This window comes from Schistocerca cancellata, chromosome 4 (genome assembly GCF_023864275.1).
Source record: "Schistocerca cancellata isolate TAMUIC-IGC-003103 chromosome 4, iqSchCanc2.1, whole genome shotgun sequence".
Classification (NCBI taxonomy): domain Eukaryota; kingdom Metazoa; phylum Arthropoda; class Insecta; order Orthoptera; family Acrididae; genus Schistocerca; species Schistocerca cancellata.
Genome location: NC_064629.1, coordinates 869,528,441 through 869,600,529, shown reverse-complemented (window position 1 = coordinate 869,600,529; position 72,089 = coordinate 869,528,441).

The window sequence follows — 72,089 nt, the reverse complement described above, 5'->3', positions numbered from 1 at the left end:
GTGCGCAAATTCCAAACGGAGATTTCGCTGGAAATGGTGTTATAATATGTACCATGACAAAATATAAGTGAGCGAGCAATTGTATGGGCACAATACATGGTCACAAGAAGATTTTGGCGCTAATGAAGAATACTGTGAGGTCCAAAGTTATTGAAGGTTCTTGCTAATCAAGAAGAGCCTATTGCCGATAATGAATTTCATAATAGGCATTACGTCGCACTACGAGCAACTCAGTGCAAAGTGAGATCCCGGTAGTATTTTTATCACTGTTAAATAGGCATACCTGCATAATAGTATCTTTTTTGAGCATTTGAGTGTGTTTAGTCAAAGAATGAATTTTACGAGTGACAATTTACTGACCCAAGTCGTTAACTATAAGCAAGGTCCTATTCTCCCCAATTTAACTTCCAAGAAAGTCATGCGTGAAAGAAATTGTTAAAAGAAAATAGATTCAGTTAAATTTAAAGTTGATTCTAAATCAAGTAATTATTGTAATAAAAATCAGTGGTAACAATAGTTATTCATATTTTGCCAACGATCAGTTCATACTAAAAGTGGTTTAAATGGAATTAATATACAACAAAAGTATGCGAGCTCTCTTGTAGTCGAGTTAATTTTATGATTTTATGCTGTGTTCCATTAATGGTATTATGCGCATATGTCTACGTAACATAAGTATTGACAACTAGTTATGGCCACGAATAAAAGTTTTTACGGCATCAGTTGAAAAGTAGTCAATAAAGAACACTAATTACTTTTTGTCACGATTATGCAAGCATCCAAAGAGACAAAATTACCGTGAGTTACGTAACACAATATAATTTCTATGAACTGTTGCTAGTCGTTGCATATTATTAGTTTTCATAATTATAATTAACATCAATGTATTCCAAATTAACGTCTATAGTGTCCATGTTAAACGTGTTTCCTACATCTAAGCTCGCACGAGAATATTTTGTTCAGTTGCCACATTGTCATTCTTGTCCAGTATTTGCGTGATTTCAGAGTCATCAGTCATTTACGAATTTAACTTTTGCTCGTTTAGGAATTGGCGACCGTTTTTATTCTGCAACCTAAATTCAGTCAAACAACTTTGGTATACAAAATTATGGCTAACTACAGTGAAACATTATTACTTTTTTTTACGTTTCGATTGCTGTTGTACGTAGTATACGATCGTGGATAACGATCGGGTAGTAACTGCCTATATTCTATCGGTAAGCACTGATCTTGGGATTCGAAGCTTCGTTTCCGTTAATTGAGGAACAATAGGCACACGTGTCATAAAAAAACCTTTTTGTACACCGGAGAGTATAGGCATGTTACAAACTATTTAGAGAACTGAACATACTAACAACAGCTTCACAATATATTCACCGTTTCATGAAGCATGTTGCGAATAACCAGTGACAGTCCAAAAATAATAGTCACATTCGTAAAAAATAAGACTAGAAATGAAAAGTTCCCCAAAATTAATATTACTTTACGCAGGAATGAGCAAAGAATCAAAACAAGACTGGAAAGTAGCACAGGTCACACCATTCAAAAAAGGTAGTTGGAGTAATCCACTAAATTACAGCCGCATATCATTAACGTCGATTTGCAGGAGGATTTTGGAACGTATATTGTGTTTGAAGATTATCAGTTACCTCGAAGAAAACGGACGTACACTCAACATGGATTTAGAAAACATCGTTCTTGTGAAACACAACTAACTCTTTATTCGCATGAAGTGTTGAGTGCTATTGACAAGGGATTTCAGATCGATTCCCTATTTCTGGAATGCCGGAAGGCTTTTGACACTGTACCACACAAGCGGCTTGTAGTGAAATTGCGTGCTTGTGGAATATCGTCTCAGTTATGTGACTGGATTCGTGATTATCTGTCAGAGAGGTCACACTTCGTAGTAACTGACGGAAAGTCGTCAAGTAAAACAGAAGTGATTTCTGGCGTTGCCCAAGGTAAAGTTATAGGCTCTGTGCTGTTCTTTATCTATACAAACTATTTGGGAGACAATATGAGCAGCCGTATTAGGTTGTTTACAGATGACGCTGTCGTTTATCGACTAAGAAAGTCATCAGAAGATCAAAACAAATTGCAAAACAATTTAGAAAAGATATCTGTATGGTGCGAAAATTGACAGTTGACCCTAAATAACGAAAATTGCGAGGTCATCCATATGAGTGCTAAAAGGAATCCGGTAAACTTCGGTTACACGATAAATCAGTCAAATCTAAAGGCCGTAAATTCAACTAAATACTTAGTAATTACAATTACGAACTACTGAAACTGGAAGGAACACGCAGAAAATGTTGCGGAGAAGGCTAACTAAAGACTGCGTTTTATTGGCAGGACACTTGGAAAATGTAACAGATCTACTAAGGAGACTGCCTACACTAAGCTTGTCCGTCCTCTTTTAGAATACTGCTTCGCGGTGTGGTTTGACGGAGTACGTCGACCAAGTTCAAAGAAGGGCAGCACGTTTTGTATTATCTTGAAATAGGGGAGAAAGCGTCACTGAAATGATACAGGATTTTGGGCGTACATCATTAAAACAAAGGCGATTTTCGTTGCGGCGCAATCTTCTCACGAAATGCCAATCACCAACTTTCTCCTCCGAATGCGAAAATATTTTGTCGACACCGACCTACATAGGGAGAAACGATTAACATGATAAAATAAAGAAAGTCGGAGCTCTTATGGAAAGATATAGGTGTTCATTCTTTCTGAGCGCCATACGAGATTGGAATAATAGAGAATTGTGGAGGTGGTTCAATGAACCCTCTGCCAGGCACTTAAATGTGATTTGCAGAGTATCTATGTCAATGTAGATATAACTGTAGGTTTGACTACCTCGCTTGTGCATTAAAGTTTGTGGCTGACGCTGAAAACATTTTTCAAAACAAACTGCAAGCATTCCTGCTTCATAATTTTTACACTATAGATCAGGGGCAGGCAAACGTTGCACGCGGCTCATGTGCACACAGCGCTGCACGTGTGCTGCTCGCGTGCAATCGTCGAATGGGACTGTGGTGACAGCTGGCAGGGTGCGGCAGTGTAGTACCAGGTTAAGCTGTGGACTTTGAAGCGAAGCGACCACTACGTAGTGAACGTTGTAATTCAAGAACCGGAAAATGCAGAGTGAATCAAGAAAACGAAGAAGTGGAGATTTGCTATCTTTTAAAAAGGAATTGCTATCTTTTAAAAAGGAATGGGAGAATCATTTTTTCTTTGTGCAAAAACGTGAAAATTCGAAATGACAGTATTCTCGCTGGTCAGCGGAAGTTTAATATTGAACGCCTATATAATAAATTTCAATATATTCCCGTACTTAGTGCAATAAAAGAGGAAATTCTCAAGCGATTTGGGGATATATCATACTTATCCCAAGGTTTTGAATAGTTCTCGAGACAATTTGCTGTTTCTGTAGATGATATTCATCCCAGTTTGCAAATGGAATTAACAGATCTACACTGTAGATTCTACAGCGTAATTCTCGTATGAGAGACAAGTTCCTTTTGGCAAGACGTGTAATAGATTTTTATCACAACTTTCCACAGCAAGAGTTTCCTCGTCTCCATCGTGAAGCCGCGAAGATAATATGTTTGGCTCGACATACGTTTGCGAGAGATTTTTTTCTGTTATGAAAATTAATAAGTCCCGGTTAAGAGTAAACATCAGTAATGAAAATGTCGGTAACTGTTTGCGTTTGTCTGTATGTAGAAATTTTGTTCCAGACATTAAACGTATTGTAAACTCCACCTGTGATAATTAAATACAACTTTTCGTAGGTAATAGGTACTCTTTCAAACCATGATTTCTTTCAAGCACTCGTACTAACCTTATTCCTTCATTCAATAAAGCAGGCCAGGAAACAAAACGCATTACAGAGGAAGAAGTGGAGAGACGGTATGGCGGGGAGGGGAGAGAAGCGGGTGGCCAGCTTGCCCCTGTGTGCACGCAAAACACCCGTTTACCGAACACGTGCAAGTGCACCGCACACGTGCAGGATTCCTGCCCGCCCCTGCTATAGATGAATCTCTAAAAATATCAAATCTCTGTATGGGCGGGTTACATTTATACAATTGTGTTGGAGATTGAGATAAGGTATAAACAAATTTAGTAGGATGTCGCCATAGTTTCACTGAGAAATTGTTTAGTATTTGTAAAGGTATTGACACATTTCACATGATAGTGAGTAGTCCCAAATATCGTCCATGGAACATATAAATAATCAACTTCTTAAATTGCTGAGCAAGTAATTGTCACCGTTTCCATGTTCGAATGATGTGCAATAAATAATGGTATCCGTATATACCTAGGCCAAGCTTTCCTTGTTTTACACTTTTCTAATCACTGGATATTAAAATAAACGAAATATGACAAACATAGAGAACAGCATCACGTTCGTCACAAATAAATGCCAGATGCGTTTTTATGTATTAGAAGATGAGAAGATTATTTAAATTCTCTGTTTGGTCTAACTAAGGAACAAGAAGACACAAAAAAATTTGAACTGAACGTACCACTGATCTACGGAATTCGTACGTACTGTACGTATACTTCTCCAATGCAAGTCCCAGTGATGCGAGTCAGCACGACTTCGAGCAATATAAACCCAGCCAACGCGTCGGCACCTACGAATTACCAAGCAGAAGTGTCGCGAAGGATAAAATTCCTGGTCAGATAGTAAATTTAGTTACGATGAAGACCATGTGTTTGTTTATTTTAATATTGATTTTGTTTATATAGAATTCATCAGGAGAATTAGGACGCAGCATGTACCGTAAGTTGTAACAAAGTACAATTTTACTAAGAATTTGCGCTGCTCATACTGCTGGGAATTGGAACGTAGCCGTGAACAGTGGTTGGGGAAGGAGCTAAAGTTCCCTTTCTGCCATTATATACTGCTCGTATTAAGCAGTTTTCCGCTAATAATTCGACAAAATTAAAAATAATAAGTGCAATGATAAAAAATATCAGAACAGAATATTTCGGTATGACATGCAGTGGAGATTGAGTCACAAGATACACAAACTGAGTTTCTTTAAATGTGTGGAACAGTCCACCCAATATATGGCTGTCATTATTAATTAGTTTTGTAATATATTTTGGACTTCGTGAGGATATAAAAGGCTGTATATGGTGTTTTTACTTCACGAATTGGATAGAAAATTATATCTATTCTGAGAAGTCCTCAAGATATCATGATTAATTTGTTTAATAAACATTTCTAGACCTTATTGGGATATTAGAAGGCTAAATGTGGCGATATAACATTACGAATTGGGTTTAAAGCTATACCTACACTGGGAAGTCCCTCAGATCCTCTGCTCCGTGCTTCCTCGGAGTCCGTACAACGTACAACTTGATGAAGCCACTCAAGCAGACACTTCGGAATATTCACCAATATCCTGTTTCTCTGCCACTGACAACTACTTAGTTCCCAGTTAGCTCCCCTATCCACCGCCTCTGCGAATATGATTCAGAGATAAGTTGAAAATCTACTTTGCCCGCTGTTTTACGTATTTTCTCTAAACTGTAGAATCGTTACAGTTCACCTCGTGTTGTATCATATTGAAATTTAATACTGTGCCGTGGTACCTGTCAACTGAATAACGGTTGCAAAATAAATTGTATTTGTACGAGTAAATACTAAAGTGGATACGTATTTTATTCAGAAATTCGTTTATGGTTTAAGAACTACCACGAGAAAATAACTTTAATTTGCATTTAAAAACAATATTCGTACCTTTCGACATTATGTTTCTGTGAGTAGGCTGCCAAGAGATTTGATAAATTTGTAGTCCCCTCCTTTTACCTCCAAATTTAGATTCACTAGAAGAATATTCAGGTAAATTTCTCTTTTAATTTTGTATTTGTCAATACCACTCTTATTTTAAAAGTCAAACAAATCGTTGAAAAGAATACTATTATCGAATAAATGTACTGTGAAGATGAAGTTAGTAAAATGCTGGCCATTAAAACGGAAAGAAACGTTAAATGTAGTTGTAAAACTGCCAGAGGCTACAAGACTATCATAAGTAAACGGAGACTACTGTATCCCAGTAGCCTTGGTCAGTTAAGATCGTGACCATGTTTGTTACCTGTACTTTAGGTATGTTGCGTATCTATCGGGCGTTCACTTATTTCCATCGCTTTGTTTCTACTCGTATATGCGATCAATGTCTTACTAGATTCCTTTAGAAACCGGAAGCGGTGTATCGTGTAGAAAATGAGTGAGGATATATAAAGGGCCGTGTAACCTACGGAACATTTATGTTCTACATAGTTATACTCCTGCCTCTTACTCCAAAATAAAGAGTATTAACAGCAAAACTGAAATTATCAAATTCAGTTGAGGTTTCATTCGAAAATTGTTGATCTGTAATGTGACACAGAGGGATATTGAAGGAAAAATAAAAAAGAAGCAATATAAATTAACCATGTAGCGTTAAAAAACGCAATTTAGTCAAAATGAGATAACATTAAAGGAAAACTGCGAAACAAAAACACATCAAACGCCGCTTCAGTACTTCGTCGAGCTTACATAAATATGTTCCTATTATTCATAAACAAGTTTCACACTTATCAATAATAACACGAAACTCTTGCTTTTGGTCATGATGAAGAACATTTTACTGAGTACAAAGTAACGACAAAAATTAGATAGATATTTTATGTTTGTGGATATAAACTGTACGTGCATCATCAAACGTGATTGCTCAGTTACGTAAGAGCGCAGAAGTTACGCGATCAACTAATTTTTCTTACTTAAAATGCAATTTATAATTTATAACGATATAAAATACACAATGGATTAACACTGAATGATGTGCGGTTCTAATTCTGTGCGAAACAAGCAAAAAACAGAAAGAAGTTATCGGCTCCCACTTTCGCTCTCTCACATTCGCTTGTTTCTTTCACTACAAAGGGTACTAATACTACTGGTAATCCTGCCATTTATTACGTCATTTATCTACTGTACCAAAACTACCCACATTTCACTGCTACTTCACAAAGCAGGTATGGATGACGCCATCTACGTTCTGTGTAGAAAGATATATCGTCCAGTGAATTTCTCAATCATAAATCGCATTTAAACGTTGACTGAGTGTGAGAAGCCGGTGTTATGCGTCGGGTAATAAAGAGTAACGTCTGCCGGTACGTGTCGGAATAAGACAGTGGCGGGATTGTGGCATATTGTGACTACGGCTTATCCTTCTGCGATATTGACCCTCGCGTTGGTCGGGATCCCACAACTGCCATGCGCCTACGAAATCGATGTGGCATCTGTAACGCCGCGCAGGATCTCAATCGCGTGGCGCAGCTCGCACCTGAGAGGATCGTCATCCATGTCACGGACAGTGACAGTGGGAACTGGCTTGTCTGCAGCAAGACAGGCAGCCGTACGGACGGTGCGGCGCCGTCTGTCGGACATGGACTGTCATCAGGGGACTATTGTCGCGGCTTAACTGGACGTGGCAACAGATCAGGCGCGCCAACACTGGTGCGCCCAACCACAACTGAACCAGGAGTAGCACTACGTCGCCTTCCCACGCGAGTCCCGGCACTACGTACAGAATCACGATAGAAGATCCGCTTACGGAGGCTCCGAAGTGATTGAATGTTGCCGGTAGCATTCGTCGTCGCTACACGGGCCCAGAATCTCGAATGATTGTATGGGTGGCATTATGCAGTTCCACGATTCTCTAACATTTAGAAAACCTACGCTTACCAAAGAAAGCAGGTGTTGACAGATGTGAAAATTACCGAACTATCAGTTTAATAAGTCACAGCTGCAAAATACTTACGCGAATTCTTTACAGACGAATGGAAAAACTGGTAGAAGCCGACCTCGGGGAAGATCAGTTTGGATTCCGTAGAAATGTTGGAACACGTGAGGCAATACTGACCTTACGACTTATCTTAGAAGAAAGATTAAGAAAAGGCAAACCTACGTTTCTAGCATTTGTAGACTTAGAGAAAGCTTTTGACAATGTTAACTGGAATACTCTCTTTCAAATTCTGAAGGTGGCAGGGGTAAAATACATGGAGCGAAAGGCTATTTACAGTTTGTACTGAAACCAGATGGCAGTTATAAGAATCGAGGGGCATGAAAGGGTAGCAGTGGTTGGGAAAGGAGTAAGACAGGGTTGTAGCCTCTCCCCGATGTTATTCAATCTGTATATTGAGCAAGCAGTAAAGGAAACAAAAGAAAAATTCGGAGTAGGTATTAAAATTCATGGAGAAGAAGTAAAAACTTTGAGGTTCGCCGATGACATTGTAATTCTGTCAGAGACAGCAAAGGACTTGGAAGAGCAGTTGAACGGAATGGATAGTATCTTGAAAGGAGGATATAAGATGAACATCAACAAAAGCAAAACGAGGATAATGGAATGTAGTCGAATTAAGTCGGGTGATGCTGAGGGAATTAGATTAGGAAATGAGACACTTAAAGTAGTAAAGGAGTTTTGCTATTTAGGGAGTAAAATAACCGATGATGGTCGAAGTAGAGAGGATATAAAATGTAGACTGGCAATGGCAAGGAAAGCGTTTCTCAAGAAGAGGAATTTGTTAACATCGAGTATAAATTTAAGTGTCAGGAAGTCGTTTATGAAAGTATTTGTATGGGGTGTAGCCATGTATGGAAGTGAAACATGGACGATAACTAGTTTGGACAAGTAGAGAATAGAAGCTTTCGAAATGTGGTGCTACAGAAGACAGAAGAATGCTGAAGATAAGGTGGGTAGATCACGCAACTAATGAGGAGGTATTGAATAGGATTGGGGAGAAGAGAAGTTTGTGGCTCAACTTGACTAGAAGAAGAGATCGGTTCGTAGGACATGTTTTGAGGCATCAAGGGATCACAAATTTAGCATTGGAGGGCAGTGTGGAGGGTAAAAATCGTAGAGGGAGACCAAGAGATGAATACACCAAGCAGATTCAGAAGGATGTAGGTTGCAGTAGATACTGGGAGATGAAGAAGCTTGCACAGGATAGAGTAGCATGGAGAGCTGCATCAAACCAGTCTCAGGACTGAAGACCACAACAACAACAACGCTTACTTTCAGACAGTTGGGGTACACACCCTCCGTCTTGGAGGATAACTGGATGGCGACAGGAAGGGCATAAGGTCACCCCTTACATTAACCACGCCAGAACTGTTAATAACCATGCCGGTCATGCGGCACTATGGGACAAAGGCAGAAGAAAAAGAAGAAGTCTATTATTCTACTGTCAGACAGTTAACGTTCATTTAAATGACAGTACTTCCCATTTTCACATTATATCTGCTAAAACTGAAGAAACTGCAAAAAGGTGGGAATTTAAGGAAATGGGACCTGGATAAACTGACTAAACCAGAGGTTGTACAGAGTTTCAGGGAGAGCATAAGGGAACAATTGACAGGAATATGGGAAAGAAATACAGCAGAAGAAGAATGGGTAGCTTTGAGGGATGAAATAGTGATGGCAGCAGAGGATCAAGTAGGCCAAAAATCGAGGGCTAGTAGAAATCCTTGGGTAACAGAAGAAATATTGAATTTAATTGATGAAAGCAGAAAATATAAAAATGCAGCAAATGAAGCAGGCAAAAAGGAACACAAACGTCTCAAAAATGAGATCGGCAGGAAGTGCAAAATGGCTAAGCAGGGATGGCTAGAGGACAAATGTAAGGATGTAGAGGCTTATCTCACTAGGGGTAAGATAGATACGGCCTACAGGAAAATTAAAGAGACCTTTGGAGAAAAGAGAACCACTTGTATGAATATCAAGACCTCAGATGGAAACCCAGTTCTAAGCAAAGAAGGAAAAGCAGAAAGGTGGAAGGAGTATATAGAACGTCTATACAAGGGCGATGTACTTGAAGATATATAATGGAAATGGAAGAGGATATAGATGAAGATGAAATGGGAGATATGATACTGCGTGAAGAGTTTGGCAGGGCACTGAAAGATCTGAGTCGAAACAAGGCTCCTTTTTTGCACCCTTTCGATGTCCTCCGTCAATCCCACCTGGTAAGGATCCCACACCGCGCAGCAGTATTCTAACAGAGGACGAACGAGTGTAGTGTAAGCTGCCTCTTTATTGGACTTGTTGCACCTTCTAAGTGTCCTGCCAATGAAACGCAACCTTTGGCTCGCCTGCCCCACAATATTATCTATGTGGTCTTTCCAACTGTAGTTGTTCGTAATTTTTACACCCAGGTACTTAGTTGAATTGACAGCCTTGAGAACTCGGCTAATAAAGACTTTGGTAAATCTCCTTATGACTCTACGTCTCCACTTGTATTGTATATACGTAGCACAAGAAAACTGAATCCTAATGAATCTGTATTTATTTGGATAAAAGGTAAAGGTGTATGTGAATATGTGAAATTTGTTGGTGATTGTACTGTATATTTCCATAAATAAACATCTGTAGCGTCAGCCGCTAACCGGTCAAGGGTACATCTAGAACCGGAGGCTCAAGGATGCGACAGTTTTGTTATGTAAACACACTTATCGCTTGGCGTTGGCGGCGCGCCAGCGGGGACGCGCACACCTAGTGATGCTAGTGTGCGCGTCCGGGATAACGTTCCGCTGGCCACTGCTAAAACGCTAAGTCCTTATTTAAGGTCAAAGTTTTCGCATGCTATATAAGCGAGCGCTCCGCCGCGCTACGCTCACTCTGTGTCCTGCTGCTGCACAGGCAACTGCATTGAACGCCGCCAACATGCCTTACAGGAGATACCGACCTCGTCGTCGCACAACAGTGTACAAAAATATAGAAAACATTGAACTAACAACAACAACAGGCGACAAGAAAAATCGCATTCCAGTGCAGAGTGTTGCAGCAAACGCGCTCGTTGATGCACCACGTGTGTTTCTTGGATGTACTCTTAATTTTAGTTTGGACATAACCTTGATACTTTCTCTCATGGGAATGGGTGATTGTTTGCAAACTTATCCTTTTCCAAAATGTTTCCACCCTTGCCCCGAAAGCCACTAATCATGGCCTTTTGGACGTCAAATAAATCACTCCGTTTCCGCATTACGACAACGACTGCACTGTTATTCGCGTTCTACCGACACACTTTATACACCCCTGGCCATTAAAATTTCTACACCACGAAGATGACGTGCTACAGACGCGAAATTTAGCCGACAGGAAGAAGATGCTGTGATATGCAAATTATTAGCTTTTCAGAGCATTCACACAAGGTTGGCGCCGGTGGCGACACCTACAACGTGCTGACATGATGAAAGTTTCCAACCGATTTCTCATACACAAACAGCAGTTGACCGGCGTTGCCTGGTGAAACGTTGTTGTGATGTCTCGTGTAAGGAGGAGAAATGTGTACCATCACGTTTCAGACTTTGATAAAGGTCGGATTGTAGCCTATCGCGATTGCGGTTTATCGTATCGCAACATTGCTGCTCGCTTTGGTCGAAATCCAATGACTGTTAGCAGAATATGGTATCGGTGGGTTCAGGAGGGTAATACGGACCGCCGTACTGGATCCCAACGGCCTCGTATCATTAGCAGTCGAGATGACAGGTATCTTATCCGCACTGCTGTAACGGATCGTGGAGACACGTCTCGATCCCTCAATCAACAGAAGGGGACGTTTGCAAGACAACAACCATCTGCACGAACATTTCGACGACGTTTGCAGCAGCATGGACTATCGGCTCGGAGACCATGGCTGCGGTTACCCTTGACACTGAATCACAGACAGGAGCGCCTGCGATGGTGTACTCAACGACGAACCTGGGTGCACGAATGGCAAAACGTTTCGGATGAATCCAGGTTCTGTTTACAGCATCATGATGGTCGTATCCGTGTTTGGCGACATCGTGGTGAACGCACATTGGAAGCGTGTATTCGTCATCGCCATAGTGGCGTATCACCCGGCGTGATGCTATGGGATGCCATTGGTTTCACGTCTCGGTCACCTGTTGTTCGCATTGACGGCACTTTGAACAGTGGACGTTACATTTCAGATGTGTTACGACCCGTGGCTCTACCCTTCATTCGATCCCTGCGAAGCCCTACATTTCAGCAGGATAATGCACGACAGCCTGTTGCAGGTCCCGTACGGGCATTTCTGGATATAGAAAATGTTCGACTGCTGCCCTGGTCAGCACATTCTCCAGATCTCTCACCAATGGAAGATGTCTGGTCAATGGTGGCCGAGCAACTGGCTCGTCACAATACGCCAGTCACTACTCTTGATGAACTGTATATCGCGTTGAAGCTGCATGGGCAGCTGCACCTGTACTCGCCATCCAAGCTCTTTTTGACTCAATGCCCAGGCGCATCAAGGCCGTTATTACGGCCAGAGGTGGTTGTTCTGGGTACTGATTTCTAAGGATTTATGCACCAAAATTGCGTGAAAATGTAATCACATGTCAGTTCTATTATAATATATTTGTCCAATGAATACCCATTTATCATCTGCATTTCTTCTTGGTGTAGCAATTTTAATGACCAGTAGTGTACAAAGGATGTTCGGAAAGTAAGTTCCGATCGGCCGCGAAATGGAAACCACTGTGAAAATCAAAAATGTTTTATTTGCAACAGTTAGCTACACCTTCTACAAACTAATCTGCATAGTTGCCGCTCCGACGTAGACATTCGTAGTAGCGTTGTACCAACTTTTCAATATTCTCGTCATAGAAGGCAGCCGCCAGTGCTTGCCACCAATTCTCTACACTGGTCTATAGCTCGCTGTCCGTGCTAAAGGGTTGTTTTCACAGCCACTGATTGATGTGAGGAGAGATGAAACTCAGAGGGAGCCTATTACGGGCTGTATTGTGGGTGATCAAACATTACCCATAAAAACGCTGCAGGAACATCTCCATTGCCCCTGCGAAATGCGGCTGAGGATTGTTTTGAAAGGGGATACGCATGACAGTTATGTTGTGTGGGCTGTACAGCTTCGGGGTAAATTTCTCACCGGGGCATCGTACTGGGCGGGAGACACTACTTTCTAGGCATATTTACGCGCTCACAGTGCGCTCACACCTTAAAAGAGCGACGTGACGCGATGGACGGGTGTACTAGAGACACTGCCCAATACGTCCATGCAGAGCTTCATCCGATTTTCACAGTGATTTCCATTTCGCGACCGATTGGAACATACTTTTCGAATAGCCCTCGTATTTCTTCCGCTGCTAGTGCTGCCACGCGCCCCGCCTGCGAGTAGTTATTGTGCGTTGACGTCTAACATAGTCGGTATTCACATTATTGTGACTGGACCGTGTAGTTTGGAGATTTCGCAGCAAATGGCTCTAGGTCTAATTGCTGTTAGTCAATATTCATTACACTACCTGGCTTTTTTCAAGCAGCCGGCCGGAGTGGCCGTGCGGTTCTGGGCGCTACAGTCTGGAACCGAGCGACCGCTACGGTCGCAGGTTCGAATCCTGCCTCGGGCATGGATGTGTGTGATGTCCTTAGGTTAGTTAGGTTTAATTAGTTCTATGTTCTAGGCGACTGATGACCTCAGAAGTTAAGTCGCATAGTGCTCAGAGCCATTTTTTTTCAAACAGATACTCAATTGGTACGCCTGTGTGTGGGGCACTGCTGGATGCAAGGTCGGTCTTAAAAGATGATAAATTTGATTTTTAGGGTTGGGGGGGGGGGGGTGTAAGAGGTAGCCGTAAATGCCGTGGAACATCTCATTAAAAAGATGTGGATAAATTAATCAGTGTGTCTTTCGATTTTAGACAGTGCATATACGCTGAAAGTGATGCAGCATCACAAGTTGTCCTTGTCAGGTGCACATTCAGTTTCATTCGACTGTGTTTTATCCCTTCACTTTTGCCGTTCGACGATTAATAAGGGGACAACGTCCAACATTCTTTCTAGCAAACGCCGAATAATACCTCCTTTATGACTTGTGTTAGTCCGATGATCATAATTGTCTTCAGCGACGTGTTTCTGTACTCTTTAGATTCGTTAACCTACAAATGTTGCTTCTACACACATATAAAGTTTTACAGTTTTTGATGGCTCATAGAATAAACATATCTCCGCAGTTTAAAACAAATTTTATTCGGTGCTGCCGATCGAGCTGTGGCATTTCCTCGTAAGAAGGAAAACCATAGAAAGGAAATATTTAGTAAAATATTCCTTGTAGAAGAGCAGTCAGCATGCCACACACAGACGTATTCACAGCCAAAAAGTACTCGCTGGCCCAGAGCATTTCCTCCCCACAACGCCAGGGTCTTGTGGCTCGTTCTTTTATATACTTTCTCGCTTTTCAGTTTGTTGGAGGGGGGCATGAAACTTAGTGAAATAGTTAGTTTCTTCACAGAGCAGCTACGAACTGAATTAACTAACGGACGTGGTGGAGCCTACATTGTTTATACTGAATGTATCTTTCACTCTGCAGTGGAACATGCACAGCACTGGAACTTCATCACGGTTTACTAGATCTCATAGACGGAAAAGAACTGGTCTCTGGATCGTCAATTTCTATTGTAAATTCTCTCACCAGAGCACCCTTTAATGTGACTTTGTCTTTCAAATGGTTCAAATGGCTCTCAGCACTATGGGACTTAATTTTTGAGGTCATCAGTCCCCTAGAACTTATAACTACTTAAACCTAACTAACCTAAGGACATCACACACATCCATGCCCGAGGCAGGATTCGAACCTGCGACCGGAGCGGTCACGTGGTTCCCGACTGTAGCGCCTAGAACCACTCGGCCACTCCGGCCGGCACTTTACCTTTCTTATAGTTTCCAACTGCAAATTTGTGGTAAGGACTATGGGACTAAACCACTGAGGTCATCGGTCCTTAGGTTTACACACTAAGAAATCTAACTTAACCTGACTTACGCTAAGGATAACACACACACCCATGCTCGAGGGAGGACTCGAACCTCCGACGCGGGGAGCCGAGCGAACCGTGACAAGACGCCTAGACGGCGCGGCTACACCGCGCGGCCAAATGGCATAAGGGTTTAATCTGCCAGGAAGGTTCATTAACTACCAGTACTGTCAGCTTACTTCCCGTAAAAACGGTAGCGATCGCACGATGAGGTAACCGTTTCAAATCCTGGATGTGGAAGAAATTTTCGGGCGCTAGTATTTGGTCGGTTAGGAGACGAGAGGTGGTAGAGTCATCTCAAGACAGCGGCACTGAAGACACTAACTTGCAAGCCTCGCAAGCTGCGTCTTCCAGGAAAAAAAATAGTCTCCTCCACAGAACTATGGACTCAGTTCTGCGAGCCTCCCATCAGTACCTCCCTTCCACAAATATACATAGCTTCTAGTCTTGAATAATTTCCAGGTTATATAAATTTGAAACTACTGAATCATGTTGCCCACAAGCCTGTCTGAGTCCAAACCACACCTATAAGATACACAGCGTGCTATGAACTTTATGATCTAAGAGCAAATTCTTCCTCTTCCTCTTTTTCACCGGTGAGTAACAGGTGACGTCGCTCAGTGGCCAAGACACTTGTCCATCCGCGGCTGATAGCATTTGAATCGTCTTACGACCATAAAGATTGTAGGCTATCCTGCGTTTCAATCAAATCGCTTGAAGCCGGAGTCCGAATGGTTCCTCAGTTAGGTCACGACTAATTTCGTGTCCATTGGCTGTTTCCCATGTCCCCGACGTTCACACCACGTTAAACTGTAACCTGCCTTTCTTCAGATAAAATGGTACGTAGCTGTTCATCCAAATTCTCCTCAACACGCTTGACTATGCTGAACGGCTCAATGGAGAGTATTATACTTCCTATAATTTGTCAGAGAGAAACATACCACGGCTGATGTGGGACAAAGCGATACAATTATATCTGATCCGAAGCACGGTACTACCACATGCAAAGCCGCTAGACCTCGTTGTTTCCAACTGATGGCCATATCTTTGTCGGTAGAGCAGCACAAAAGCAGTGGCACCTGTTTCGCCACAGCGTCCATCGAGTACGGCGCTTCCGGCCGAAATGAGCTGCTGCAGTACTAGGGACAACAGTTTCGCACCTTTATCACGTTGGCCTGCACTGCATTATCTGCGCCAGCGCCGCTTCTGCGCAGCCAAAGCCAATTAAGTGGACGCGCGACAGCCAGTTTGCCGGCCGAGCGGGCAAGTGACACAAGCCCGCGCTGATCCGCACGCTCTGCCGGCCGCTGACTGCTTCCGATTACGGCGCGCGCCGACCGCAGGCTCTGTTATCTCCCCTCGTGCTTCTCGTCAACTTGCTAAGCTTGTTAACAGGGGATCAAGAGGTAGACGTCGCGAACAATAGCTGTGTGTGTTACAGATTGTACTGTCTCTCGCACGAGGAAGGGTTTGCAGCGGCGATAGGGATGTGGACCCTGACCAAAATTCTGCAACAGATAAGTATTTTAACGCAATATATACTATATGGCGAAACTTTTGGCGTATCCTCTACTATACATTCAGAAGAAGACAACCATGGAAATCCTGCATTGTAATATTTCATCTTCACTTACGTAGGCCAGTTGAGTCATTGAGTCCCAACCCTAAAAAACTTTAATTTTAAAATTTTTCACAAAACTGACATTTACGAATGGCGTTCGATAAGGAATACAACACATTTTTTCTCGCAGAAGTTCGGTTGAAAAAAAAAAAAACAAAAAAAGGTTCAAATGGCTCTGAGCACTATGGGACTTAACTTCTGAGGTCATCAGTCCCCTAGAACGTAGAACTACTTAAACCTAACTAACCTAAGGACATCACACACATCCATGCCCGAGGCAGGATTCGAACCTGCGACAGCAGCAGTCGCGCGGTTCCAGACTGAAGCACCTAGAACCGCTCGGCCAATTCGGCCGGGTCGGTTGAAAAAAATTCGGAATTCGTTGTGGGACAATGTGGAATATTCCAGCTTGAACTGCCGGCCGATATGGCCGAGCGGTTCTTGACGCTTCAGTCTGGAACCGCGCGACCGCTACGGTAGCAGGTTCGAATCCTGCCTCGGGCATGGATGTGTGTGATGTCCTTAGGTTAGTTAGGTTTAAGTAGTTCTAAGTTCTAGGGGACTGATGACCTCAGATGTTAAGTCCCATAGTGCTCAGAGCCATTTGAACCATTTGAAACAGCTTGAACTCCTATAGTTTCATGAAGTTCCTATCGGTAGCATTCAAAATGGCATCTGTAACGAAGATGCGTTTAACCCTTCCGTGTGCAAAACTATAGAGCAGTTTTTTTTATGAATGGAGAGCAGACAGTAGTTAACAGATAGGTATATTTATCATACAGAATACCAAATTTGCTCCAACTGTGAAAGTGAGGTCACACAACAAGGTGGGAAGTATTCTTCCCACTTCCCTTCCTTGGAGTTAAATGACAAAAACAATTTTTTCAATATATGTCATATTTATTTGATACATTTACTTCTCTTGTTACAATGATTGTTCACAATTACTTGCCATGAAATTTTCTGAAACGTGGGTATATGCAAAGTGGTATTTGACAATATGTACAAACACAGCTAGTGCTCTTTTCCGCAGCTTTGGTACTACAATGACGGCACGTCCAGTACGTTTCTCCTAAAATGGGATGATGCTCCCCTACAGCCACATGACGAAAATCTTCAGGTACTTTACCCCTTTTTGCCAGAAACACAGGTTTTTGTCCACGCCTTTTTTGGGATGAGAAGCCAGTGATCAATTGTCTGGTTAGATGGATCTTGTATGTCAGCTGATCATGCTGTCAACTTTCTCTTTTACTTATTTTCCACAGGATAAAACTGTTCACTGCAGCAACGTCCACCAGGAAATAAAATATTCTGTGCCACCATTTTACAGAACGTCTGCCAATAGCATACCTTCCTCGTAATTGATCAAACTTATCGACACCACCCATTATTTTGTTGCATTCTGTCACAACTTCAGGACAAGAAATCTCTGTACTAGTACCATCCTTGTTTTTCCTTTTCACTGTGGCTGTTTTTCATGGGTCATGAATTGAGGACAGGAAAGTGACTGTACTGTTATCCATCCATTTTACTGCAGAAATGGCTCCTTTTGTTTCAAACTGGAATTCTCCTCGTTCCAATTTTACGTTTTCCTTCATAAATTTGGGTAAATCAAAAGTATTTACTTATACTATAGCTCTGAGGAAAAAATCACAAAATGTCACGCAAACAGCGTGAAAGGCTCCTCTACAGGGCAACACTCAGCTATACAATGCCTCTGCGCGAAGGTACAGCAAAAACGGTGGGAACTTCCGATTGGAAGTAGTACCCTATACTGTTCACTAGATGGTAGCACCGTACAGAGGTGGGAACTGTGAATCCCACGGGACTAGGAACGAGTTCATTATAGTGGAAACCGTGTTTCCAACGGCTCACGAAAGGGTTAAGAAGAGAGCCGTCATTGAGTTTATTTTAGCGGAAAGAACATCGCAGACATTCATAGGCGCTTGCAAAATGACTACGGAGACATGCCAGTGACAAGAGCACGGTAAGTACTTGGGCGAGGCGTCTGTCATCATCGCAACAGGTCGCGGAAAACAGTCCGATCTACCACGTGCCGCCAGCCGCACGCAGCAGTGACAACTGCAATGTTGGAACGTGCGGACAGTCTCATTCGATGTGATCGACGGTCCACAATCATAGACATAGCTGCACAACAGGACGTCTCTGTTGATAGGGCTGACACACCCGTCTACCAGGCGTGCCCACTGGATTCCTCGTCGCCTAACGTAAGACCATAAAGAGCGAGGAAGGAACATCCGTGTGGAATTGCTTGCGCGTTACGAGACAATTTTTGTCGACAATCATCACAGTCGAAGAAAGATGAGTTAACCGCTTCGAACCGAAAGCAAAACGGCAATCCATAGAGTGGTGCCACACCACTTCTCCTCCGAAGAAAAAGTTCAAAGCCGCACCCTTAGCCGGTAAAGTCATGGCGACGGTCTCATTGGACTCCGAAGGGGCTATTCCGTTTGATGTCCTCCCTTAAGGTGCAACGATCAACTTGGAAGTGTATTGTGCTACCCTCAGGAAATTGAAGAAACGAATGCAGCGTGTTCGTCGCCAGCAAAATGCAAACGAATTTCTCCTTCTCTATGACAGCATTAGGCCTCACACAAGACTGTGCACCCAAGAGGAGGTCACAAAACGTCATTGTACTGTTCTTCCTCATCCAGCCTACAGCCCGAATCACGCACCTTCCGACTTCCATCTGTTTGGTCCAATGGAGCAGTACATGGGTGATGGGGAGATTACTGATCAGCAAGACGCTTACTCCAATGCAAAACAGTAAAAGTGTACCATGTGGGCATTCGAGCCCTCCCAATGAGGTGGCGTAAGGCTGTCGTATTGAACGGAGATTATGTTGAAAAATAGATTTTTGTAGCCAGAAGAGTGGGAAATAACACGGTGTATTACAATCCTGAATAAAACCAACATGCTTTCGGAAAAAAAGGTGTTACATTACCTATTCTACGCCCATCATATCATCACAGTAATCAAAGAATGCAAGAAGAAATTGACAAAAATTAAACAGTCAATTCTTCTAGGAGGTGGTTTCTGTCCCGGCGTAACGACAAGCTGCAGCACGACGAGCGAGAATGGAAGAGCAGAGAGGGCTGTGAGACGACGTCAGCCAATAGTACACTCTCTAGCACGACACCAAGGCAGGAGCGGCCTCTACGCAAAGAAAATATAACCGCCGCGCCGCCCAGCAGTGGATAGAGTGGAAGACCAGCCGTCATACAAACGCTACAGCAGTGACTTATGAACTGTATTGTTTTGCTTGCAATGAAATTGTACATACCGAAGGACATTGATTATTTGCATGTCGCCATTTGCTTGCAAAATACCTTTGTGTATACACAAAGTTAACTATTGTCACCTTAACTTTACTGTAATAAACTCCATTAATGCGATTTGCTTGAATTGTTGTCTAGTGATCCGAGAAAAAAGCTTACTAGGCACACTATATGAGACGAATGGGCACTACACAAAAACTGACGACGAGAATTAAAAAAAAAAAAATACTGCGGCCACGGATTTTCCTTTGTGTCTTGCTGGCGCCTAAATTTTCTCTTGTCTTTTCTTTGCAGGAGTGTTTACTTGCTTTAACAGTCTCGCATCGTGTTTTTGCTAATCAGTGTTTTCAGGTGCGCATTGCAGAAATTTTCTTTTCTTACCTTGTGTGTTTCTTGCATACGTCCCTTTCAACATGCTCACCCCACCATACTCCAAGGGCTATACCACCTTTTCGCCAGTTTCATGAACAGGAAGAGGAATGGCTCGAGTGGTTGCAACAGTCTGAAGCCCACATAATTTCTGGCAACGTACCAGGTACTGTGAAAAGCCCTTACTTTCTCTCAACAGTAGGAAGTGCCGGGTTTAGGCTCCTACAAAAACTGTTCCCTAACGCCACTCCGAGTGAACTTTCACATGGTCAGGTTGTGGATTCGCCCACTAATTATTATGACCAACAAGTGAATGAGGTAGCAGTTAGGTATGAATTCCAGAAATTGTCAGAACAAACTTATCGTGAGTGGGTAACAGATTAGCAGGGTAAGACGAGGAAATGCAAATCCAAATGTGCTTGTCATGATTTATATTAAGATTTTACGTTGTGTGATGCGACTGTGTACAATGTAACTGATGTCAAACTCAGAGAACAGATTTTGCAACAGTCCAATTGATCATTTGAGCAAGTAGTGTAAATAACAGATCAGTACAATTCAGGAGCCCTGTCGGCCGATAAATTTGAGCAGCCAGCAATTTGTCGGGTTGAGTCCCTTGTTTGCGACCGGGCCATTCGGCAGCGGTACCTGTCACTCGCCACGCCACATAGTCAACTCTCCAAGCTGCTTAAGGGGCTCCGGAAAGGCTCAAAATCATGAAAAGTTCAATTTTTACTTTTTTGCGTTTTCTGAATCTGCAGACTATTACCTTTTAATAGATATATAATTTATTCAATTCCGAAGACTACAACTATTTTTAATTTTTTTTTTTTAAATGTGTTCTACATGGGCGTGACCCACTGTGGCGCTGTTAAACTGCTGTCAAATGGTGTTATTATTAACGTCCGTGTTCATCAGGTACATTTTAGTGATGTGAGATAAAGTATGTGTTGTGGCTAACCTGTGATGGTTCAATATATATCGCTGGTGTGATTGTCGATTGTTTCATGTTTATTTACTCTGTCGTTATCTCGAAAATATTCGTAATTAATTCTGTTTCTTGAGTCTCTGTTTTGTTGAAGTATAATAACGAGTAAAAGTAAAGTTATCAGAAATCCTCTGAAGGTTTTTAAGAAAAGGAGAAATGTTGGAAAGCCAAAGGTGTTTAGAAATATGGGAATGAAGATAGGTTCTAACATGGTACGAGTGATGCTTGCTTTAGACATGGAACGCCTTCGGGCTGCAGACAGGGCTGTAAAGAGTCTAGAAATACAAGCAAGAGTAAACAGGAGGAGGAACAAGAGGAAGCTGGAGGAGGAGTTTGCAGAGGATGAAGATAATCCATCCTATGGACCTGGAATGCACTAAAAAGTTAATCCAATCTTTGTCGCTCGATTCCCAAAACTTTTATTTTCTCATACTAATTACATGTTTTCTAAGGATCTTCCAAACATATTTGTTTCAAACTTTCAGTAAATGTTACACAGTACCTTCTGCATAATTTAACACCGCCGTTTTCCAAAAAACTGTATATTTTTGAATATACAAATAAAAAATTGCAAAAAAATGTTGTGAATTTTCATTACAATTGAAATAAAATCATCTTTAATAACTGAACTAAAATTTTGTAAAATCCCTGTGTTAAGTTGTAGCCCATATTCCAGTAAATAATCTGTAAAAAGTTCAACTTCCTACCTGAAATACTTTGTGAGGAAAGATGTAATTTATAAGCGTTATTTTAACATTGCAAGTATAGGGCGTTCCGGAGCCCCTTAAGCAGCTCGTAGAACAGGCAGCTACACAGGCGAACAGAAATAAGTCATGTCCTCAGTGTCACTCACGGCACAAACGTCAAGACTGCGCCCCCGACAAGCACAGTGTTACACTTGCGGCAAGAAAGGACATGTAAATTCGTATGTTTGCAACTGAACAAACATAAGAATTCGGCTCACTCACAAAAATCTAGTCGCAAGGCCCATGTCATTAATGCAGTATATTCAGTCTGCAACAGGCATTAGCAAAACTAGCAAGCGAGCAGTTTCTTCAGTGCTACACCAGTCCAACAAACTTTTTGTTCATTTGCTTCTTTGTGGAAAACATGTGAAATTTCAGTTGCACACGGGTGCCTCTGTTACATTGCTGAGTTGTCACACATATGAAATGTTAGGCTCCCGATGCCTGTCTAAAACTGGCACACACCTGACGGCTGATAATGGACAAGACATTTCCATTCTCAGAAAATGTACGTTTCCTGCTATGTATCGCTCGCATATGCGAACAGTGACTTTTACAGTGCTACAATCACACAATTGTGAGAACATATTTCGTCTTGATACATTTGAGTTGTTTCGCTTTAACATTCAGGACAATGTGTTGACAGTGTCTGCATTCCATGCAAAAGGTAGCGTATCTAGTTTGCTGTAATAATTCCCAGAACTCTTTTATGAAGGTTTAGGCAAGGCTAACAATTTTGTTGCACATATTACTCTGGATGATAATGCTCAGCCGAAATTTTGCTGGGCCAGAACTGTTCCCATTGCACTATGGGACAAAGTCACTGCTGAACTTAAAGAACTGCAAGATAGTGGAGCTATTGCGCCCGTACAAGCTAGACAATGGGCAGGTCTACTGGTTTTGCTCCCCAAACCTTCAGGTCGCATTCGCCTCTGTGTTGACTTTAAGTCTATGGTTAACCCACAAACTGTGATTGATATTTATCCCTAGACACACCCAGAGGATCTCATGGACAGATTAGGCGCTGGTCGCTACTTTTCAAAAATTGCTTTGTGCTACGCATATCTTCGAATACCGCTCAACGAAGAATCTCAAAATGTGTGTGTAGTGAATACTCATTTGGGTTTGCTTAAATATTTGCATTTGCCTTTCGGAAGTGCTTCCACACCCACCAATTTCCAGTCGTATTTGGAACAGCTGACTGCTCAAGTGCCACACTGTTCAAACTATCTGGACGATAATGTGGTAGCAGGTTGTACACCTGAATATCCTACTGCAAATTTGCGTGCTTGGTTTCGTGTGTTATCTGATTCAGAACTAAAATGTAGACTGCACAAGTGTGATTTTTTCAAACCTTAGATACAGTATCTTGGTCATATCATAAACAGTCAAGGTGCGCCGGACGCTGTGGCAGAGCGGTTCTAGGCGCTTCAGTGCAGAACCGCACTGATGCTACGGTCGCAGGTTCGAATCCTGCCTCGGGAATAAATGTGTGTGATATCCTTAGGTTTGTTATGTTTATGTAGTTCTAAGTCAAGGGGACTGATGACCTCAGATGTTAAGTCCCATAGTGCTTAGAGCCATTTGAACCATTTTCAGTCAAGGTGCACATCCTCTTGAGTCGCATTTGTTAGCCATACGTGATTTTCCAGTTCCTCGCAATGTCCCACTATAGCAGTCAGTCTTAGGGAAAATGAACTATTATATTCGGTTCTTACGGAATGCTGCACAAATCACAGCTCCATTACATCGCTTGCGTTGACAGAATGTCCCCTTTGTTTGGACAGATGAGTGCCAAGAAGCTTTTCAAAAGCTTAAAGATACATTGCTCATTGATCGATGCTTAGTTCGCTTTGATCCTGACAAACCAGTCGTATTGCAAGTTGACGCTTACTCTTACGGAATCGGTGCAGTGCTTTCGCACAGAATTGGTGATAAAGATAGGCCTATCGCTTTCTAATCAAAAGTTTTGTACAAAGCACAATGTAACTATTCACAAATTGAGAAATAGGCATTGGTTATTGTGTATGGTGTCACCAAATTCCACCACTATTTGTATGGCAGAAAATTCTAGTTAGTAAAGGATCACAAGCCTTTGCACTCCTGTTTTAATCCAACGAAATCGGTTCCTGTACGAACTGCCCAAAAATTGCGAAGATGGGCTTTGTTGTTGTCCCAATACCAGTATGAGATTGTGCATAGTCTGACAGGTCAACATGGTAATGCGGACGCACTGTTCCGTCTTCCGATTGACCCTGATGCAGACTTTGGCGCTTCTGCTGCATCTTGTTGTCACATCTACGCTCAGGATACTGAATTGGTTCAATCATTTCCGCTGAGCTATAGGAAAATGGCACAGGTCACGGAAGCTGATTCAGATTTGAACATTTTGCTAAATTACATTCGCACATCTTGGCCTCATTCCTTGCATAGCATAAAGAACTCCGTAGTGCGCCGGTACTTCGCACGTCGGCATAGCCTCGCAATACAGAAAGGTGTCATTCTTGTTCAGAACGATAGTGGACAGTCACGTGTGCTGATCCATAAAGCTTTGCAAAAAGAAGTGTTGTAGTTACTTCAGCAAGGACACTGGGGGATTGTTCGTACGAAACAGTCAGTTCGTCGACACAGTACTTGACAGGGTATGGACACCCAAATAGAACAGATGACGTCACAGTGTCACGCATGAGCTGAAAATCAGTCCGCTCCACCACAAAAATTCTATTCTTGGCCTAAGTTGCAATCGCTATGGAAACGCGTCCACATAGACTTTGCGGGACCTTTTGGAACACTTGTTGGTTGATTGTGGTTGACTCGTGCAGCAAGTTTCCTTTTGCTGTGCCAATGAACTCGACAACGTCACGTAGCACACTTCAAGTGCTGTCCTCTATCCACAGTCAAACGGTAAAGCAGAACGTTTTGTGAGAACCTTCACGCAGCAGATGGCCAAACTTCGCTCCACACCACCAGAGATCAAGCATTGCAACTGTTTCTCACTTCCTGTCGTTTCCACCCACGACATGGACCATCGCCGGCGGAATTGCTTCAAGCCCGCCGCTATCGGACACTGCTCCACCTGCTCCACCCTCCTCAGCAACCGGCGCCGAAGGATGGCCGCAAGTACCGCTTCGCCCCGAGGATATTGTATTCCACAGGGTTTTTAGCGGCAGCAGACGGTGGGCGCGAGGCGAGATCGTCCGACGATTTCGTGCTTGCACGTATCTCATTTCAGGTCGAGACGAACTGTAGCGCCGACATCACAATCAACTTCGTCACTGCCATGTGTACGGTGATCCTTCTGTGTCTCTTCCCCCAGATTCACAGATGCCGAGCACACCACAGTTACAGCAGCCACCAGAGGGTGTCATCACGCCGGCCGCTGTGGCCGAGCGGTTCTAGGCGCTCCAATCCGGAACAGTGCTGCTGCTACGGTCGCAGGTTCGAATCCTGCCTTGGGCATGGGTGTGTGTGATGTCCTTAGGTCAGTTACGTTTAAGTAGTTCTAAGTGTATGGGACTGATGCCCTCAGATGTTAAGTCCCATAGTGCTTGGAGCCATTTTTTGGTGTCATAACGACACCGCGGGACGAGCCCATGGAGACGGAGCCTTCGCGTCCTCTGCCTAATCTAGTCCTACCCATGGAGCTGGACCCGCTCACACAGCAGCAGTAGCCGCCTTCAGCTGGTTCACGGCAGCAGGAAATGGACGCGTACCCTTCTGGTCGTTTGTCGGGGAACATTCCGCCAGAGCGAAGGCTGGATGGCGTGGTACGACCAGAAGCTTGACGTCCCATGCAGCCACAGCTTCCGGTCCAGAGAAGCGTCCACACCCCTGCCTCCCCCGCAGTTGTCGCGCTCCCTACACAACGACGGTCCGTCGTTTTGCGGGGGAGGAATGTTCCGGCGTAACGGCAAGCGCCAGCACGACGAGAAAGAACGGAAGAACAGAGAGGGCTGTGAGACGACATCAGCCAATAGTACGCTCTCTAGGACGACAACATGACAGGAGCGGCCTCTACACGAAGAGAATATTAGCGCCTCGCCACCTAGCGGCGGCTGGAGTGGAAGACCGGCCGTCATACAAAGGCTACAGCAGTGATTTACGAACTGTATTGTTCTGCTTGCAATGAAATTGTATATACCGAAGGACACTGATAATTTGCATGCCGCCATTTGCTTGCGACACACCTTTGTGAATACGCAAAGTTAAGTATTGTCAATTTAACGTACTGTAAAATAACCTCCATTAATACGATTTGCTTGCATTGTCGTCTAGCGATTAGAGTAAACAGCTTCCTAGGCACCCTATATGAGACGAGTGGGCAGTACACAAAAGTTTCACTGGGACAAAGAGTTTTCAACCAGCCATCGTTTCATGAGATATATTAGAAAGCAATTTCGCATTTATCCTACACATAGTCCCGCATCTCGAAACTTCCATGAACTCATAATACCTAAAGCAAATTATGGTCCTAAATAACAAGGAAAAAATAAGCCTAAGATTTAATAAACTTGTATCTGAACTACATGCTGCCGCAGAGCGTTCAGTTTGAAACAGCTCATAAAAGCAGCAGTAAAAACACAAATTAACCATGGAACAACTTTAGAAATACTTACTTTCACTGTCAATGATCTCCTTAATTTAACTACTATAAAACACATGTGACAATCTCCTATAATCACGTAGCACAATATTCTCGCCGACTGTTTCTTTTAATGCAGTAAGTGGCTACTACAATGTACTACGTTCGTAGAAGTATCACATTGTACCACTAAATGTCTATAACTTGCCACAGCACAGATGTGTGTGTGTGTTCCTAAGGGACCAAATGCTGATGTCATCGGTCCCTGCACTTACATACAACTTAAACTAACTTATGCCCGAGGGAGGACTTGAACCTCCGGCGGGAGGGGCCGCGCAGTCCGTGAGATGGCGCCTCTAACCGCGCGGCCGGTATAGATGGTTTCATGTCAAAGACAATGGTATTGAAAAAAATTAATAAACTGGTGGTTTCAGGGGGAAAAAACACTGGTAGTCAAAGGGTTCAATTTGGAAAAATACTCCAACACAATAGGTCATGTTTTTCTCTTTGATTTATTGTTGACAAAATACAGAAAAGAGTCAACCATTTGGTGAGACACTGAAGAACCTTGAGACAATCCAGACAGGCGCAGCTAAATGCGCTGTGTTTGCCAGATGGCGTGGCCCGGCACAGGCGAGTAAAACTCGGTGCGAGGTAGCGAGTGGAGCTGTCACGCAGACAACACATCAGCTTCTGCAGCCACGGATTAATCAGGGTAACAGAATGGCCTGCAGAGGTATTGCAAGTGCATTTTTCCCGAGCGCGTGGCCGTTGCTGGCGGCTCATACTGTGAGGTGCCGGTATATCACGGAGTCAGAGGGAGCAAAATTATTTCACGGCCACAAAATGTTTAAGATCTAAACTAATAAATTTACAAAATAGGCAATAAAACTAAATAAAAGATACAAACAAGAGGAGAAAGTGCGACTAAATGCCCACTAGTTAGACAGAATAGTATTTAAGATACTGAACATGTTAGGTTTGAAAATAGTTATTAACTTAAGGAATTTTTCAACCTTAAACGATTTTAAAGAATCAAATGTTTAAAATTAGCCCTATCAAAATACAGTTTCAGAACTTTTATTGATGTTATCCGTATTGTGTTATGACCCGTAATGTTGATACCGAGAATTTAAAACGAACGTATTTTAACGAAAAATAAATTACAAATTAATAAATGTAGAAGCGTATGAGACACTAAACGACAACAGCTTTCTATCAACAAGTACATTTCGTTATTGTTAATAATAGATAACAGTATAAAACGGTATGTTTACTGTCTCGCTAATTAAAATGAAAATAACGAGAACCGAGGACAAAGCAATAATGTAAAGCCCCTACGGGAAAGCTGGTGAAATTCTAGTCGTAATTCGTGCGTAATACGCTATCTGAACTATAGTATATGAACCCCCCTGTGTAGTGCGGAACTGGCGTTCGTGTCAGTTTAAAAGGAAGCGGGGAGTACTAGAGAAGTAGTAACAGCAAAAAGGCTCTCCAGATGAGCTCACTTGTTTAAAACATGGACCAGCCATTGGATGTCACCTGAGTTACAGATCCATCGCAGACATTTTAACCCATCTAAAGCTGAACAAACCGACCGTTGGTGATGTGATTGAGAAGCCGGTCTCTGTGGCCGAGCGGTTCTAGGCGCTTCAGTCCGGAACCGCGCTGCTGCTACAGTCGCAGGTTCGAATCCTGTCTCGGTTGTAATGTCCCTAGGTTAGTTAGGTTTAAGTAGTTCTACGTCTAGGCGACTGATGACCTCAGATGTTAAGCCCCATTGTGCTTAGAGCCATTTTAACCATTTCAGAAGAGGAACCGCGAATGAACAACCACAGCAAAACGAGGACCAGTCACAGCTCATACAGTGATCGACGGAGACCATCGAGTATTGCAGTGGGTGGCTATACCAGTCGCACGAAATCAGCGGAAGGAATAAATCGAGAGTGCCAACGGGCTACCAGACATCTAGGTAGCACTATGACTGTGCGAACGGAGCTAAAGGGAATGGGGTAAAACGGTCGAGCAGTTCCTCATAAGTCACACATTTCCGTAATCAGTGCTTAGCGATGTTAGTGGTGGTGTAGCGAGCTGTTAGAAGGATATAAATTTGTCAGATGCCTGGAGAGCGTTACCTGCCATCATGTGGCATGCCGACAGTCAGGTACGGAGGAGTTGATGTTACGGTATGGGTGTGTTTGTCGTGGTTGGTACGTAGCACCTTACTACGCTTTACGAATCCCTAAATGCGAAAGGATATGAACATATACTACTGGCCATTAAAATTGCTACACCACGAAGATGACGTGCTACAAACGCGAAATTTAACCCACAGGAAGAAGATGCTGTGATATGCAAATGATTAGCTTTTCAAAGCATTCAAACAAGGTAGGCGCCGGTGGCGACACCTACAACGTGCTGACATAAGGAAAGTTTCCAACCGATAACTCATACACAAACAGCAGTTGACCGGCGTTGCCTGGTGAAACGTTGTTGTGATGCCTCGTGTAAGGAGGAGAAATGCGTACCATCACGTTTCCGACTTTGATAAAAGTCGGATTGTAACCTATCGCGATTGCGATTTATCGTATCGCGACATTGCTGCTCGCGTTGTTCGAGGTCCAATGACTCTTAGCAGAATATGGAATTAGTGGGTTCAGGAGGATAATACGGAACGCCGTACTGGATCCCAACGGCCTCGTATCATTAGCAGTCGAGATGACAGGCATCTTATCCGCATGGGTGTAACGTATCATGCAGCCACGTCTCGATCCCTGAGTCAACATGTGTGGACGTTTGCAACACAACAACCATCTGCACGTACAGTTCGACAACGTTTGCAGCACCATGGAATGTCAGCTCGGAGACCGTGGCTATGGTTATCCTTGACACAGCATCACAGGCAGGAGCGCCTGCTATGGTGTACTCAACGACGAACCTGGGTTCACGAATGGCAAAATGTCATTTTTTTCGGTTCAATCCAGGTTCTGTTTACAGCATCATGATGGTCGCATCCATCTTTGGCGACATCGCGGTGAACCCACATTGTAAGCGTGTATTCGTCATCGCCATAGTGGCGTATCACCCGGCGTGATGGTATGGGGTGCCATTGGTTACACACTCGATCACCTCTTGTTCGCATTGACGGCACTTTGAACAGTGGGCGTCGCATTTCAGATGTGTTACGACCCGTGGCTCTACCCTTCACTCGATCCCTGCAAAACCCTACATTTCAGCAGGATAATGCACGACCGCATGTTGCAGGTCCTGTACGGGCCTTTCTGGATACAGAAAATGTTCTGCTGCTGCCCTGGCCAGCACATTCTCCAGATCTCTCACCAATGGAAAACGTCTGGTCAATGGTGGCCGAGCAACTGGCTCGTCACAATACGCGAGTCACTACTCTTGATGAACTGTGGTATCGTGTTGAAGATGCATGGGCAGCTGTACCTGTGCACGCCATCCAAGCTCTGTTTGAGTCAATGCCCAGGCGTATCAAGGCCGTTATTACGGCCAGAGGTGGTTGTTCTGGGTACTGATTTCTCATGATCTATGCACCCAAATTGCGTGAAAGTGTAATCACATGTCAGTTCTAGTATAATATATTTGTCCAATGAATACCCGTTTATTATCTGCATTTCTTCTTGGTATAGCAATTTTAATGGCCAGTAGTGTATTTTACAGTTTCATACTGCTTACCTTTGGAGAACAGTTCAGAGACGATGATTGATTGTATCAGCGTGAGAATGAACCTTGTCATAAAGCAGCATCTGTCAGGCAATGGTTTGTGGAAAATAACATTTCTGAAATCGACTGGCCTCTGCAGTATCCAGATCTGAACCCAATGGAATACCTCTGAAACCAATCAGAACGTCGACTTCTCTCCAGACCCCAGTGTCCATCATCACTACCTTCTCTGGTTTCGGCTCTTGAGGAAACATGGGCTGCCATTCCCCACAGACATTCAGACACATTATTGAAAATGTTCCCAGCAGAGTTCAAGCAGTCATAAAGACGAAGTGAGGACATGGCCGTTATTAATGTCCAATAATAGGTGTCCGAATTAATTTTTACAGTGTACTTACTGTAGCAATACGTTAAATGGAAAATTTTTGATTTTGCAAGGAGAGATCGCGTCTCTAAAAGGTGGGCGGTGATATTAGCTGAGAAACACTTCACTTTGAGTGATAACGAGGTACAGACGAAAGAGTGATGAAAGGCGTGTTAGTAGCGAATAAAGTGATTGAAATTTTTCGGACGAAAGCTTCGTGGACTCGTAAAAATTTTCTGAAGGAATTCTGAATCTTCTGAAAGTTTCTACAACTTGCGTCCAGAATCTTAACTTTAATTAGCATCGCATATAGTCTCGTCAATTGTTTGACAGTTTTGTGTACTCTGGGCGCTACAGTCTGGAACCGGACGACCGCTACGGTCGCAGGTTTGAATCCTGCCTCGGGCATGGATGTGTGTGATGTCCTTAGGTTAGTTACGTTTAATTAGTTCTAAGTTCTAGGCGACTGATGACCTCAGAAGTTAAGTCGCATAGTGCTCAGAGCCATTTGAACCATTTTGTAGACTCTGACTTAAAGCTGCATCGTGAATTCTTCACATACCTTCGTGAACTTTAACTTAGCACACTATCGTGGTATGCCGGATTTACCACTTTCTTAATGTATGGAGTGATTCTACATGTTGTTGTTTATATCACGATATTCTGAAATTTTCTAGCGGATTAAAACTGTGTGCCGGACCGGGGCTCGAATTTGGGACGTTTGTCTTTCGCGGACAAGTGCTCTACAGACTGAACTACACATGCACGATTCACGACCCGCCCTCAGAGCTTTACTTCCGTCAGTTCCTCATCTCAGGCCTTCCAAACTTCACGGAAGCTCTCCTGCGAAACTTACAAGACTAGCACCTCTAGAACAAAGGATATTGTGGAGATATGGCTCAACCACAGCCTGGAGAAAGACAAAGTTCCGGAGTTCAAGTCTCGGTCCGGCACTCAGTTTTAATCCGCAGGAAAGTTTCATATCAGCATACACTTCGCTCCAAGCTGATATTATCATTCTGGAAACACCCCCTAGGCTCTGGCTAAGCCGTATCTTTGCTATATCCTTTCTTCAGATAGTTAAGTAAGACGAAAATTTAATTGTGAGTGGGACTGGAATTCGATAGCAGGAAAAGGAAGAGAAGGAAAAATTGTGAGTGAGTATCGACTGGGGGAAATGACTCAAAGAGGAAACCGCCTGGTAGAATTGCACAGAGCATGATTTAATTTTTGTTAACACTTGGTTTAAGAATCTTACAAGAAGGTGGTATACGCAGAAGACCTGGAGACACCAGAAGGTTTCAGATTGATTATATATTGGTGAGACAGCGATATCAGAACAAGATTTTATATTGTAAGACATTTCCAGGGGCAGATGTGGACTCTGACCACAATTTATTGGTTACGAACCTTAGATTAAAACTGAAGAAACTGGAAAAAGGTAGCATACTAAGGAGACGGGACCTGGATAATCTGAAACAGAGGTAGTTGAGACTTTCTGCTGGAGAATTAGGCAAGAATTAACAAGAACAGGGGAAGGAATACTTTAAAAGACGAATCAGTAACTTTAAGAGACGAAATAATGAAGGCAGCAGTAGATCAAATAGGTAAAAAGACAAGGTCTAGTAAAAATTGTTTGATAACACAGGAAACATGAATTTCATTGAGGAAAGGAGAAAACAAAAAGGCAGCAAATGAAGCAATTGAAAGAGAATAAAAATGTCTAAAAAAAAAAAAAGACTGACAGGAAGTGCAAAATGGCTAAGTATGAATGGATAGCGGACAAATGTACGGATTTAGATGCATATTTCATTAGGAGAAAAATAGAGACCCCCTACAGGAAAATTAAAGACATTTTTGGAGAAAAGAGGAGCAGCTCCATGAATATCAGATGGAAACCCAGTACCAAGCGAAGAAGGGAAGCTGAAAGGTGAATAGAGTTTATAGGGGGTTCATACAATGGAGATGAGCTTGAAGGCAATATTATAGAAGTGGAAGAGGACGTAGATGAAGGTGAGATATGACGGCGCGAGAAGTGTTTGATAGAGCATTAAAAGACCTCTGATAGCCTTGAGAGAGACACCTATGACAATACTCTTCCCTCTGGTGTGGAAGATGTTTAACACAGACGAAATATACTCAGGCTTCAAGAAGACTGTAATAACTCCAATTCCAAAGTACACAGTTGCTGACAGGTGTGACAATTAAGGAACTATCAGTTTAATAAGTCATGGTTGCAAAATACTAACACAAATCCTGTACAGACGAAAGGAAAAACTGGTAGAAGACGACCTCGAGAACATCAGTTTGGAAATCGGAGAAATTTAGGCTCACGCGAGGCAATATTGAACCCATGACTTATCTTAGAAAATAGGTTTGGAAAAAGGCGAACGTACGTGTCTAACACTTTTAGAGTTAGGGAAAGCTTTTGACAATGTTAACTGGAATACTCTGTTTGAAATTCTGAAGGTAGCATCGTCAAAAAACAGTAAGCGAAAGGCTATTTACAACTTGTATAGAAAGCTGACGCAAGTTATAGAGTTAAGGAGCATGGAAGTGAAGTAGTGGTTGTGAAGGAAGTGAGATGGGGTTGTAGTCTATCCCAGATATCCTTCAGGCTGTACTCTGACCAAGCAGTATAGAAAACCAAAGAAAAATTTGGGGTAGGGGTTAAAGTTCAGTGAGAAGAAATAAAAACCTTGAGGTTCGTCGATGACAGGGTAATTCTGTCAGAGATAGCAAAAAACTTGGAAGGCAGTTGAAAGAACTGGACAATGTCGTGAAAGGAGGATCTAAGATGCACATCAACAAAAGCAAGACAAGGATAATGGAGCGCAGTCGAAATAAATCAGGTGATGCTGAGGGAATTAGACTAGGAATCAAGACACTTAAAGTCGCACATAGATTTTGCTATTTGGGCAGCAAAATAACTGATGGTGACAGAAGTAGAGAGGATATAAAATGTAAATTTGAAATGGCAAGAAAAACGTTTTTAAAGACGAGAAATTTTTTAACATCGAATCTATACTTAAGTGATAGGAAGTCTTTTCTGAAGGTATCTGTCTGGAGTGTAGCCATGTATGGAAGAGAAACATGGACGATAAACAGTTTAGACAAGAAGAGAACAGAAGCTTTTGAAATGGTGCTATAGAAGAGCCCTGAAGATTAGATGGATAGATCCGTAACTAATGAGGAGATACTGAATAGAACTGGGAAGACAAGAAATTTGTGGCATATCTTGATCAAAAGAAGGGATCGTTTGATAGGACACACTCTGAGACATCACTGGATAATCAATTTAGTATTGGAGGGAAGTGTGCGGGGTAAATATTGTAGAAGGAGATCAAGAGATGAATACCGTAAGCAGATTTAGAAGGATGTACGTTGCAGTAGTTATTCGGAGATGAAGAGGCTTGCACACGATAGAGTAGCATTTAGAGCTGCATCACCACAACAATAACGTGAGTCATCAGAAGTAAGAGGAGTATTTTTGAAAAATAATCCTTTTTCCGAAGAAGCTTAATTCACGAGAGAGGGAATAGTTAATTGTCGTTATATGCATCAGCGGGCAGTGCGAGGTTACTAACAACAATATGGCCTCAATATCTGCTGTGACCTTAACGATCATTATCTGGTAGAGGCACCTGGCCTTAGAGAAGAGCGATGTTTGCATTTTCTGGAAGCTTCTTTACCGGAATTAGTGGAAGAAGCTAGTGCAACATATTGTATGAAAACGTGGCCATGCATGATGGAGCTCCCGCTGGCTTCTGGCCCGCAAGATGGCGCCATGTGAACGGTTTCTTTTCTTTAAAATGGACTGGTTGGAGATCCTGTCGCATGGCTAGCTAGATCGCCAGAGCTTAATCCAAGTGATTTATTTTTTACGTGGCCACCTGAACACACTAATTTATGAAGGAGAAATATCCGATATCATCAACCTGGGATGCATGCGACTCTACGCAAAACGACAAGGTGAACTTTTGTAACGGTCCAGATACATTACTAGGACGATAGGTTCATTCTGGTGGAAAGTAGGTCACACACTAATTGCCCGGACCTATTTTCACACCTGACGAATTGTCCTACCTAGCCAGCTGGAGTGGCCGATCGGTCCTAGGCGCTACAGTCTGGAACCGCGCGACCGCTGCGGTCGCAGGTTCGAATTCTGCCTCGGGCATGGATGTGTGTGATGTCCTTAGGTTAGTTAGGTTTAAGTAGTTCTAAGTTCTAGGGGACTGATGACCTCAGCTGTTAAGTCCCATAGTGCTCAGAGCCATTTTTTTTGTCCTACCTAATTACCCGAACTACTTTCGCTTTTAGCCAATTGTCCGAACTTCTCGGCCCCCACCATGTTCAATTTTCTTAAAATTCATTCGATTTAAGTGAAAGATCACAACGCAAATACCTACATACGCCTTATACAAACGACCACATTCACATTCAGCCAGCTGTCAGGTCCTGGGTTCGACTACGACATGCGAAAATTTCATAAAATTAATTTATTTTCAAAGAATGTATACACACTTACTGTTTAAAATATTACAACATATTCGCCACATCCCCCTAGACCCTCCATTTCCACTTTCACATCCAGTCAATTCGGAAGTTTCGACCACCCATCACATTCAATTTTCTTAAATTTCATCCGAGTCAAGTAAAATTTCGCATTGCAAATACCTACGTACAACTAGGTACAGTCCCCTCTTTCACAGTAGGAAGGTTCTAGGTTCGAGTCCTACCACGAGCAGTTTTCTTAAAAGTTCATCAGTTTTCGTGCCAGCGGTTCCACGCCCCTCTGCTGTCCCTCTGCGGCCGCTGCGGCACTCCCCCACCAGCACAGCCAGCGCCATGGAGGGAGTGCAAGGGACTCTATAATCATATAAGGGATCATACCGACAGTCGTGTGATTGGAACAAGAAGTGCCACGTTTCTTCAAATTTTACAGTTCCAACAGAGCGATACCTAAATGCATCCTCCAATCACCGCACCTACAGCCAAATGCCCAGTCTTGTCAACTCACCATAACCAATTGAACGTCCATTCTAGGTGTCATCATGTTTAATTATCAATTTAGTTAGCGTCACCATTATAAACATCCATTTACATCTATACTTAGTGACAACTAACTGCGAACATTTGCATCTTATTTAGTGGAGCTTCCTATGAACAATGACACGTACATGTCCTAAACAGTTGCCCTCCACTCTATGCATAAATAATTAGAACGTTTATGTTAATTCATTGTACGTGACAATTCAAAACGGATAACTTTCATTATGAAATGTACACTGCAAAACTTACTGAAACCTCAATCTCTGAGGTAACTGCTTCGAATACTGTCATTTAAGTAAACTACTGGCAATTAAAATTGCTACGCCACGAAGATGACGTGCTACAGCCGCGAAATTTAACCGAAAAGAAGAAGATGCTGTGATATGCAAATGATTAGCTTTTCAGCTCATTCACACAAGGTTGGCGCCGGTGGCGACACCTACAACGTACTGACAAGTTTCCAACCGATTTCTCGTACACAAACAGCAGTTGAGCGACGTTGCCTGGTGAAACGTTGTAGTGATGCTTCGTGCAAGGAGGAGAAAAGCGTACCATCACGTTTCCGACTTTGATAAAGGTCGCATTGCAGCCTGTCGCGATTGCGGTTTATCGTATCGCGACATTGCTGCTCGCGTTGGTCGAGATCCAATGACTGTTAGCAGAATATTGAATCGGTGGGTTCAGGAGGGTAATACGGAACGCCGTGCTGGATTCGAACGGCCTCGTATCACTAGCAGTCGAGATGACAGGTATCTTATCCGCATAATACGGAACGCCGTGCTGGATTCGAACGGCCTCGTATCACTAGCAGTCGAGATGACAGGTATCTTATCCGCATGGCTGTAACGTATCGTGCAGCCACGTCTCGATCCCTTAGTCAACAGATGGGGACGTTTGCAAGACAACAATCATCTGCACGAACAGTTCGACGACGTTTGCAGCACCATGGAATGTCAACTCGGAGACCGTGGCTGTGGTTACCCTTGACATAGCATCACAGACAGGAGCGCCTGCTATGGTGTACTCAACGACGAACCTGGGTTCACGAATGGCAAAACGTAATTTTTTCAGATGAATCCAGGTTCTGTTTACAGCATCATGATGGTCGCATCAGTGTTTGGCGATATCGCGGAGAACGCACATTGGAAGCGTGTATTCGTCATCGCGATACTGGCGTATGACCCGGCGTGATGGTATGGGGTGCTGTTGGTTACACGTCTCGGTCACCTCTTGTTCGCATTGACGGTACTTTGAACAGTGGACGTTACATTTCAGATGTGTTTCGACCCGTGGCTCTACCCTTTAGTCGATCCCTGCGAAACTGTACATTTCAGCAGGATAATGCACGACCGCACGTTGCAGGTCCTGTACGGGCCTTTATGGACACGGAAAATGTTCGACTGCTGCTCTGGCCAGCACATTCTCTCATTCTCTCACCAAGTGAAATCGTCTGGTCTCTGGTGGCCGAGCAACTGGCTCGTCACAATACGCGAGTCACTACTCTTGATGAACTGTGGTATCGTGTTGAAGCTGCATGGGCAGCTGTACCTGTACACGCCATTCACGCTCTGTTGGACTCAATGCCCAGGCGTATCAAGACCGTTAGTACCAGAGGTGGTTGTTCTGGGTACTGATTTCTCAGGATCTATGCACCGAAATTGCGTGAAAATGTAATCACATGTCAGTTCTAGTATAATATATTTGTCCAATGAATACCCATTTATCATCTGCATTTCTCCTTGGTGTAGCAATTTGAATGACCAGTAGTGTAACTACGGCGATAAACTAACTGTGCAGCTACACTGCATAACACAATTAAAAGATTTCTTTTTCGAAACGCCCTAATTACCTACCACTGCAACGTGTAACTTTAAAATTCCTCTCAAAGACTTACCTTCTTAACTGTGGCGCCTTGCGAAGTCAGCCTCTCCCGGCGGGGTCAGGGATTTTTTCTGCCTCGTGATGTCTGGGTGTTGTGTGCTGTCCTTAGGTTAGTTAGGTTTAAGTAGTTCTAAGTTCTAGGGGACTGATAACTACAGATGTTAAGTCCCATAGTGCTCAGAGCCATATTTGAAGTCACCCTCGGGCTCGACGACGGTCCAAACAGCAAGTGTCGAAACACGAGCAGAAAGTCCGGAATCATGCGGTTTTCTCATGGGTGGACTAGGAAAACATTTCAGACTCATCGCCGCCCATAATCGACAAGAACTGGCCTTAGGAGGCGGCATAAGGGGCGACAGTGAAACAACACCTTCCTTTGGGGTGCTGATTCTCACACATTTCGCGGATGAAAACGACAGTTCGCAGCATGATGAGCAACAGGAAGACGTTCCTGACAACTTTTATCATTGCTGACAACCCTCCGATGATTCTCCTCTTCTCTGAGGACATCGCGGGCTAGCTAGTGCACTGAATGTCATCGCACCTCTTTGGAGTGCAGTGTGACCCTAATTTTCGTTTTGGTGTACAGTGTGCAACAATTATGTACCATTCAAAACCATTCGACGAAATCTGGAGGCGATTCGATGCAGAAAAGGGTGTTTATGCTTCTTCATCCCTCCTGTTTGATGCTCACCCCCGTCATGATCACAGAGGGGTTGTAACACCACAACTCTGTGGATGATCATACATTTTTTACGTGTTTTGCGATGCTTGCTTTATTAGTTGTGCTGAATATTATTCTTGTTAATATGTTGTCAAATCACAGATGCTATTTCTTATTTAAGAAAGAGAATATGTATGGAATGTTAACATTTTGTAAGTAGACACGCTTGCCTAGTCAGGGAAAAGATATTGTGAAAGAGTGTAGTAAATTGTAGTTGCATTATCGCTGGGCGTGCGAGCGGGCTAAAATGTAGCAAGAACATTGTTTTCGTGCGTATTATCACGTAAATAATTTTCCTACGTCATTAGCCAAGCAGTATCCATGCTATCCCTTTGTATGAATCGAAATAAGCAGAAAATGAACTCAAAATGAAGTGAACATTAATTTATTAGATTATTAGAACATAACTTTTCCAACTTTTGGACAGTTACGTAATAATGAAATCTTTGGTTGTAGTACGAATAAAGTCAGAAATAGAATGATACAAAAGCCAGTATTAATTCATTTGCTAAAACAGAGTAACTTTCATAATAAATAACTGGTAGTAAAACTTGAGTAACTTGGAGACTGACCCGCGCGGAGTGGCCGCGCGGTTTGAGGTGCCATGTCACGGGCTGCTCGGTCCCTCCCGCTGGAGGTTCGAGTCCTCCCTCGGGCATGTGTGTGTGTGTGTGTGTGTGTGTGTGTGTGTGTGTGTGTGTGTGTGTGTGTGTGTTGTTCTCAGCATAAGTTAGCTTAAGTTAGTTTAGTTTAAGTAGTGTGTAAGTCTAGGGACCGATGACCTCAGCAGTTTGGTCCCTTAGGAATTCATACATATTTGAACATTTTTGGAGACTAATTTCATTGTCAAAGCGCAGTTCTAATTTATAGCTTGTGGTATAAATTGTATATTTTATAACAAAGAAATATCAATACTTTAATTAATCTTTGAAAATTAACGTGATATGTTGTATGTGTTGGTATTTGATTATTATCTGACTACTGTGCCGCACGGGATTAGCCGAGCGGTCTTAGGCGCTGCAGTCATGGGCTGTGCGGCTGTTCCCGGCGGAGATTCGAGTCCTCCCTCGGGCATGTGTGTATGTGTTTATCCTTAGGATAATTTAGGTTAAGTAATGTGTAAGCTTAGGGACTGATGACCTTAGCAGTTGGGTCCCGTAGGATTTCAAACACATTTGAACATTTTTTTAACTAATGTGACATGTGTGGTGTGAAGTAGTTGAAAGCGTGCGTTAGTTACTGTTCCTACGTCATGACGCCAATTCTTACGTTAGACTGCTTACGAGTATAAAGTTCAGTTTCAGTTTAATTATTCTTGTTCCGGTGAGGAACTGGCGACCGTTGGTTATTTCATTAATAACATACTTTGAAAACCTTTCCTCCAATTTTTTCACTAACTACTGTTAATGAAAAAACTAATTTACGTAATTAAAAATATATAAAGGTAACCGAACTTTGTTTGTAATCGTCATTACTAAAATACTGAGCAGTGGCGATTCGGTTATAACTTCATCTATTTCCCTCGATTTTGTATTATTCTTCGAAGGAGATGCCTTTTCCCCACATATTAGAGACTTCAGGTACACGGTGATATAGAAAAGCCTAATTAGCCGGAGAGGTTATAGAGTGAAACGTTGATACACGCTTTAATAAAACGGCAAAGATTCCTTCTAAGACTCCCTCAAAATTCACCAACATGACCGGTGCCACCTACCCGTCTTTGGTGAGCAGTTTAAGAATGTTCCTGAACAGAGACAATCTATGACAATTATAAGAATGCGTGGTGTCTGTTCTTTCGGCCATGCCCGAAAGAACAAACACATTGAATTCATACAGCTGGTTCGCCTAGATGGGCAACGGATCCAACTTCTTCAGTGCATGGGAAATGGACAGGGAATGCGGATAGGTGGCGCTCGGTGGCAATGTGGGTCGGCCTGAGGCGTGCCGAGACAGTCCGCGCAGTTGCGATAAACACTACGTTCCGGGTAGCGCAGTGGTTAACGCAGTTGCCTAGTAAGCAGATCTTGCGTTCGAATTTCGGACCTGCATCCATTTCCACTCGTCGCCACTGATTCCGCGTCATGTCCCGATACAGCTGACATCACATATCCCTTTCCATTCTTCTCCCTCCACCTTCAATTTACATGTTACATACACTATTGGAAATTGAAATAAGAACACCGTGAATTCATTGTCCCAGGAAGGGGAAACTTTATTGACACATTCCTGGGGTCAGATACATCACATGATCACACTGACAGAACCACAGGCACATAGACACAGGCAACAGAGCATGCACAATGTCGGCACTAGTACAGTGTATATTCACCTTTCGCAGCAATGCAGGCTGCTATTCTCCCATAGAGACGATCGTAGAGATGCTGGATGTAGTCCTGTGGAACGGCTTGCCATGCCATTTCCACCTGGCGCCTCAGTTGGACCAGCGTTCGTGCTGGACGTGCAGACCGCGTGAGACGACGCTTCATCCAGTCCCAAACATGCTTAATGGGGGACAGATCCGGAGATCTTGCTGGCCAGGGTAGTTGACTTACACCTTCTAGAGCACGTTGGGTGGCACGGGATACATGCGGACGTGCATTGTCCCTTGCCGGTCTAGGAATGGTAGAACGATGGGTTCGATGACGGTTTAGATGTACCGTGCACTATTCAGTGTCCCCTCGACGATCACCAGTGGTGTACGGCCAGTGTAGGAGATCGCTCCCCACACCATGATGCCGGGTGTTGGCCCTGTGTGCCTCGGTCGTATGCAGTCCTGATTGTGGCGCTCACCCGCACGGCGCCAAACACGCATGCGACCATCATTGGCACCAAGGCAGAAGCGACTCTCATCGCTGAAGACGACACGTCTCCATTCGTCCCTCCATTCACGCCTGTCGCGACACCACTGGAGGCGGGCTGCACGATGTTGGGGCGTGAGCGGAAGACGGCCTAACGGTGTGCGGAACCGTAGCCCAGCTTCATGGAGACGGTTGCGAATGGTCCTCGCCGATACCCCAGGAGCAACAGTGTCCCTAATTTGCTGGGAAGTGGCGGTGCGGTCCCCTACGGCACTGCGTAGGATCCTACGGTCTTGGCGTGCATCCGTGCGTCGCTGCGGTCCGGTCCCAGGTCGACGGGCACGTGCACCTTCCGCCGACCACTGGCGACAACATCGATGTACTGTGGAGACCTCACGCCCCACGTGTTGAGCAATTCGGCGGTACGTCCACCCGGCCTCCCGCATGCCCACTATACGCCCTCGCTCAAAGTCCGTCAACTGCACATACGGTTCACGTCCACGCTGTCGCGGCATGCTACCAGTGTTAAAGACTGCGATGGAGCTCCGTATGCCACGGCAAACTGGCTGACACTGACGGCGGCGGTGCACAAATGCTGCGCAGGTAGCGCCATTCGACGGCCAACACTGCGGTTCCTGGTGTGTCCGCTGTGCCGTGCGTGTGATCATTGCTTGTACAGCCCTCTCGCAGTGTCCGGAGCAAGTATGGTGGGTCTGACACACCGGTGTCAATGTGTTCTTTTTTCCATTTCCAGGAGTGTATAATAAGTGACGAGACGTACGCGCTTGCAGACAGGCAACCACTTCGACGCCCCTCCATTTCCGGATGGCCTACAGTAGCGTATCCTGCACCTAGGACCTCGTGACGGGTTCTGTCTCTACAGATACGTCCGCAGCCTGGTGGTCTTCCGGTAGCGTTCTCGCTTCCCGCGCGCGAGGTCCCGGGTTAGATTCCCGGCGGGGTCAGGGATTTTCTCTGCCTCATGATGACTGGGTGTTGTGTGTTCATCATCATTTCATCATCATTGACTCGCAAGTCGCCGAAGTGTGTCACGGATTCGGTGGGTCTGGCATCTCTTGCGGTTATCTTCGATTGCCATGGCGTCTACCCTAGGTGAAGAGGCTAGGCAGCACACCTTTCGCCTTGCCGCAATCAATATCAACGCGAAATGGCACCACACAAACTGGTAATGCTACAACGCATGCTCGATGCGGCGGACATCGACGTGGCCCTCTCGCAGGAAGTATGTGTCGCTGGTTTCCCTGACTTCTACGGATATACCGCCCACATCTCCCACGCCTCTTCTACCGATCGTGGTGTGGCTGTCCTGCAACGGGATGGCTTGGCAGCTACGGACGTACTGTACTTACCGAGTGTAAGAGCCATGGCAGTAACTGTCAACGGTGTACGACTCATCAATGTATATGCCCCTTCAGTATCAGGGAGACGGAGAGATCGGGCCCGCTTTTTTTCGGAAGATATTATGCCTCTATTTATGGGCCGAATAGACGATATGGTGATCGGAGAAGATTTTAACTGTACATTATCTCCGTCTGATCAGCAGCCACATCACGTTCCGTGTGCGGAATTGGAAATGCTAGTGCGTGATCTCCACCTGATCGACACGTGGCGCCACATCCACGGCCCAGCTCCTGGTTACACCCATTACACAAGTCATTCATCAAGTCGGTTAGACAGGATTTACGTCACAAGCACCCTTTCGACGGCGATGAGAGGAGCAGAGCTCTGGCCCACTGTATACACCGACCACACAGCCTATATTTGCACCATTGCCCTCCAACCTCACGTGTGTGGCGCAGTAGGCCCCCCTGGAAACTGAATGCCAGCCACCAGGACGGGCCGGCATGTAAAGGTGCTATCGAAGAGTCGTGGAACGCGTCCTTACAGCGTCTTGGTCGTTACCTATCGAACCTCAGTTGGTGGATTGAATGTGCGAAGCCTGCTCTTAGGCGCACCTTCGTGGCTTACGGCCGGGAAGCAGCGGCATGGAGGAGGAGCACGGAAAACTTTTATTACACCGTCCTACGGGAATGTCTTGCTATGGAGCCCTCACCTGACAGGCAGATCATAGTCAATCGCGCGAAAGCGCAGCTCGTCTCCTTAGCACGCCGTCATTTACAGGGCGCTGTTATACGGTCGCGTGCTCCAGACATGATACAATCAGAAAGGCAATCTATGCACCACGTGCTCCTAGAACGCAGGAGGCGCCGTAGGGCACTGTTAACCGACATGATAACGGACGACGGTCGACACGTGGTAGAACAAGCAGATATAGCAGAAGCCTTCTATGGGCATTACGCTCAACTTTATTCAGCAGTGCTCCCTGACATGACGACGGTAGATACCGTTTCAGCACATGTCCACGGTACAGTTCCAGCTGACATGATACCGACTTTACTGGGAGAAGTGACAGAAGAGGAAGTGCTCGACGCCATTGGTAAAGGTGCTCCCCAGAAATCACCATGAATCGACGGATTACCATTAGAGTTCTATCGAGCCTTTAAACAACTGTTGGTACCATGTTTGATTGAAATTTGTCAGGAATTGATGTCCCCGGGTATAACATTGCCTGCACCGTTCTTGGAAGGTTTGATTGTCCCCATCCATAAGCCGAAGGGACGGAATCATATCCGCGATTATCGCCCCTTAACGTTATTGAACAGCGACTTCAAGATCTTTTCGAGGCTGCTATCAGAACGTATTCGCAGCACACTGTTGCACGTCCTATACAGCGATCAGATGTCCTTGGGGGGACCCAACAACATCAGAACTGCGTTATGTCGTTACAGAGATCTCATCTCCCTTGCACGGCAGCCCTGGCGTCTATCGACTTTAGCCAGGCTTTTGACCGTCTGGGCCACACTTTCCTCACGGCCGTTCTACGGCGCATGGAATAAACCGACCCCTTTATCACAGTGTTAACACTCCTTCTGCATGATGCTACTTCTCGAGTTCTTGTTAATGGAAGACTGACGGCTCCCATGCCGATCCGCCGATCAGTACGACAGGGATGTCCATTATGAACATTGTTATTTGCATTGGCCTTAGAACCTTTGTTGTGTGGTCTCCGAGACAGGCTCAGTGGGGTACAGTTCGGCGACTCCATCTATCGCTGCACCGCCTATGCGGATGATTTGATGATCGTCATACGTGGAGCTGACGACATGACCGCGGCTTTGGACTGGATTGCAACCTACGGTACAGCTTCTGGTAGCCAAATCAACGTTGACAAGTCCGTCGTATTGAGCATCGGGATTGGGCTACCGCAGGAACACATTACCCCCTTACGCTTCAGTGATACTGTACGCTGCTTGGGCTTAGATTACATGAACGACATGCGACGCGCGACGACGCTCAATTATCGACGCCTTCTTCACCAAGTTAGGGCCGGAATTGCCAATCAGCGCTTGCGATCCCTCAACATCGTTCAGCGGGCGTATTATGCCAATGTATACCTTGCGTCCCGCATACCGCATGTCGCCCAAAGGCTACCCATTCCGAAACCATTGGCTCGCAGCTTTATGGCAGCGCTGGGATACTTCGTCACCGCTGGTATGTTACTGAAGATCAGATACGTATCTCTTACCCTCCCCAAGGCAAAAGGTGGTCTCGGTCTAGTTAACGTCCATGATAGGGCCATTGCCCTCTATGTTAGCTCACATTTATGTCTGCTGCGCCGTTGTCCTACGAGCCTCACGAGTCTGCTTCTGACGGCGCTGCGACCTGCTTCACTAAGAGCGCCCGTGCCATTACAGGACATCCCAGCGCCCCTCTTTTATATAGGACGTTTCTATTTAGAACAAAGTTATTGCAGTGTAGCGCTCACGACGCCGCGAATAGCCACAACTCGACCACTATATCACGACATGCTGCAACGCCGCCCCCTAAATGTGGTTGAACTAAAATATCCTGACGTACGGTGGCGCGTGGTGTGGAAGACTGTACACGATGCCATGCTTGATTCCGATGTTGTTTCCCAATGGTACGTAGTCGTTAATGGGAAGCTGGTGACGCAATAACGTCTTTACAATATCCACATGGCAGAATCTCCCAATTGTGTGGGTTGTAATACAGTAGATTCTGACAAGCACCGCCTCAGCTGTGGAGAGGCGGAACCGGTTTGGCACCTTGTGCGGCAGATGTTGGCTTATCTCTTGCGAGTTACGCCGGAACATATATCTGCAAGCACGTTATTGTTTCCGGATGAGACATTTTACCCTACGACTCGAACCAACTCTGTCATCTGGATACGTGGACATGCGGTCCATTACCTCTGTCATGACGGACACAAGAATTTACTTGACTTCTGGCTCTATTTGCAAGAAAGACATCATGCTATTTCCGGGCATACCAGATATCAACAATGCTTCGCAAACTACCTCTGGAGTGCCTTTCACAGCCCGCCGTGTAGCTGGAATGTTCCAGGCAGTGGTAGATGACGTCAGAACGAACTGCAAACGATCATATATTGAACAATCTTTATCAGTGGGAGCAGTCGCTGGGAAGCCTAACTACGAAGTGGTGGCTTTATTTTCATGTTATTTATGTTTGCTATCTTCGATGGTGTCTTCATTCTGTTTTAGTTTTCCAGGCTTGATTAACTATGACTGTTCGCACATTGATATCTACACAAATAAAAAAAATTAAAAAAATTAAAAACAAAAAAAGTGGCGTAGACTAAAAAGGACTTACAATACGGCGGCCGAACTTCCCCGCAAGGGGCCTCCCGGCCAACACTGCCATACAATCATCTACAGGTACATTTTTAAAGTGCTCGAAAAAGGTGGGCGGGTCGTACCCGACGGCTCAATAGGACTGGTTGGTCTTAGAGGGACAGCTTACCGTTTCATTCAGGCATTTGTCAATGTCGCATCCCTCTGTGATCACGCCACGGGAAAGTGCGAAAGAGGCGGGCTGAAAAAGCGTACGCACCGTTTGCTGCTTTGTATAGCGTTCAAATTTTGTCGAATGGTTTTGAACGGTATCTAGTGGTTCCACCTCATACATCGGAGCAAAAATTGCGGTAGCACTGTACTCCGATCACGTTCAATGTGACTGTTGTGTTGAATCGTCAGCAATGTTAAAGGTTGTCGAGAACGTCGTCCTGTTGCTTAGCGCACTTCGAGCTGTCGTTTTCGACTACGAAATGTGTGGGAATCAACGCCCCAATGGAAGGGTGGTTTCATTTTGCATTTAATCCCACCACTTAAGGCCAATTCGTGTCGATTCTTTACGGCGGTGTGTCTGAAATGTTTTCCTTGGTCACACATAAGAAAACTGTCTGATGTAAACACTGGGCATCGCTGTTCTGGTCTCCATCGCAGAGGCGTCAAATGAGTGGGTGAAATGAGAGTAAGAGAGGGTGACAACATCCCATCGTGACACGTCCACGGTAGCATTGGATATAATTTTGGTGAAATTTCGTGTGAATGGGACATCATTAACCCACCTTACAGTCCACATGAACTTCTGAGCTCTGGCCTTTTTTTCCGCATGTGTCGGCACTTTATTGTTTGAAGCATCGACGACCCCGGGGGTGGCGCCGCAGGGGGCCACGGCTTTTCACCATTGGAGAGAAATGTGTAAGCACTTTTGGGCCAAATTTCATGCTTATTCCTCAGACTGGGAGATAGTAAGGGCGTTTGAAACAAGTGATCCTTTAATTGTATTACGCGGTGTATTAAGGAGACATGTAACGGTAATTAGGAATCGAACATCTCCACCAGAGACTGAAAGCAAATATTCTGTTGGCGCCGGCCGGAGTGGCCGAGCGGTTTTAGGCACTTCAGTCTGGAACCGCGCGACCGCTACGGCCGCAGGTTCGAATCCTGCCTCGGGCTTGGATGTGTGTGACGTCCTTAGGTTAGTTAGATTTAAGTAGTACTAAGTTCTAGGGGACTGATGATCTCAGATGTTAAGTCCCATAGTGCTCAGAGCCATTTGAACCATTCTTTGGCAGAACTTACGGTTTCAGTTACTTGGCATCATACCACTGGATATGATGTTATATAAACGGGAGATGAAAAAATAAGTGGCATTTGAAATCGTGTCTCTACACTTAAAACACTAAATTCCATCCATAAGCAAATGTTTACAGAGGAGTCGTAGGGCAGTCACGTTTGTAATGGAACTGGTGCCGCTATATATCAGGAAAGTTCATACGCAGTCAATAGCAACTGGCTAAAAATTAACATTTATACAATACGACTGCAATCCCACATATTTCTCAACATGGTAAGTCTTGAATGATAGATAGCAGAAAGACACACATACACCCTAACAGCGATAAGTGTCGCACACAACCAATGCATCGTATATAATTCGCAAGCGGCAAGTTTTAAACCAGCTACAAAACACACATAGGAAGCACGCGACTCAGTTCCTATCGCGATGCTAGTTATAAAGATTCAAATGGCTCTGAGCACTATGGGACTTAACATCTGTGGTCATCAGTCCCCTAGAACTTAGAACTACTTAAACCTAACTAACCTAAGGACATCATACTCATCCATGCCCAAGGCAGGGTTCGAACCTGCGACCGTAGCGGTCACGCGGTTCCAGACTGAAGCGCCTAGAACCGCACGGACACCGACCGGCTGATGCTAGTTACTTACTTCGTTAGTTACATGTTTCATAGATCATTTGAACGATTCTTTTATCAAAATGATGTGGAACGAGTCAGTTTATAAGGTATGCATATATGATTAGTGTTAACATTAATCAACGCTGGCCGTGATGGCCGAGCGGTTCTAGGCGCGCCAGTCTGGAACCGCGCGACTGCTACGGTCGCAGGTTCGAATCCTGCCTCGGGCATGGATGTGTGTGATGTCCTTAGGTTAGTTAGGTTTAAGTAGTACTAAGTTCTAGGGGACTGATGACCTCAGATGTTAAGTCCCATAGTGCTCAGAGCCATTTGAACCAACATTAATCAACACATTTTTAGTCCTATTCATGCAACTACACTTAAAACAAGTTTTGTGGCAGTACCATTCAATTAGATAGAAATCTGTCACTGATTATATCGACCGCTATCAGAATGAGAGAAATAATACACGAAAGCCGATACAAAATTCACCGCCATGGAGATTTCCTATCACAGATCCAAAACCTATAATTTTTACTTGTTATTAGGACGCAAATTGACAAAAAGTTATCAACAATTTTTTTAGATGAGAAGGTAACATGAGAAAGAGAATGATTACTATGAGGATGATGTCACTGTAGCACACAGTGCTATCTGGGAAAAACCGTATATGTTGGGTACACATCCTATTAGTTTATCCAAGCATGTGATAAAGATTGGGGATACAGAATTTTAAAGAATGGAATTTTCTTACAATTTCAACCCTCTACAATTATTTGCCGAAAGATATTGAAATGTGTGGTCAAATTGTATGTATGTATTACGTATTTGAAAGAGCCAGTAGAGGAATAGGAAGCTCAAACAGTAAGAAACAGAAAAGCATTATGAAACTAGCATTAGCTGGTAGCCATAACAGCAACGCTAGTATCGACATTCAGGATAGGAAAATGAATGATCTATCTGCACACTATAAATATTGTAATGATCGGAACGAGACCGTAGGCCGTTTAAGATTGTTGATGGAGTCTGAAAGTGTTGGGAATATAGCCCATATGAACGAGATAGTTTCAACAATTTAAGAGCTGCTAGAAAGGCGTATTATTGAATCGAGGAGAGGGTAGACACCTTCCAGAAGTAGTATACGCAATTGTCCGTCGACGTTCAAATCACCTGCTGGAAGTGTGTAAGCAAGATTCGTCATCACAGGTGTAGCTTTCATTGCGTTTTCATCTAACTGCAGAATTTCATGTCAGGGACATGATTAGATGGAATGATTCGAACCCTGTAGGTGGGCTAAATGACACACCCTGTATCTACATCAGTAGTGGTGTACAATGCACTTACAGCTATCACCTAAAGCTTTCACATTCTATCTCGATAATGTCAAGTGTCAGTAAAGGTTCGTGATACATCTCAATGACATAAATAAGCACAGTTATTCTCTAGGGAAACATAGGATGGAATTAGACATATAGCACTCGTAATAAATTTCCTTTTATTGCATTTATTTGTTGTACATCGTTAAAAATAGAAATTAATATTTATTGTTACACTTTTATATCTCTCTCCGTCCTTATTTTCCAAATCACCTACATTCCTCGAAATGAGGCCACCTTTCTGACAGCTGATGTCGAAAGGTGCTAACCTAGATGTATGAGTCGCATATGATGAATATCAGTAAAACAGTCTAAAATATTCTGTTCCACAAACATGTTATTCTCGTTTAATAATTGTGATGACTGCTTTCTGCTGATTTTATAGACTCTGTGTATATTGTCCTGGTATAAACATGTACAGCGTGATTATAATTAAAGTTAAACTTTCAAAGCGCTGTAGAAATAACACCACTGGTCAGAATGTCGTCAAATTGCAACGGAATATTGTCGGAGAAGGGAGAAAACGTATGGCAGAAGAAAAATAATAGTGTGAAAATTGATCAATAGATGGCGCTGTATGTGTCATAATACGTAAATGAAAACACCTGCCATGCGCACGATCCATCGAAGTTGGTATAAGAACGCCGGGTACACGGCTTACCTTCTTTCGCGTCTGCGACGTTCGCCATGACTGTCTCAATGCAGGATCGCGCTCTGCTTGTAAAGCTGAATTACAAGAATGATGACTGTGCACACATCGCTCAGTAGAAGTTTCGGGCACTGAAAGTTTTGAAAAAAGGCGTTGATCCGATTACTGGCGTGGGTCTGGAGAAAATAATTCGGAAATTCGAAAAGACGGGTTCTTTTGGTGTGCAACCTGGTAATTGATTCGACGTCAGTGGAAGCAGTGGCCACAGCAATGCAGGAGGAGATGAGTGGTGATGTGCAAACGTGTAGTGCACGGGGAACTGCCCGAACATCTGACATACCCGTTAGCATGGTGCGTAGAATCCTACGAAACATCCTTCTTTGCTATCCATTCAAAATTACCCATGTGCACGAGTCGCTTCCTGTTGATCTGCCAGCAAGAGAGACCTTTGGTTTAGAATTTCTTGTTGGCATAGAAGTGGTCAATGACTGACCGTGGGAGATTTTGTGGACAGACGAAGCCCACTTACATCTGACAGGATATACCAATGCACAGAATTGTCGAATATGGGCAACGGAAGACCCACACGCAAATCAACCGGTACCACTTTGTAATGTCTCTTGCAGCGGTCTCTCCGTGATGATGCAAAGTAGTTTCAAGCCCAATTATTCCTTGGAGCGTCCATTTACTCCATGGAATAGCTTCTCTGCTATCTATGTTTTCTCTTAGGAAAAAGAATAGAGAGACTTCTTGCTATTAGTCGTGAAAGAAGGATATATATGTATGTATTGTTGACCTAGTCGCCATCTTGATGAGATTCTGTATGAGAAGGAATTTAATACATGAACTAAACTAAAGTAAGTGTGTTCGCGTATTATTTAACGGATTATTATTATTGACAGTGTCTGCTTACTACGCTGTGTTGCACGGGATCAGTGGGGAACGTCTGATTTACACTGGACGAACCTGCCGTGTGGTATGCTGAAGATATCCAGTTACTTCAAATACTCGTAAATAGGCTAACACGGTCTTACCAGCAGATCTCCGGTCTTCCCCATGTGATCACCGAAAGTTAATAATTATTACAAATGTTTCCAGGAGATCGACTGACAATTTTCGTCGCACCGAGACTTCGAAATTGCTTCACTGCCTTATGGAATTTAAGTTAAGCTTAATTTAATCAGGATAGAACAGTATTGAACTGTGTGAATGTGATAAGCCTGCTTTGTCAATAAAAATTCCCTTAATATACGCATGTTTTTACTATCCTGATCAGTGAAGCTAAATCAGGCCGGTGTGAGAGAGGTTTTTAAATTTTAGATCCCATACAAAATATATTAATACTTCATCCTGAGAAGGTCACTGGGTGGTGCGGGTTTACTGCATCATTTATCATAGGGCCATATTTTTTCGATGAGACAGGTGCTTCCGGTCGTGTTACTTGTACCGTCACTGGTAAGCACTATGAATGTCTTTTGCGCAAGCACGTCATTCCATATCTGCAACAGCGTGTATGTGTGGATGGGATCATTTTTATGCAAGATGACACACCTCCGCACATTGCAAATCCAGCTAAGCAGCCGCTGAAGCGCCATTTCGGGAATTCTAGAATTATCAGCCGCCATTTCACTACAGGCTGGCCGTACCGATCACCTGATCTTAATCCGTGTGACTTCTGGCTGTGGAGCTATATGAAAGATGTTGTGTTCAGTGTTTTGATTGCAAGCTTACCAGCATTAAAAAGGCGGGTATTGCGCAACACATTCTGAACGTGACCCTGGAAACACTTCGATCAGTTGTAGAACATGCTGTTTCTCGATTTCAACTTATTGCAGGAACAGTGGACAGCATACTGAACATGTTTTGCACCAATCACACGGAAACTAATAATCCGATTTGATTTCGAGTGATACTTTTTATGCGGTTTTTCGCCTCAGGGCAGTTAAAAACCGATGTGATTGATGCTTTTTATGCAATTTTTGGTCTCAGGACAGTTGAAAACCGTTGTGAGTATTACTTTTTATGCAGTTTTTGGCTATAGGCCAATTAAAACCCGATTTTTCACATCCGATGTGATATGACCTTGCCGTGGTGGATGGGCTTACGTAACTAACAGTATCACGCCTGTACACCCATGCACTCTTAGTAGTGCAGTTTATTTAACGTCAAACGTACACCTTCGGCATTGTTGTATGATTCATTTGTCATTTGTAGTCGACCACTACTAAATTATGATGCTTACAGAGCCATCTGTTGCTACATTTCGTAAATATTTATTTTTCTTCTTCCATACGTTTTTCCCCTTCTTCGATAATATTCCGTTGCAATTTGACGTCATTCTGACCAGTGGTGTTATTTCTACAGTGATTTGAAAGTTTAACTTTAATTATAATCACCCTGTACTTTGAGCGTTATTATAACGACTATGGGTGTGGAACCAGATGTCGTGCTGTTAAATAACTTAAAGAAAGGCATGGAATTCATTTGTCAACAGCGTTTCAGTTTTGACTGGCGTTCCAATATGGAGTATTTGATGTTGGTGATGATACAGAGCTATTACAAATGACTGAAGCGATTTCATAAATTCACTGTAGCTCCATTCGTTGACATATGGTCACGACACACTATAGATACGTAGAAAAACTCATAAAGTTTTGTTCGGCTGAAGCCGCACTTCAGGTTTCTGCCGCCAGAGCGCTCGAGAGCGCAGTGAGACAAAATGGCGACAGGAGCCGAGAAAGCGTATGTCGTGCTTGAAATGGACTCACATCAGTCACTCACAACAGTGCAACGACACTTCAGGACGAAGTTCAACAAAGATCCACCAACTGATAACTCCATTCAGCGATGGTATGCGCAGTTTAAAGCTTCTGGATGCCTCTGTAAGGGGAAATCAACGGGTCGGCCCGCAGTGAGCGAAGAAACGGTTGAACGCGTGCGGGCAAGTTTCACGCGTAGCCCGCGGAAGTCGACGAATAAAGCAAGCAGGGAGATAAACGTACCACAGGATGGTGCTCCACCACACTTCAATCATGATGTTCGGCATTTCTTAAACAGGAGATTGGAAAACCGATGGATCGGTCGTGGTGGAGATCATGATTAGCAATTCATGTCATGGCCTCCACGCCTCCCATGCGATTCCTTTCTGTGGGGTTATGTGAAAGATTCAGTGTTTAAACCTCCTCTACCAAGAAACGTGCCACAACTGCGAGCTCGCATCAACGATGCTTTTGAACTCATTGATGGGGACATGCTGCGCCGAGTGTGGGAGGAACTTGATTACCAGCTTGATGTCTGCCGAATCACTAAAGGGGCACATATCGAACATTTGTGAATGCCTAAAAAAACTTTTTGAGTTTTTGCATGTGTGTGCAAAGCATTGTGAAAATATCTCAAATAATAAAGTTATTGTAGAGCTGTGAAATCGCTTCAATCATTTGTAATAACCCTGTACATATATATTTTTGTCATGTGTGTGGGAGCACAACGACGCAACTGTGAGTAATTCAATTTAATGATTGTTGGTTATACTTCACTATGATGTATGTCTGCCTAGGTAGCTCCACGGTCAGCATGGCTGAATGCCAGCCGAAGGAGCCGGGGTTCGATTCCTGACGAGGTCGGAGATTTTCCCCGCTCGAGGACTGGGTGTAGTGTTGTCCTCATCGTCATCACCGACGCGCAAGTTCCCTAGATAACGTCACATAAAAAGAATTGTACCCGGTAGCGAGTAAGCGAGTAGCGAGCCGCCGCACGAGAGTGGGGGGGGAGAGAAAATAATATCTATATGTTTATAACGTATGTTGCTTGCACTGTTTTCTTATTTACGTTTTATGTAGTGTGTCCATCTACCGAACATAGGATGCCCAACAATGGTAATTTATGTAAATTTGATGTGAACCAGATGTGCCGCTTATTTTTATTGTTGTACGGGAGTGATCTGTTGAGTTCTATTCTTGTACAATGTGACGGCTCCATCGTAATGCAAATTCCACTCCAATATGGGGAGAGCGTTAGTGGAAAACATGGGCAGTCTAATTGCGGAATGAATGTATGCTTTGAGCAGTTTCTGTCCCATCGTTTTCGTTAAGAACATTGTCCAGACCCAAGTTAAGTCTAGCCAACACCTTCCTGGAGTAGATTAGTAGGTAGCAATATTCTTTATCACAGTCTTATGTCTATACTTCCCATACTATATCTACCTTCTCAGCCGAGTGGGCTGACACACATGCGGCGTCCCATGTCTGATGGGACACACATGCGGCGTCCCATGTCTGATTTCGAGTACTAGCAGGGATTTTTCCTTTGTGGGAGAACAGGACCAGGGTACACTCAGCCTCGTGATGACAGTGGAGAACTACTTGACTGAGAGGTAGCGGCTTCAAGGTCGAAACTTCGACAGCGGCCAGGAGTCCCGTGTGCTGACCGCATGCCCTCCATAACGCATCCGATCATGAATTCCTGAAGACGACAAGGCGGTCGTTCGGCTATCGCATTGACTTCGGCGCCTGATCGCGGGGTTTACATTACCTTTCCAATATTACATTTAACAGATTTAGTTCCCCCATAAGCCCTATATGCTCTTTTAACACTAATACTGTATCTCTACATACCTCTAGAAGATTTACAGCAATTATCTCCCATTTATTGTCAATTTTCCCTTATTCAACGCATGTTATGTCCGTTATTATGGCTCATTAGCATCATCATTACGGCAGCAGACGCACTGATACATACAGACGGTACAGGAGAAAGTCTGCAGTTAAGTGGTATTCACTTCACAAATTACGGTCTAGAGAAGAGGTATTATTCACATCGCTTATTCCTTTACCTAACCATTTGCGTAACGAACTAGTGCAAAATGAGTAGGCTGTAACAGTTCTTATCTTTTGATTCTGCTGATCATCCGCTATAAAGTTCTGACATTTGGCACGGTGTTCATGGGTTGGCAGGCCTGATTTTGTTTTTATCGTCTTTAGATATGTTGCTAAATGCTAAATGTTTTATTAGCTTAAATAACGTTTCTAATGTTTCTTTGATTGTTTATTTTCTGTGATTATCTTTTGGAATTTGTAACCATGTGAACTTTATTTCTTCATGTAGTTGACCTTTTTCGATTCCGATTCATCTACCATAAGTGTATCTCTCATATTTAGAAATCAAGGCAATATTAATAGTGATAATTGTCCCGACAGATCTCATAGGTTAGCTAATAATTGTAACGCTCTTTTCGCTTTCACCTGTCGCCTCGCAGCTTCTGCCTGTGGTGGTAACCTTGTGGAAGACCGTCTACGTGTATTTAATGTTGACAGACAGTGATACTGTGTTCTGGTTTATCTGCTGACAGTTCTGTAAATCTCCTACGTTTTGTCACTAAAACATTGGTTCTTTAACGTAAGTCATGTGTTTGAACCTTTAAGACAGAGAAGTAAACATAGCCGTCATTTTAAGAGTTGCACTATCTAGCTAGTTTTTCTTCGACATAAAATTCCAACAGTGTTTCCACTTTAAATAAAACATGTGATGTGCAAATTCCGCAGCTACATCCTTTGCATGTACAGAACATAAAATACTGTGTTTTTCTAACTCTGCCACCAGACCTTTGATGCTCTATCTCTAGATAATAATTCTTAATGCAATTTATCTTCTGCAGAATATCCAAAACGTCTAATAAGGCATGAAATTTATGCCATATGCATTTAATCTGTGTAAATTGTCCTCTGCTAAAGCTATACTTTGAGAGTTTTTTATAACGACTTTGAATGTGAAAGGTCAGTCAGTGTCATCCTCTTTATTTTGATGTTCATGTAAGGGTCATTGCTTCGATGGAGTGCTTTTATTAACAGGATTTACGCATTTCTTTCAATACGTATGTGCGAATACTTCGGACAGTAAATGTTTTAAATGTCCCTTCAAGTTGCTCACAAAGTCTTTGATATCTATAGAGTCCTGAACACGAATCTATCACTCACAACTCAGCTTCCATGTGTGTCTGCTGGCGACGTTGCTTTCACATCTGGATGCCCATCATCACTCATGTCTTAACGGTGCTGGAGCAGATGTGAATGCTGGCTAGGGAAACGCTTATCAGCCAGCCAAAGTTGTCTATACGGAATACACTTGTATGAGCGACAGTGTTTGAATGAAGTGGAATACAGTTCACATTTTTATCCGATGAGGGTATAAACTGAAGTTATGAATTAAAAATTGTGCCATGGGTACGACTGGAACCCAGGTCTCCTGCTTACTACTCCCCCGCCTTGGCACAAATTTGAAATCATAACTTCAGCTTCTATCCTTACCGAAAATAAAGTTGAGACTCAGTATATCTCCAGGAAAATCTAATTACATCAGAGCAATACCTCATATTTTGTTTATATCCTAATTGTTGCAGATGTAATAGGAGTTCTCGCGAGACTGGGGATTTTTTTGCAGGGTTAATTTTTCCTTGCCCAGTAATTTTTTATTTGCTCATCGTTCAAAGTAAAAATTCCGTAAAAATAGTATGCACTCTCATTTCGTTCTGTGTGTAGGTTAGGAGCCATTCGTCTAGCCGTTTATGGAAAAGGTAAGTCAAAAATGCGACAAACTGTACACTAAATAAGTTTTGTAATACATAGTTAATTGATTTGGTTTGTTAAGCGTTATCCGTTGATCTCGAAATATTGACATTCGTTGCGTAATTGTTGATTGATTGTCTGTCAGCGTGCGTATTAATAATACATAAGAAGTATAGGTTTATGGATCTGTGCTAGGCAACCTCCCGTGGTGGTGAATTTTGTACTGAATTTAGTATGTTATTTTCCTCGTTGCGACAGTGCTCTACATAGTCAGTGACAGCTTTCTGTCTAATAGACTGGTACTGTCGCATCGTGATAGGAATTGAGTGGCATGCTTCCTATGTGTGCTTCGTAGTTGCTTAAAAATTTTCGCCCGCAAAATACTTATGATGCAGTGGCTAAGTAGAACACTTGTTATGGTTAGGGTAATGTTGAATCTATGTCCCACCCATCATTCATGACATCTCACGTTGCGAAATATGTGGGACTGCAGTCGTCCTGTATTAATGTTATATATTTAGCCAATCACTAATGAGTGTAAATGAACATGTATAATATATTGCGGTAACAGTTTGATTAAAAAGGTGGTTGTCCAAAGCCTCCTCCAAAAACTATGCTTGTGGGTGAAATTTCGTACTGGGTAGAAAACTGATGAATGTAAAGAATATTACCCATGGTAGGACTCGAACCAAGAACTTTACGAGTTACAATAGCGGAAGTGGTGGTTGCACTTAGCTGTATTTACGTATTTGCGTCGCGAATTTTCACTTAAATCGGGTACAACTAAAGAAAATTGAACGTAATGGGTGGTCGAATTTTCCAAATTGATTCGATGTGAAAGTATGTGGAGAGGGTCTCAGGGGATGTGGGAAATGTGTTGTAAATGTTTACACATTCTTTGAAAATGAAAGAATTTTTAGAATTTTACACATTCCAGTGGTTGAGTTCAGAAACTGACAATTGGATGAATGTGGATGTGTGATTGCTATTAGGTGTTTGTACGCAACTGCGTTGTTAAATTTCACATAAATTGGCTGACTGAGCCGTTTCCCCGTACTCATATTCGCCTTTTTATTCGCTGCTAAGGGATTAATTCAAAATGTGTAACGAGAATGACGTACTGAAAATGTATACTGGGGAATGAGATAATGGAACAAGGGGGATAATCATTTTATTAATTGCTTTTGTAAAATCTGTTACAAGTCAAGACCATCCGAGTCGGCACCCGGATGCACATTTCAGGAAAGGTCGTACCTGGACGGAGGATTAGTAAACGGTCGAGGCGAGGAACGAAGGAATCAGACAGCACGAAGTCTGCAGATGCTGCTACAGTGCCAATACAGAAATTGGTACAAACTATGTATGTGCTACTCTTTTTTCTGTATTCTTTCGTGACTGACGCATTATTTTATCTGCGCCAGACCATGGTACAATTTATATTGAATGACTTCATGTAAAATGGAGTTAGCGATGAGATATTACGAGGCACATAACCTTTTTTTCAGAATGTACGCAGAATATTTGTGTACAAAAGTTCATCGTTTTTCTTTTACATATTAGAATATTTCTGACTATGGAATGTTTACTTTCAACTGAGTGCAGGGCAGCTTCTATTTACTAATTCCTGCGTGCAGTGGGGAGAGTAGTTGGTTCTTACAACTGACGCAGAGTACGCCTACCCTCTGTTTTAGTAAACACCCAGAGCGGCGAATCTTTATCGTCGTAGGAAGCTGAATAACTGAAACGCAGTCAGCTCGCATGTATTAGGGCCCCAGTATGACTTTTGGACCGGAAAAGCCACAATATCAAGGAATTCTTATGTTAGCCACCTGTCAGTGGGGCTTCACCCAAACAAAGATATACTTACAAACTTTTATGATGCTTTCGGGGACTGTGGGTTGGGATTCTTGAAGTTAAACCCAGTCATTCGGTATAATAACAGAACCGCCATACTCTGTTCAGTATTTCTTCCTGCGAACAGTCGAAGTTTGTCATGAACACCATAATCATTTTGACCAGCACGGTACTCGAATGCAGCTTAAGTTCTTGTGTAACTTCGTTATTTTCAGTTTTTACGAACACCTTAAACTGGAATCATATGACAGTTAATATTGTAGGAAAAACAAACAAATGACTGCTTTTTATTGGCACAATGTTTACAATATGCAACAAATCTGCTAAAGAGACTGCTTAAACTGTGTTTGTCTGTGTTCTTCTGTAGTACTGCTGTGCTGTTGGGATTCTTACGACGTAGAATTGACGGATGGCGTCGAAAAATTTCTGAGGACAGATTGTTTTGTATTATGATGAAAGAGGGGAGAGAATGTCACAGATATAATATTCGAATTGGAGTGGCAGTTTCAACGAGGTGTTTTTCATTGTGGCGAGATCCTTTCACAAAATTTCAAACACCATCATTGTCCTCTGATAGCAAAATTATGTTCTTGACTACCGCGTACCTAGAGAGAAATGACCACCGTAATAAACTAAGAGAAATCAGAGCTCGGACGAAAAGATTTAGGCGTTCATGCTCCCAATGTGTTATCCAAGAGTAGACCTGTCGACAATAGCCTGAAAGTAAATCTGTGAAACCTCTGTCAAGCACTTAAGCAGTCATGTAGCTGTAGATGTGGATATTGCATTGGTTTGGTGATGATGATGTTTGGTTTGTGGGGCACACAACTGCGCGGTAATCAGCGCCCGTAAAAAGTCTCAATTTTTAAACAGTCCAATGTAGCCACTGTCACGAATGATAATGATGAAATGATGAGGACAACACAAGCACCCAGTCCCCGGGCAGAGAAAATCCCCACCCCGCCGGGAATCAAAGCCGGGACCACATAATCCAGAGGCAGCAACGCTGGCCACTAAACCACGATCTGTGGACGTATTCGCCTGGCTTCCCTCAGTCCCATGCAGCAGCTTCCAGATTGACGGACCTCTTCCTGCTACGACGCCATTTCCTCCAGTGCATTGTGCACGTCTGCTAGTAGTGCGGCCAGACAATAGCGAATGATGTCAACCGCGAAATACTTCGCTTCCACCTTGTATAGGAAGACATGGTTAATCTTCCGCCGAGATGCTCAAAACATGAAGCACTTCGGACACTCAGACAGCTATGCACCAGCAGTCAAACAGTTACGAACCAGCATTTGGACAGTACAGCTAGTACTTGCAATTAGACCAGTACAATACCCTGAAGACCACCTTCCGATTTAGCCGTCACTCTTTTCAAGTACCGTAACTAGAAACACTAACAGACTGTCCCCGTAGTTACATTCAGTTACAAGGACAAAACCACAGGCCGTCGAGAGCCATAAAATTATTGATATATCATTGTACTAGGCTTATCACATCAAGTGCCATATATCAAACTGCACACAAGTTAAATACCAGTTTGTAACATACTCTTAATATATGTTATTTGTTATGTCTTATTGTGTCGCCATATCTATGCTATAGTGCTGCCTAGCAAGCAAGTGTTTCTTTGTAAGAAAGCAAATCAGTCACCATATTGGAAACTTAACAGGGAAACAATTTTCTGATACCACGGACGTTTGGACTGAATTTATAGTAGCAGTCAGTTACTACATTCACAACATTTGGTTTAACTGTGTCATAACTCAATATTTGTATCTTGTGTTATGATTCACGATACCTACTTTTTTTAATAACTGCAGCAAAAAGAATATAACAAAAATACAAACTGCAGTTCGTTCTCAGTTTCCCTCCCCTGGTGATAAATAGCACCAGTTTACCAAAGAAAAAGAGAATTGGGTGTTGTATTTGCTCGTATTTAATAGCACAGCTATGCCCGCATCTCGTGGTCGTGCGGTAGCGTTCTCGCTTCCCACGCCCGGGTTCCCGGGTTCGATTCCCGGCGGGGTCAGGGATTTTCTCTGCCTCGTGATGGCTGGGTGTTGTGTGCTGTCCTTAGGTTAGTTAGGTTTAAGTAGTTCTAAGTTCTAGGGGACTGATGACCATAGATGTTAAGTCCCATAGTGCTCAGAGCCATTAATAGCACAGCCCCTGTTATGACCGCTGTATGTGTTGGTTTATGTTCTAGAGCACGGCGTAACAAATCGTTGATTCTGAGAGAGAGCAATCGGCCATGCTCACGCTGTTGCTCGCGAGCAGAATAATTGCGGCGAGAAAACAGCACGCAGTACGTGGTCGGGACAGCACGGGCGAAGTGCCAGCTGTCAAATGGGGGAGGGTCAATTTTTACAGTTGTGCCTTCTAATAGCAGCAGTGGCGAGTCGACAGTGTGCAACATCGACAGTATCTTCACATTTTAACTGGCAGTGCGAGGAACCTTAACGTATTACACAAAAAGAAGCGCTTGTAAAAATTTTAGTGTATCATGAGATACTGACTACTTTCAGGAGGTTCAGTGTACAAGGGTACAACATGTCATACCACGTCAAGGAAGACGGAAACGGAAAATGTGAAGGACCTGAGCACTGTTGAGTACTGACTGTCAGCCTGGTATTCTGATTAGGTGGGACCAAACATCCAAAGTTATATTTTCATCATAAATCTGTTATGCAGTCTTAACTGTGTTCCTGTATAAGTATTCAATAAAGGTGTTGTTAAAATCTTTACTTTCCTTCAATATCTGTCACAGTTGCGATATAGGCATTTCTCAGTGGTGACTAGTTTCGGGCAGTCACGTCCAATTTCAAACCGAGGCCGTAAACGTAAGTCTGAGTTAGATCACGGTCTGAAAGTCAACGTGACAGTCTCAAACTAGCTACCATAAAGAAATGACTATTATCGCAACTGTGACGGACACTGAAGCAAAATAAAGATTCTAATAATCCAAGTTGCTGGTGCCATCCTCCATCAGTATGTTGGAACTTCATGAAGACGTTATTTTCGACAAGTACTACTATTTCTTAACCGCAAAGTTCAACGAAGAGCGTAATAATGCACGGTGAAAGCTGTTGTGTGTTTTTACATCTATTTTTGTTATGGCTTCATTACAGTAGAGAGATATATAGGATAACGTACATCACTTCCACCAATAAGGCCTTCTACCGTCATATGTTTCCAAATGTGAATCCAGAATTATGAGCGACCTCAGGAAAGAGTTGACTCACGACCGTATTCAGGAAAGAAGTGCACAATTTGTATAGCTCTGAATAGATATTTTAGCGCTTTCATTGCTTAGATAAAGAATTTTTAAGGAGACGCGTTTTATGTACAATTATCAAGAAAATGTTATGTTTTGGTCCGCTAGCTTTTAATGCCCTTCCTGTTTCGGCGCTTCTTGTGATGTCGTGCGGCTGCGAGCACCCGGAAGCGACGGAACTGGGCCAGGCAGTAAAACACGAGAGACCTCTGGGTTCCCCTCGCATTTCTGCTAGCAGATCCTGCTACGACATCGGCGAAGGGGAAAACCGCTCGCTCCCACGAGGATACTCTCCACTCGGAGAGCGGCAGAAGAGGTACCGGAAGAGAGAGGGAGCGAAGGGTGTAAGCCCTTACAAGAAACCGCGCCCTCCGGAGGGCAGGCGGCCATCCATTCCACCCTCTCGTTGACACGAAACATTCAACTACGCAGGGGACCAAACGGTACATCTCCGACGAACCTACTTTGAAACTCAGACAGTTCCACTTCCTAGGGATGACTCTGAGCTAAAGTATTCATTGCTCCGAGGGTAAAGAATTATGGAGGAATAACATTAAATGAGAAAACTATTTTTTACGTTCAGGAGACAAAGAATTCTTTTCATTATTATTGTTATAGACTAGAAACTATTAACAAGAAAAAATATCTTTCTGACTGCATAAGCGATATTTTACTGATACCCAATGTAAGTAGGCTGTTTAGGTTTTTATGTTGGTAACGCTACGTAGCGCTCTGTATGAAAATCACTGACTGTGCTATGTGCAGTCTGTGGCTGGTTGGACTCACTGTTGGAATATAAGCTTGTGTAGTGTTGGGCAGTTGGATGTGAACAGCACGTAGCGTTGGGCAGTTGGAGGTGAGCCGCCAGCAGTGGAGGATGTGGGGCGAGAGATGCCAGAGTTTTGAGAGCGGACGATCTGGACGTGTGTGCGTCAGAAAAAGGAAATTTGTAAGACTGGATGTCATGAACTAATATATATATATAATGACTTCTGAACACTATTAAGGTAAATACATTGTTTGTTTGTTTGTTCTCTATCAAAATCTTTCATACGCTAACGATGCCTATCAGTAGTTACTGCCTTCAGTAGTTAGAATCTTTTATTTAGCTGACAGTATTGGCGCTCGCTGTATTGCAGTAGTTCGAGTAACGAAGATTTTTGTGAGGTAAGTGATTTGTGAAAGGTAAAGGTTATTGTTAGTCAGGGCCATTCTTTTGTAGGGATTATTAAAAGTCAGATTGCGTTGCGCTAAAATATTGTGTGTCAGTTTAGTAATGATCAGAATAACTAAAGAGAAAACTGTCTGAGTACGTTGAGTTTTGCTCAGCTGTTTGTAAATCAGATAACGTAAGAGGTTTACCAGCACAGTAATTCATAATTTTTCTAAGGGGACGTTTCACCAGTATAACGGCCAACAGCGCACATCGTCTGGAAGTTTAAGATGTTTATTAGAAAATATTCATACGATTTCGCAAGACTACCGTACACTGATAAGCCAAAACATTATGACTACTGCCCACCGCGATGTTGGATGCCTCGTGCTGGCGTTGCGATAACAGAAGTATGTAAGCGGAGCAGACACGGACGGGGGCTCACCCAAGCAGACGTATGGGCTGCGAATGGGGAAATCCATTGAGATAAGCGACTTTCACAAATGGTGGTTTATTATTACGCAGATTTTGTGACCGAGTATCTCGAAAACGGCGATGCTGGTTTTATTTATTTATTTACACGTCAAGTTCCGTAGGACCAAATTGAGGAGCAATTCTCCAAGGTCATGGAACGTGTCAGTACATGAAATTACAACATAAAAGTAATAACAGTAAAAATAAATGTTTATGAACCCGAAAAAAGTCAGTCCATAAGTCTAAGTAAACAGAATCAACAATACAACAAGAATCAGCTCAATTTTTCAAGGAACTCCTCGACAGAATAGAAGGAGTGACCCATGAGGAAACTCTTCAATTTCGATTTGAAAGCGCGTGGATTATTGCTAATATTTTTGAATTCGAGTGGTAGGTTATTGAAAATGGATGCAGCAGTATACTGCACATGTTTCTGCACTAGAATTAAGAAAGTCCGATCCAAATGCAGGTTTAATTTCTGCCGAGTATTAACTGAGTGAAAGCTGCTTATTCTTGGGAATAATCTTATATTGTTAACCATAAATGACTGTAGGGAATATATATATTGAGAAGTCAATGTCAAAATACCCGGTCTTGTGAACAGCGGTCGACAAGAGAATCGTAAACTTACACCACTTATTGCCCGAACCGCCCGTTTCTGAGCAAAAAATATCATTTTAGAATGGGAAGAGTTACCCCAAAATATAATAAAGCGAATGAAAATGAGCAATGTAGCCTAATTTTCGTGTCGAACGATCACTCACTTTAGATACCGTTCGAATAGTAAAAATGGCAGCATTAAGTCTTTGAACAAGATCCTGAACGTGGGCTATCCACGACAGCTTACTACCTATCTGAACACCTAGAAAACTGAACTGTTCTGCTTCACTAATCATATGCCCATTCTGTGAAATTAAAACGTCAGGTTTTGTTGAAATGCGTGTAAGAAACCGTAAAAACTGAGTCTTACTGTGATTAAGCGTTAGTTTGTTTTCTACAAGCCATGAACTTAGGTCATGAACTGCACTATTTGAAGCCGAGCCAATGTTGCACACGACATCCTTTACTAACAAGCTAGTGTCATCATCAAACAGAAATATTTTAGAGTTACCTGTAATACTAGAGGGCTTATCATTTATACAAATGAGGAACAGGAGTGGCCCCAACACGGATTCCTGGGGCACTCCCCACGTCACTGTACCCCACTCAGATCCCACATCACAGCTATTCTGAACACCTTTTGCTGCCTATTGCTAAAGTAAAAGGTGAACCAATTGTGAGCTACTACCCGTATTCCGTAATGGTCCAACTACTGGAGCAAAATTTTGTGATCAACGCAATCAAAGGTCTTAGGTAAATCAAAAAATATGTCTAGCGTTCGAAACTTTTTGTTTAAGCCATCCAGTACCTCACAGAGAAAAGCGAATATATCACTTTCAGTCGTTAAACGACTTCTAAAGCCGAACTGTACATTTGATAGCAAATCGTGTGATATAAAATGATCAATTATCCCTATTTATACAGCCTTTTCAATAACTTTAGCAAACACTGATGGCATAGGTCTAAAATTATCTACATTAGCCTTTTATCTCTTTTTATAAAGCGGCTTTACTACTGAGTATCTAAGTCGCTCAGGAAACTGACCATTCCTAAAGGAAAAATTACAAATATGGCTAAATACAGGGCTAACATATGCAGCACAGTACTTTAATATTCTGCTAGGTACTCCATCATAAGCATGACAGTCCCTAGTCTTCACTGATTTAATTATTGACTCAGCCTCGTTCTTGTCTGTATCAGAGAGGAGTATTTCAGACATCAATCTCGGAAAGGCATTTGCCACGAAAGTTATATGATTCCCTGTATCAACTATTTTTATTTAATTCACCAAAAATGCTCAGAAAATGATTGTCAAATACTATATATATGATTTATCAGTAACAGAAATACTTTTACTGCGAACTGACTTTATATCGTCGACCTCGTGCTGCTCGCCAGACACTTCCTTCACAACTGTGCATTAGCTACTGTATTTGCATACCACATACTCTTTGCCTTCCTAATAACATTTTCAGGTACCTTACCTTACAGTTTATAATGGGCTACTGTAGTTTGTTTGTGACTACCTCTAAAATTTTGATGTATTTCCCTCTTTGTTCCACATGATATCCTTATCCCACTAGTCAGCCACCCGGATTGCCTTTTACTGCTAGTATCCCGTTTAGAACGTTTTAGTAGAAAGCAACTCTCAACATGAGAAATGTGTTAAGGAAAGCATTATATGTATCATCTATTTTATCGGCACTGTAAACATCCTGCCACTCTTGTTCCTTGACAACGTTTAAAAAACACTCTGTTGCAGCTGGATTAACATTCCCACATAGTTTGTAGTTAAATGTGACATTTGTTTGAGTACAAAAGCCTTTTAGTGTTAAAATTTGTGCATCATGGTCTGAAAGGCCATTCATCCTTTTACTAACAGAATGCCCATCTAGTAATGAAGAATGAATAAAAATATTGTCTATGGCTGTACTACTGTTCCCCTGCATCCTAGTTGGAGAAAAACACTGTCTGCATCTGATTATATGAATTTATGAGATCTACCAACTTCCTTTTTCTTGCACCATTATATAAAAAATTTGTATTGAAATCACCACATATTACTAATTTCTGTTACTTCCTACAAAGTGAAGCAAGAACCCTCTCTAGCTTGGACAGAAATGCTCTGAAGTCAGAGTTAGGGGACCTATAAACAACAACAATTAGAAGTTTAGTTTCACTAAATTCAACCGCACCTGCACAACATTTAAATATCTGTTCAGTGCTGTGCCGTGATACGTCTACGGACTAATGGAATACTGTTTTTTACGTACATAGCCACTCCCCCACCCCCAAGAACTCCATGAAAAACCGCCAGCTAATCTCTATCCTGGTAAAGGAAGCCTCTTAATTGTCAAATTATTTAATAGTGCTCTGGTATACCAATAATTTCAGAGTCAACATCTATAAGCAGTTCACTAACATTTTCTCTAATGCCTCTTATATTTTGAAGAATATCCTAATTCCTTCTCTACTTGGAAACATTACATCCTCTGAAGGTGAGCCAGCCCTTAGTTAGAGGGACTTCCTTTAAGCAGGTATACCTATCAGCTGACTTCAATCTAAAAAAGGTGCAGCTCTAACATTAACTACTACAGGAATTTTTCCATGGTCGAATGTTCACGTGCTGCTGTCGCGAGCGCCTGCGGAAAGAGACTGTGAAACTACCACCAGACACTAAATGGTTGGACGTTTACGACTCTTCACAGAACTTCGGATTCGGAGGCTTCTCTGCTCTGTAAAGTAGGCTAGATGGTGATCTGTGACATTTCTATTGAAAGAGCACAATGCTGGTGGACGCACAAGTGTTTTGGAGCGCAACGTTCATTGTACTTTGTTGAACCTGGAGCTCCGCAGCAAACCACCGTTACGTGTTCACATGTTGACCCAACGACATCGTCAATTACGATTGCACTAGGCGCGAATTCGACCGTCGATCAACGAAAACGTGCCTGCTCTTCTGGTGAACCACATTTTGGCTACACTAGGTGGATGGTTGTCCCCACAAACGCCGTCATCGTGGTGAACGGTGGCTCGAAACGTGCAGCGCGCCGAGGACGCAGGCTGCTGGGAAGAGTATTATGCTGTGGGAAACATTTTCCTGCGCAGGTATGGAAGCTGTGGCAGTAAGCCAAGACACGCTGACACCTGCGAACCACCTGCATGCTTGATGTCTTCCCCGACGGCGAAGTCATCTTTCAGCAGTATGATTGTCCATGTCTCTGAGCCAGAACCGTGCTACGGTGGTTTGAGGAGCATTATAGTGAACTCTTCTTGATATCTCAGCGACCAAATTCGCCCGATGTAAATCCTATGGAACTCATCTGGGTCGCTATCGGGCGCCAGCACCGCGTACGTAAATTATTTACAAAAATTATTTGACCTGTTCGTAGACTTCTAATGCTACAAGGATTGACTGGAAAGTAATGCCTCCACCTTCGTAACTCTTCAATAGTTGGCAGCATTGGTATGCATCAGGTACTGGCTTGTTCCGTAGCCTCTTCTATACAGCTCCAGTTGGCGGGAAGCCTTATCATTGAACAGTTGTGTTGTTAAGTGTAAAGTATGGAACCCTGCGCAGACTGTCGGTCAATGCAATTTAAGCAAGGTGCAGTCATTGAATTCTTGACAGCAGAAGGTGTCACCCCCAAGGAGATTCATCAGAGAATGAAAGTAGTTTATGGTGATTGTGTTGATTTGAGTACTGTGCGTCGTTGGGCGAGTAGGTTTAAAGATGTTGAGGAGGGAACATCTGACCTGCGTGACAAACAAAGAGTTGGACGTCCTGTGAGAGCAACCACCGAGTTTCAGAAGCAAAATGTTGACAGATTTATTCAGTACGATCGTCGTATCACTCAGAGAGAAACTGCAAACACAGTCAGCATTTCATAATAACATGTGGGTCACATTAATGCTTTGCTTGGTTACCGGAAATCTGTGCACGATGGCTACCCCGGATGTTGACTCCTGAAATGAAAGCGCACAGACTTGGAAGTTGCCAGGAATTCCTCTCGCGTTACGATAATGAAGACGCACGGTACTCACATCAGCACAAACGCCATAAACTGCTTTCATTCTCTGATGAATCTCCTTTGGGGTGACATCTTCACTGAACATATTTGAAATGCAAATGAAAACTTCAAACCAAAGCTAATTGTAAAAAGTATGTCCGCGTGTGCAGACAAAAGGTACAGCCTTGTAAAATTAGATATTATTTTGAAATTGAGAACTGTGAATTCAATGACTGCACGTTGCTTAAATAGCATTGACCGACCGTCTGCGCAGAGTTCCATACTTCACCCTGTAACAACACAACCATTCAATGCTAAGGCTTCCAGCCAACTGGAGCTATAGAGAAGAGGCTACGGAACAATCCAGTACCTGCCGCATACAAATGCTGCCAGCTGTTGAAGAGTTACAAAGGTGGAGGCATTACTTTTCAGTCAACCCTTGTACATATCTCCACAAACCTACCAACAAATTGTCGGATCCCTGATACGTAGAATCAGTTATGTATTTCGTTCCAAAGACGGACAAACAAGCTATTAAGCAGGTGGTCATAATGTTTTGGGTCGTCAGTGTAGTTCGTCTGCATAAATGAGGGCGGAACCATGGGATGAATTTGAAGTTACGCATCGAAGCTGTAAGTTTTCGTTGGTGACAGTTGTAAGTTGCCGGTTGTGGCTTCCGTAGCTCGTTCGCCCGTTTGTTCATTGCCCAATATGCGTAGAAAAACAATGCGGATAATACAGCAATGGAATACGTTTTATGTTCTCAGTTTCAAGAGAAGCAATTCAGTTGCAATTATATGACGTGATTTTCATCGGCACTGCACCTCATACAGAGCAGCTGCCGCGTTGCACGATACGCCTCCAAGGTCACCCGATTTCACGATATGTCATTTTTTGTTCTTTTGTGCGAGGTCCTGATAAAACCTTCGTTATGTACCTCACCTGCCAACAACTCTGGGTGGACTGCGACACTATATAGCAATAGCTGTGTACGCCGTAACTCCAGACAAGTATGGGACTATTGTTTTGATGTATGTGAAGAGTTCGGTCGAGTGCTCATTGAACATTATTTGAAATGTAAATGAAAACTTTAAACCCAAACTAATTGTAAAAAGTATGTCTGTGTGTGCTGGCAAAAGGTACAGCCTTGTAAAATTAGATATTATTTTGAAATTGAAAACTGTGCATTACTGTGCGTAAGCTGAAATTTACCGCAAATTTCTTTCATGGTGTGTAGCAGATATAATTTCGTGAAATCGGATAACTCATTCTGAATCAGCTTGTAGAATGAAATTCACAGCACAACGGTCAACAGACCTGCTACTGTATCGTCCTGTGCGTTTTTCTGTGATGAATGATGTTTAGGGTGGTGAGTTCTTCAGTAAATTAGTCTCTAGACCGTCAACTTCGGTTTGAGCCGCTGTGTCTGACGGAAGTAGCTCCTCAGTCGTCCTTATGAGGCTGTGCTGTTCCCATACACCGAGCCAAGGGGCTCAGTGATTACGATAATGGGCTAACATTCGGGAGGAGCAGGGTTTTAATCCCTCCAGCCACACAGGTTAACGTTGTGTTGCGTACAGAGAATCCAAGGAAAGTTTCTTTCAGAAACTGACAAACAATTTTCATCCCTTATCCTTGCCCTAAGCTTGTGGTACGTCTCTAGTGACCTCATTGTCGGTGGAGGTGATATACCCTTATCTTCCTTATTAACTCTGCTCAGGCGGACAGTTTTATACTTACTATTTCTACAGCATTCGGCCGCTTTCGATTAAATTCAGCACCCAGACATTATTCCTTTGTTTCTAAATAAATAAAATTACACAATTATAATAAACAAAAGCGAAAACTTTTACTTGATGAAAATTTCCCAGCTTCCTGTTAAGAGCTTTTCAGAATGAAACTTTAATAGTAGGTAAACACGTTTGGTAACGTGACGATTCATGATCTCGCTCCTAATAGTTAATTTAGGTCACCTACGTGCTAAAAATCTTGTGCAACAAAACAGCTAGTACGAGAGGAAGTCCAAGAGTAAGCTTCACAATATTATTGCATCCTACATAACTTTTGTTGGATGCTATTTTTTAACATACTCACTAAGTATCTGCAAACAATGGTCGGAACGTTCTATTAATTGTTCAACTACTCGACCGTAGACATCCACTCCTTGGTCTCGGGGCTATTTGACAACAGCTGTGTGACGTCGTCATCGTCGGAAGGTTTCTTACACCCGCAGATGTTGTTTCGGCTTGTCGAAAAGACGGAAATCGCTTGGTGAACGATCAGGACTTCCCGGTCAACGTCAGCCACGTTTCTGCGGTCTCCGCCAACGTGTGAACACCATTTCACTATGATTTGGCGTGATATTGCATTTGACTCATATATTGCCAGAATTTCACGGTGAATTTGTGCGAAATTTCAACATACACTCCTGGAAATGGAAAAAAGAACACATTGACACCGGTGTGTCAGACCCACCATACTTGCTCCGGACACTGCGAGAGGGCTGTACAAGCAATGATCACACGCACGGCACAGCGGACACACCAGGAACCGCGGTGTTGGCCGTCGAATGGCGCTAGCTGCGCAGCATTTGTGCACCGCCGGCGTCAGTGTCAGCCAGTTTGCCGTGGCATACGGAGCTCCATCGCAGTCTTTAACACTGGTAGCATGCCGCGACTGCGTGGACGTGAACCGTATGTGCAGTTGACGGACTTTGAGCGAGGGCGTATAGTGGGCATGCGGGAGGCCGGGTGGACGTACCGCCGAATTGCTCAACACGTGGGGCGTGAGGTCTCCACAGTACATCGATGTTGTCGCCAGTGGTCGGCGGAAGGTGCACGTGCCCGTCGACCTGGGACCGGACCGCAGCGACGCACGGATGCACGCCAAGACCGTAGGATCCTACGCAGTGCCGTAGGGGACCGCACCGCCACTTCCCAGCAAATTAGGGACACTGTTGCTCCTGGGGTATCGGCGAGGACCATTCGCAACCGTCTCCATGAAGCTGGGCTACGGTCCCGCACACCGTTAGGCCGTCTTCCGCTCACGCCCCAACATCGTGCAGCCCGCCTCCAGTGGTGTCGCGACAGGCGTGAATGGAGGGACGAATGGAGACGTGTCGTCTTCAGCGATGAGAGTCGCTTCTGCCTTGGTGCCAATGATGGTCGTATGCGTGTTTGGCGCCGTGCAGGTGAGCGCCACAATCAGGACTGCATACGACCGAGGCACACAGGGCCAACACCCGGCATCATGGTGTGGGGAGCGATCTCCTACACTGGCCGTACACCACTGGTGATCGTCGAGGGGACACTGAATAGTGCACGGTACATCCAAACCGTCATCGAACGCATCGTTCTACCATTCCTAGACCGGCAAGGGAACTTGCTGTTCCAACAGGACAATTCACGTCCGCATGTATCCCGTGCCACCCAACGTGCTCTAGAAGGTGTAAGTCAACTACCCTGGCCAGCAAGATCTCCGGATCTGTCCCCCATTGAACATGTTTGGGACTGGATGAAGCGTCGTCTCACGCGGTCTGCACGTCCAGCACGAACGCTGGTCCAACTGAGGCGCCAGGTGGAAATGGCATGGCAAGCCGTTCCACAGGACTACATCCAGCATCTCTACGATCGTCTCGATGGGAGAATAGCAGCCTGCATTGCTGCGAAAGGTGGATATACACTGTACTAGTGCCGACATTGTGCATGCTCTGTTGCCTGTGTCTATGTGCCTGTGGTTCTGTCAGTGTGATCATGTGATGTATCTGACCCCAGGAATGTGTCAATAAAGTTTCCCCTTCCTGGGACAATGAATTCACGGTGTTCTTATTTCAATTTCCAGGAGTGTATTTCCAGCAAGACTCATAGTGTCTCGCGTACCTCAACTTTTGAGTACGTTTCCTGTTGCCGCGCAATTTCAGTCACACGCAGTGATCCTTTTGTTATCCGTACAGCAACAGAACTGTGTCAGCAGTAGCCCTGACAATTCGTACTCTTGTTGCCCACGGGTCTTACGTTGAATGACATGTGTAACTAACTTATTGGAGTCGCTACGTAGAACTAAAAACGTGGCAACAGACGATTTCCAGACTAATTCTTGCCCGATTCGAGCTCGTGTTCCGTCTCTAATCGTCGACACGATAAATCATACTCGTCATTCCTTATGTATACCGTGCCTGTCGTCCAACCAAGGAATCATCGATCGAACCCGTCACTTCAGCAGGTCGGTCAGATACGCGTCTTTTATAGTGTCTGAGTCTGAACAGATCAAACAAACTGGGTAGTAGTCTCTTCGGAAACGAAATTACACTCTCAAATCACATGATAAATGAGAAGACATGTATTGAATACACTGGAATTTTCAATACTTTTAAGAAACTTAGCCTAAAGAAATCCCACCATCTTAGTATGTATTTAATGTTTTCTTTATCTTCTTCCCTTCCTTTTAAAATAAATTTGTTGAAATTTTTGTAAAAGCAGTTACATAATAGACCTTCCGCACTTCATTTCTTTGATGATGAAAAATAATTACTTATGAAAAGTGTAGAGTCTGTTATAGCAATTGTGTTACAACAACACCCTGTACGTTTATAGAATTA